General features: G+C 32.4%; 1 protein-coding gene across 1 annotated transcript; it reads right to left on the minus strand.

The window, feature by feature from the left end:
• Positions 1 to 16,994: 16,994 nt before the first annotated feature.
• LOC126668423 (uncharacterized) lies at positions 16,995 to 52,144 on the minus strand. The gene is made up of 3 exons (XM_050361626.1): positions 52,058 to 52,144; positions 17,672 to 17,814; positions 16,995 to 17,337 (listed from the first exon to the last, which is right to left on the minus strand). Exons 1-3 carry the CDS (start codon positions 52,142 to 52,144, stop codon positions 16,995 to 16,997), a joined length of 573 nt encoding a protein of 190 aa, XP_050217583.1.
• Between the last annotated feature and the right edge of the window lie 19,945 nt (positions 52,145 to 72,089).

Genomic DNA, 72,089 nt, shown 5'->3' on the forward strand with positions numbered 1-72,089 from the left:
CGTATCAATCATCAATTATAAGATTGATATATTACCCTGTAACAACAATATAAATCATAGACCTGAAATCAGGAACACAACACTGATTTACATTCTAACCAACATATCTAGGAACACTTGATGGCTAACCCTTCTCCATCATTAGCACGGCTCTGTCCTTCTCCCTTCACTGACCATCAATCAAGTGGCCTGTGTCAAATGCGCATAGACACTCATAATATCTCACATGTGCATATAACTATCTCAGCACATAACCTGGTGCATATCACAACTCAGCACCTCCCAAATATATCGTTACAGAGTAGCCATATCACATAAAAGTTTCAATTCATTTCATCAAAACTCAATACAATTCAAAAATAAAACCATTTCAAATTCTCATTCAAAGTTAACCAAATCAAACGACTATCGAATTGCCAGAAGGCATTACACTTTCATATTGAATAAGTCAACATATCAAAAGGACAATATCTTAACTATAATCAAATCCACATATTGATTTAAATCAAAACATCTTTCATTTATAAACAACATTGCATAATGTATCATTTAAACGTTCAAAGAAACATTTTATCGAATACCTTTCGTGCATTATCAAAACAACCATATATAACCATTTAAAACATAATAAACCTTGACACTTTGAATATCAAAATAGCATATTGATTTCAATAGCAAGGGCTAGTATATCTACTCACCACACAACAACCAAAACTAGTCCAAAATATCGTCAAAAGCTGCCTTACTTTCTACTTGCACCGTCGTTGCCAAAACGAGCACCTAAATGAGTAATGTAAATCACAAAACACCATCACAATCACATATACATACTTATACATATATCTAATACTTATTTGACCTTAATTCAGATCCTACAAATGTATTTTTATATGATTTATGTATGATTATTAACTTGGCAACAAATCTGCCTCAGTAAGCAGAACATTAAGCCTCTATTGAAACATGTGCTGTGAATAGTATTGACAAGATTTTAACAAACCCTTCAGTTAACGTTTAGCAAATTGAGTCGAGAATCCAAATCAAAAAGAATTTCAGATTTTCAATATATAAGGAATTAATTATTCCAGTTTTAGTGAGGTGGGGTCAAACTGCTTTTACAGTTGAAGCAATAAATTGTCGCGGTCTTTTTAGATATCAAAACAACAGAATCAGATCAAAATCAAAGAACAAAGGTTGTAGTAGACACTCTAAAGTTTCTGTGAAATCAAGAATTAATCGATTTGGAGTTACATAACTCGACTTATGTGCAAAATACAGAAGCTATAATTTATATCATAAAACATAACAAGACCAAAACTAGGTATGCTTTAGTTCAAAGCATAAATAGATGAAAGAACTTACCAATTCTGCTTTCCCACACCTTTTAATGACTAGGTATGCTATAGTTCAAAGCATAAATTGATAATTGAGGTTTATCTTCTGAAATGAAGTTAGGGATTGAAGGATTTCGAATTTGCTCTCTTATGTTTTAGGTTTCATTATATGTAAGAATAAATAGGTGCTTTTTAACTTACTCTAAACACTTATCCTTATGTATAACATATGAAGATATTTATAAAGTTTAAAATCAGAAAATGAATAATGTTACCTTTAGTACTTTAACAATTCCAAGAGTTCAGTTGAAACCTTAAAGATTCAATTCGTTTCAAACTCACGAAATCAACTTAGTTACCGACGAACTCCCATTTCAATTGACATGCTAAATAAACTCTAGCGTTTTAATGCATGATAATGAATGTTTAATAAATGCATATTCTAAGATTAGAGTATGGGTATGACAATTCTCCCCACCTTAGGAAATTTCGTCCTCGAAATTAAGCTAGAATAGATGAGGGTATCTATTTCTTATATCTTCCTCTCGTTCCCAAGTTGCTTCCTCACTTCCGTGATGTTTCCACAATACTTTTACTAGAGAAATAACCTTATTTCTCAAAACTTTATCTTCTTTTGCTAAAATAATAACTGGTTCTTCTTCATATGATAAATCATCCTTTATCTATATAGGTTGAACTTGTAAGACGTGACTAGGATCACTCTTGTATCTCCGTAGCATTGAAACATGAAAGACGTTATGAATCTGTGATAACTCTGGAGGTAAGGCTAACCTATAAGCTACTGGACCAATCTTTTCAATTACTTCATATGGACCAATAAACCTTGGACTTAGTTTCCCTCGCTTGCCAAATCTTAATATCCCTTTCCATGGAGAAATCTTGAGAAACACTTTATCACCCACACTATACTCAATCGGCTTCCTCTTCAAATAAGCATAGCTCTTTTGTCTATCTTGGGACTCCATGAGGCGATCTCTGATTAATTGTACTTTTTCTGTAGTGATTTAAACAATTTTTGGGCCTATTAACTTTTTTTCCCCAATTTCATCCCATCACACTGGTGTTCTGCATCTTCTACCGTACAATGCTTCATAAGGAGCCATTCCCAAACTTGAATGGTAACTATTGTTGTATGCAAATTCCATGAGTGGCACATATTTATCCCAACTACCCTGAAATTCAATCATGCATGCACGTAACATATCCTCTAAGGTTTGAATAGTCCGTTCTGATTGCCCATCTGTCTGAGGGTGAAACGTTGTACTGAATTTCAATTTAGTACCTAAAGCTTGCTGTAAGCTTTGCCAAAATCTAGATGTAAATCTCGGATCCCTATCAGACACAATAGATATGGAACACCATGCAGTCTAACTATATCCCTAGTGTAAATCTCAGCAAGTTTATCAAGAGGATAATCTACCTTTATAGGAAGCAAATGTGCTGATTTTGTTAGTCTATCAACAATAATCCATATCGCATCATGTCTCTGTTGAGTCCTAGGTAACCCAACAAGAGAATCCATAGTCACATGTTCCCATTTCCATTCAGGAATAGAAAGTGGTTGTAGCAAACCTGCTGGATGCTGGTGCTCTGCTTTAACTTGCTGGCATGTTAAACATCTAGATACAAATTCTGCAATTTCTTTCTTCATTCCCGACCACCAATAGTTTTCCTTCAAAGTACGATACATTTTTGTACTTCCCGGATGCATAGCATAGGCTGAATTATGTGCTTCCTCCATTATTTCTCTTTTCAATATATCAATATTAGGAACACATAATCTACCCTTGTATAGTAGAGTGCCATCATCAGAAATTTTGAAATCATTTCTGTTATCTTGTTGAACTTCACCCTTTATTTTCACTAATTTGTCATCTTCATTCTGAGCATCCCTAATTCTTTCAATCAAAATAGGTCGAACCTTCAAAGTAGCTAATAAAGCTCCATTTTCACTTTCACTTAATTCTACATTAAGTCTTCTCAGTTCAAGCAATAATGGATTTCTTACGGTGTTGATATAAAACAAATTACCTGAAGATTTCCTGCTAAGGGCATCGGCTACTACATTAGCTTTTCCAGGGTGATACTCTATAGTAAGATCATAATCTTTCAGAAGTTCTATCCATCTTCTTTGTCTCAGATTCAATTCTTTCTGACTCAGTATGTACTTCAAACTTTTATGATCAGTGTAGATAAGACATTTCTCGCCATATCGGTAATGTCTCCATATCTTCAAAGCAAATATCACTGCTGCAAGTTCTAGATCATGTGTAGGATAATTCAATTCATGTGGTCTTAACTCCCTTGAAGCATAAGCAATTACCTTTCCCTGCTGCAAAAATACACAACCCAACCCATTCTTGGAAGCATCACTGTATACAACATACCCCAAGTCTGTAACTGGAAGTGTAAATACTGAAGCTGAAGTTAAAAAATCTTTCAAAGCATCAAAGCTATTCTGACATTGTTGACTCCACACAAACATCACATCTTTCCGTAGTAACTTTGTTAATGGTGAGGCAATAATATAAAAGTCTTTTACAAACTGTCTGTAATAACCATCCAAACCTAGAAAACTGCGTACCTCATGTATATTACTCGGAGAATTCCAGTTAATTATAGTTTCCACCTTTTTAGGATCAACATAAATTCCCTTTGCTGAGATGACATGGCCAAGAAATACAACTATCTCTAACCAGAACTCACACTTGCTAAACTTGGCGTACCTCATGTTTTTCTCTTAAAGTCTGCAAAACAAGTCTCAAGTGTTCTGCATGCTCCTCCTCAGATCTAGAATACACTAAGATATCATCGATGAATACAATCACAAAGCTATCTAGATAAGGCTTGAAAATATTGTTCATCAAATCCATGAAAGAAGCTGGAGCATTAGTTAACCCGAATGGCATAACAAGGAATTCATAGTGATCATATCGAGTGCTAAATGCAGTCTTAGGAACATCTGCATTCTTAATCTTCAATTGATGATAACCAGATCTCAAGTCAATCTTGGAGAATACTCTAGCTCCTTGTAGTTGATCAAATAAGTCGTCTATTCGAGGCAATGGATACTTGTTACGAATTGTAACCTAGTTCAGCTGTCCGTAATCAATACACAATCTCATAGTTCCATCTTTCTTTTTCATAAATAACACCGGAGCTCCCCAAGGTGAAAAACTAAGTCTAATGTAACCTTTGTCAAGCAATTCTTGCAACTGCACCTTTAGTTCTTTCAAGTCAGCCGGAGCCATTCTATACGGAGCTGGAGAAATAGGGTTAGTGCCTGATAGCAAATCAACACTAAATTCAATCTCTCCATCTGGTGGTAAGCCTGGTAGATCATCAGGAAATACATCAGCAAATTCATTCACAACAGGAATATTTTCAAGTTTTACCCCTTCTTTTTCTGTATCTATAACATATGCCAAGTATGCTTCACAACCGTTCTTCAACATTCTTCTAGCAGTTAAAGATGATACCATTCCATAGTGTTCTGAACTTTTCTCACCTTTGAATACAACTTCACCATGTTCTGGTAATTGAAAATGCACCCTCTTTCTATAACAGTCAACAACTGCTTTGTATTTGGATAAAACATCCATACCAAGTATAACATCAAACATCTGAAGCGCTAAAGGAACTAAATCTACCTCAAACTTATGATCCCCAATCTGTATCTCACAATCTTTATAAACATGCTGACAAGCTACTGACTGACCCACTGGCAAATCTACAACTAAAGCATGGTTCATCACACTCTTGTCTCGAGGTATGCATGATATGAATGATGACACAATGAAAGAATGTGTTGCACCAGGGTCAATTAAAACATAAGCATCCCTACCAAAGATAGTTAACCTACCAGAAATAACATCTGGAGAAGCCGCTGCCTCTTGTTGAATCAAAGCAAATACTCTCGGTTGTACAGCGGGTCTAGTATTCTGAGTACCTTGCATAGGTTGTGTTGAAGTTGAGGCTCCACCTTCCTTATTCGCATTAAAGCCAATTCCTCGACCTGAACCTCTATCAAAGCCTGACGTTCGACCACCTCTATTTGCAGTACCTTGGAAACCTCTGCCACGACCTGAGCTAAACTGTGCCATACTAGGACAATCCCTTCTAATATGTCTCATGCCACCACATTCAAAGCAAGTTATAGATCTCTTCTTACTAGCCACACTACCGACACTAGACGCTGATTGTCTCACTGGGAAATTGCTATCATGTGACTGAGGTCTCTGTGAACCAGACCAAGACCAGGGTATTTTGTTACCTCTAGATACTCCAGTGTCTGATTTTCTTTGTTGAAATGAGCTAGTTCCCTTGTTAAATCCCCCTTGTTTTCCAGTCCAAACAATAGCTTTTTGTTTACTCTCTTGTTCAAGCTCTTCTCTCAGCTTTTCTTTTTCTATCGCCTTCTCTACCCAGCCTCTAAACTGTGTTCCCTCATACAATGATAGCTCATTCTTCAAAATAGTTTGCAGCCCCTCTTTGAATCTATAACATTTTTGAGCTTCTGTAGGAAAGATTTCTGAAGCAAACTTGTAAAGTTCTTCAAATTTATCAATGTATTCTCGCACTGCCATTGAACCTTGCTTTAAAGCAATAAACTAATTCTGCCTTTCTGCATTGTATGCTTCAGTTAAATTCTCCCTGCGGAACTCTGTCTTGAATATCTCCCAGGTCAGGTGATCTCCTAATAGCAATCTGATTCTAGCAAACCATGCATCTGCTGTATCATGTAGCAAGCCATAAACATTACTGACCTTCTGCACATCTGTCAGCTCTAAAGTGTTAAATGACTTATCTGTAGCTCTGAGCCATCTATCTGCTTCTTTGGAATCAATGGATCCATGAAAATCAAATGCTCCACACTTTTTAGCATGTTCAATGATATCCCCAGGTTTTCTTCTCGTGTCTTGAGCTTGTAGAGTAGCAATGATAGTTTGTGCTAAGATAGCAGGATCTAGCTGTAGGATAGGTACAACTGAGGGTACATGAGGTACTAGTTGATTAACTACATAAGCCCTAGCCTTAGACTCTAGTTCATGATCAGTACTACCCCTAGACTCTGCCTCATCCTCTACATTCCTACCCTGTTGGCCAACAATCTCACGTTGAGAAACCCTATCTCCATGACCTTGAGCTTCCATGGTCCAATAATCAAAATTAAATAAAATAAAATATCAAAAACCAAAGTGAAGAGTCTACAGGACCATCAAACCGAAGCTCTGATACCAAAATTGTCAAACCTCGCCTTACTTAGCACGTGATTGATGGTTATTTAAATATATTTATCTCCAAATCAACATTTTAAAACATGTTCTATAAATAATTAAGCACAAATATATAAAAACCTTTTATACAACATTTTAATTAAACCACTCTATGAAAACTAAGTATTGTTACAAACTTTTATACATATGATTCAAAATAATATATTTAGGTACAAATAAGTTTATTCTAAACAAAAACATCAAGGCATCTCAAAGCTCGGAGATGTGGCAAACCTCTATGTCTCAAGCCCAAACTCTAAGCCCAACTCCCTCTCTAGTCAACTGTACTGTAGATTGTCTTGCTAACTGAAAAGGTTTTAAAAAAACTAAAATGAGCAAAAACTCAGTGAATAGACATAACAAGCATAAAACATTTATATACTTAAAGTAAGTATATCATATAATAACGTATACTAGAAAACAGTTTAATACAACCCAAAATACTTGTAAAGTTCATCACGAAAGCATTTACAAATATAAACGATATCAAAACAATTTCACTTTAAATATGAAATGTAGTTCGTATCAATCATCAATTATAAGATTGATATATTACCCTGTAACAACAATATAAATCATAGACCTGAAATCAGGAACACAACACTGATCTACAGTCTAACCAACATATCTAGGAACGCTTGATGGCTAACACTTCTCCATCATTAGCACGGCTCAGCCCTTCTCCCTTCACCGACCATCAATCAAGTGGCTTGTGTCAAATGCGCATAGACACTCACAATATCTTACATGTACATATAACTATCTCACCACATAACCTGGTGCATATCACAACTCAGCACCTCCAAATATATCGTTACATAGTAGCCATATCACATAAAAGAAATTCAATTCATTTCATCAAAACTCAATACAATTCAATAGTAAAACCATTTCAAATTCTCATTCAAAGTTAACCAAATCAAACGACAATCGAATTGCCAGAAGGCATTACACTTTCATATTCAATAAGTCAACATATCAAAAGGATAATATCTTAACTATAATCAAATCCACATATTGATTTAAATCAAAACATCTTTCATTTATAAACAACATTGCATAATGTATCATTTAAACGTTCAAAGAAATATTTTATCGAATACCTTTCGTGCATTATCAAAACAACCATATATAACCATTTAAAACACAATAAACCTTGACATTTTGAATATCAAAATAGCATATTGATTTCAATAGCAAGGGCTAGTATATCTACTCACCACACAATAACCAAAACTAGTCCAAAATATCGTCAAAAGCTGCCTTACTTTCTACTTGCACCGTCGTTGCCAAAACGAGCACCTAAATGAGTAATGTAAATCACAAAAAACCATCACAATCACATATACATACTTATACATATATCTAATACTGATTTTACCTAAATTCAGATCCTACAAATGTATTTTTATATGATTTATGTATAATTATAAACTTGGCAACAAATCTGCCTTAGTAGGCAGAACATTAAGCCTCTATTCAAACATGTCATGTGAATAGTATAGACAAAATTATAACAACCACTTAGGTGAACGTTTATACCTTTGAGTCTAGAAACCAAATCAAAAAGAATTTCAGAATTTCAATAAATAAGCAATTAATTATTCCAGTTTTAGTGAGGTGAGGTCAAACTGCTTTCACAGTTGAAGCAATAAATTTCGCGGTCGTTTTAGATATTAAAACAACAGAATCAGATCAAACTCAAAGAACTAATGTTGTAGTAGACACTCTACAGTTTCTGTGAAATCAAGAATTACTCGATTTGGAGTTATATAACTTGACTTATGTGCAAAATACAGAAGCTACAATTTCTGTCATAAAACAGAACAAGACCACAACTAGGTATGCTATAGTTCAAAGCATAAATAGATGAAAGAACTTACCAATTCTGCTTTCCCACACCTTATAATGACTAGGTATGCTATAGTTCAAAGCATAAATTGATAATTGAGGTTTATCTTTTGAAATGAAATTAGGGATTGGAGGATTTCGAATTTGCTCTCTTAGGTTTTAGGTTTCATTATATGTAAGAATAAAGAGGTGCTTTTTAACTTACTCTAAACACTTATCCTTATATATAATATATGAAGATATTTATAATGTTAAAATCAGAAAATGAATAATGTTACCTTTAGTACTTTAATAATTCAAAGAGTTCAATTGAAACCTTAAAGATTCAATTCGTTTCAAACTCACGAAATCAACTTAGTTACCGACGAACTCCCATTTTAATTGACATGCTAAATAAAATCTAGCGTTTTAATGCATGATAATGGATGTTTAATGAATGCATAATCAAATATTAGAGTATGGGTGTGACAATGTGAAACATTTCAGTTTAACAATTTAAGCCAAACGTTTACAAACATTACGAAACAAAACCAAGCGTTTCACCTTTTTTGGTTAAATTGCTAAAAAGGTGAAACGCTTGTATTTGTTTTGTAATATTTGTAAACGTTTGGCTTAAATTGCTAAAAAGGTGGATCGCTAGGATTTGTTTAGTTTCGTTTTTAAACGTTTGACTTAAATTGCTAAAATGGTGAAACTCTTGGTTTTGTTTCATAACGTTTGTAAACGTTTAGCTTAAATTGCTAAAAATGTGATACATTTGGATTTGTTTTGTAAAGTTTGTAAACGTTTGGCTTATATTTCTAAAACGGTGAAACACATTAAGTTGATTCGCAACGTTAGTAAACGTTTGGCTTAAATTGCTAAAAAGGTTAAACGCTTGGATTTGTTTCGTAACATTTGTAAACGTTTGGCTTAAATTGCGAAAAAGGGGAAACGCTTGGATTTGTTTCGTAACGTTTGTATACGTTTGCTTAAATTGTTGAAAAGGTGAAACATTTGGATTTGTTTCTTAACCTTTGTAAACGTTTGGCTTAAATCGCTAAAAAGGCGAAACGTTTGGATTTTTTTAACGTTTGTAAACTTTTGGCTTAAATTGCTAAAAAGGTGAAACGCTTGGATGTTTTCACAACGTTTGTAAATGTTTTGCTTGAATTGCTAAAAAGGTGAAACGCTTGGATTTATTTTGTAACGTTTGTAAACGTTTGGCTTACATGGCTAAAAAGGGGAAACGTTTGGATTTGTTTCGTACCTTTAGTAAATGTTTGGCTTAAATCTCTAAAAAGGTGAAACATTTGGATTTGTTTCGTAATGTTTGTAAACGTTTGGCTTAAATCGCTAAAAAGGTAAAATGGCTGGATTTGTTTCGTAACGTTTGTAAACGTTTCGCTTAAATTGCTAAAAAGGTGAAATGCTTGGATTTGTTTCGTAATGTTTGTAAACATTTGGCTTAAATTTCTAAAAAGGTGAAAAGCTTGGATTTGTTTTACTATGTTTGTAACCGTTTGGCTTAAATTGCTAAAAAGGTAAAACGCTTAGTTTTTGTTTATAATGCTTGTAAACGTTTGGCTTAAATTGGTAAAAATATGATACGTTTGGATTTGTTTTTTAACATTTGTAAACGTTTGGCTTCAATCGCTAAAAAGGAGAAACGTTTGGATTTGTTTTGTAACGTTTGTAAACGTTTGGCATATCTGGCTATAAAGGGGAAACGTTTAGATTTGTTTTGTAAGGTTTTAAACGTTTGGCTTAAATCGCTAAAATGGGGAAACATTTGGATTTGTTTTGTAACATTTGTAAACTATTGCCTTTAATTACTAAAAAGGTGAAACGTTTGGTTTTGTTCATAACGTTTGTAAATGTTCGGCTTAATTTGCTAAAAACGTGAAACGCTTGGATTATTTTCGTAACATTTATAAACGTTTGGCTTAAATTGCTAAAAAGGTGAAACGCTTGGTTTTGTTTTGTTTTGTTTGTAAAGGTTTGGCTTAAATCGCTAAAAATGTTAAACGTTTGGATTTGTTTCGTAACGTTATAAAAGCTTGGTTTGGTTTCGTAATGTTTGTAAACGTTTGGTTTAAATTGCTAAAAAGGTGAAACGTTTGGATTTGTATCGTAACGTTTATAAACGTTTGGCTTAAATCGCTGGAAGGGTGAAACGTTTGGATTTGTTTCGGAACGTTTGTAAATGTTAGGCTTAAATCGCTAAAAAGGTGAAACGTTTGGATTTGTTTTGTAAGGTTTCTAAACATTTGGCTTAAATTGCTAAAAAGACGAAACATTTGAATTTGTTTCGTAACGTTTGTAAACGTTTGGCTTAAATCGCTAAAAAGATGAAACGTTTGGATTTGTTTCGTAACGTTTGTATACGTTTGGCTTAAATCGCTAAAAAGGTTCAACGTTTGATTTGTTTCGTAACGTTTGTAAATGTTTGGCTTAAATCACTAAAAAGTTGAAACGTATGGATTTATTTCGTAACGTTTGGAAACATTTGGCTTAAATTGCTAAAAAGGAGAAACGTTTGGATTTTTTTCGTAACCTTTGCAAACGTTTGGCTTAAATTGCTAAAAAGGTGAAACGCCTGGATTTGTTTCGTAACGTATGTAAACGTTTGGCTTAAATTGCTAAAAAGATGAAACGCTTGGATTAGTTTTGTAACATTTGTAAAGGTTTGGCTTAAATTGTTGAAAAGGTGAAACATTTGGATTTGTTTCGTAACTTTTGTAAACGTTTGGCTTAAATTGCATAAAAGGTGAAAAGTTTGGATTTGTTTCGTAATGTTTGTAAACGTATGACTTAAATCGCTAAAAAGGTGAAACGTTTGGATTTGTTTCGTAACGTTTGAAAATGTTTGGCTTCAATCGGTAAAAAGGTGAAATATTTGGATTTGTTTCGAAACGTTTGTGAACATTTTGCATAAATCGGTAAAAAGGTTATATGTTTGGATTTGTTTTGTAACGTTTTAAACATTTGGCTTAAATTGCTAAAATTGGGAAATGTTTGGATTTGTTTCGTAACGTTTGTAAACGTTTGGCTTACATTACCAAAAAGGTGAAACGCTTGGATTTGTTTCGTAATGTTCGTAAACGTTTGGCTTAATTTTATTAAAAGGTGAAACATTTGGATTTGTTTCATAGCCTTTGTAAGCGTTTGGCTTAAATTGTTAAAAAGGTGAAACGTTTGGATTTGTTTCGAAACATTTCTAAACGTTTGGCTTCAATCGCTAAAAAGGTGAAATGTTTTGATTTGTTTCGAAACCTTTGTAAACGTTTGGCATGAATCGCTAAAAAGGTTGTATGTTTGGATTTGTTTCGTAACGTTTTAAACGTTTGGTTTAAATTGCTAAAATGGGGAAAATTTTGGATTTGTTTCGTAATGTTTGTAAACGTTTGGCTTAAATTGCTAAAAAGGTGAAATGTTTGGATTTGTTTCGTAACGTTTGTAAACATTCGGCTTAAATCGCTAAAAAGGTGAAAAATTTGGATTTGTTTCGTAACATTGTAAACATTTGGCTTAATTCGCTAAAAGGTGAAACGCTTGGATTTATTATGTAATGTTTGTAAACGTTTGGCTTAAATTCCTTAAAAGGTGAAATGCTTGCATTTGTTTCGGGACGTTTGTAAACGTTTGGCTTAAATTGTTAAAAAGGTGAAACGCCTTGATTTGTTTCGTAACGTTTGTAAACGTTTGGCTTAAATTGTAAAAAAGGGGAAACGCCTGGTCTTGTTTCGTAACATTTGTAAACGTTTGGCTTAAATTGCTAAAAAGGTGAAACGCTTGGTATTGTTTCGTAAGGTTTGTAAGGGTTAGGCTCAAATCACTAAAAATGTGAAACATTTGGATTTGTTTTGTAACATTTTAAACCTTTGGGTTTAATTCGTAACGTTTGAAAACGTTTGTCTTCAATCGCTAAGAAGGTGAAATGTTTGGATTTATTTTGAAACGTTTGTGAACATTTTGCATAAGTCGGTAAAAAGGTTATATGTTTGGATTTTTTTTGTAACGTTTTAAACATTTGGCTAAAATCGCTAAAATGGGGAAATTTTTGGATTTGTTTCGTAACGTTTGTAAACGTTTGGCTTACATTACTAAAAAGGTGAAAAGCTTGGATTTGTTTCGTAATGTTTGTAAACGTTTGGCTTAAATTGATTAAAAGGTGAAACATTTGGATTTGTTTCATAACCTTTTTAAGCGTTTGGCTTAAATTGTTAAAAAGGTGGAACGTTTGTAAATATTTGGCTTCAATCGCTAGAAGTTGAAGTGTTTGAATTTGTTTCGAAACCTTTGTAGACGTTTTGCATAAATCGCTAAAAAGGTGATATGTTTGGATTTGTTTCGTAACGTTTTAAAAGTTTGGCTTAAATCACTAAAAATGGGGAAACATTTGGATTTGTTTCGTAATGTTTGTAAACGTTTGGCTTAAATCGCTAAAAAGGTTAAATGTTTGGATTTGTTTCGTAACGTTTGTAAACATTCGGCTTAAATCGCTAAAAAGGTGAAACATTTGGATTTGTTTCGTAACGTTTGTAAACATTTGGCTTAATTCGCTAAAAAGCTGAAACGCTTGGATTTGTTATGTAATGTTTGTAAACGTTTGGCTTAAATTCCTAAAAAGGTGAAATGCTTGCATTTATTTCGGGACGTTTGTAAACGTTTGGCTTAAATTGCTAAAAAGGTAAAACGCTTGGATTTGTTTCGTAACGTTTGTAAACGTTTGGCTTAAATTGCTAAAAAGGTGAAACGTTTGGTTTTAATTCGTAACGTTTGTAAATGTTTGGCTTAAATCGATAAAAAGGTGAAACGTTTGGATTTGTTTCATAACGTTAGTAAACATTTGGCTTAAATTTTTAAAAAGGCGAACGTTTGGATTTGTTTTGTAACGTTTGTAAAAGTTTTTCTTAAATTGCTAAAAAGGTGTCACGTTTGGATTTGTTTCGTAACGTTTGTAAATGTTTGGCTTAAATCACTAAAAAGGTGAAACGTTTGGATTTGTTTCGTTACTTTTGTAAATGTTTGGCGTTAATCGATAAAAAGATGAAACGTTTGGATTTGTTTCATAACGTTTGTAAACGTTTGGCTTAAATTGCTAAAAAGTGAAAAGTTTGGATTTGTTTCGTAACGTTTGTAAGCGTTTGGATTAAATTGCTAAAAAGGTGAAACGCTTGAATTTGTTTCGTAACCTTTGTAAACATTTGGATTTGTTCCATAATGTTTGAAAAAGTTTGGCTTAAATCTCAAAAAAGTTTAAACGTTTGGTTTTGTTTCATAACTTTTGTAAACGTTCGGCTTAAATCGCTAAAAAGGTTAAACGTTTGGATTTGTTTTGTAACGTTTGAAAACGTTTGGCTTAAATCGCTAAAAAGGTGAAACGTTTAGATTTGTTTCGTAACTTTTGTAAGCGTTTGGCTTAAATTGATAAAAAGTTGAAACGTTTGGATTTGTTTCGTACCATTTTAAACGTTTTGTTTTGTTTCGTAACGTTTGTAAACATTCAGCTAAAATTGCTAAAAATGTGAAACGTTTTTATTTGTTTCATAACGTTTGTAAACGTTTGGCTTAAATTGCTCTAAAGGTGACACGTTTGTACTCTTTTCGTAACCTTTGTAAAAGTTTGGCTTAAATCTCTAGAAAGGCGAAACGTTTGGTTTTGTTTCATTACCTTTGTAAACGTCTGGCATAAATCGCTTAAAAGGTGAAACGTTTGGAATTGTTTCGTAACTTTAATACCTCGTATTTTTTTAATGTGTTCCGACGAGTTTCCGGTTGCGTTTTGAGGGTATTTTAGTTTTGGTAGTTCGATACATATTGGTACGTGGTGGGGTTGACTTATTGGAGGCCCAAACCAATTATGTCAAACCTTTGTTTGAAAAACTTTTGGTCTTGTTCGAGACCATGTACGGTCTCGAACGAGACCCTGTTTTCCTTGTATGGTCTCGTTAGAGACCACAAAGGGTCTCGAATGAGACCCTGTTCTGTTTTGGTGGTCTCGTTATTGACCACAAAGGGTCTCGAACGAGACCCCTTGTAATTGTTGAGGGCACGATCGTGCTCCTCTGAGGCACGATCGTGCCTCTGATTTTCTCTTGCCATGCCTCCCAACCTATTTATATAACGTTTTTATTCACGTCTCTTTTCTAAACTCTATTCCATCTCGTCACTTCTGAACCCTAGCCGTCATCCATTCAAAAATTATCTAGAAATAAACCTACACTCCTCTCGATCACTCTCAACACCAGTAAGTATTTCTCTTTGTTTTTCTTCATTAATGTTCGATATCGTCTCGTGCCGCTGTTAACTCGCAACTCTATTATTTTAGCATCGTATCTGTTGATTTATCGCCGCTACATCAGACGAATTTGTTCTTGTTAATCCTTACGTATTTCATATCAAATTGGTACGTTGAATCTCTTGTTTTTAATGTCGTTCGGTTCATCGCTTAGGGGTTCATATTCTGTCGTTTTCTTTGAGTTTGTTGTTGTCGTTGCTACGTGTTTCTGTACCTTTATCGAGTAGAGTATAGATCGTATTTTGTTTTGAGCTGTGATTGTTCTTCGACGTTGCTACTGTTTCGATTCGCCATTTTCTGAAATCCTTGTTGCCGCTGTAACTAGTGTTGCCGTAGAGTGTAATGGCTACCTTGGGTTTGGTTTCATGCTTGGGGTAGTTTATCATAAGTTATAACATAGGGTAGTAATTCATGGTGACTTGATTAACTAGGGTTTTCATGGTGATGCTTTTGGTGGGGATTTATTTTGCTTTCAAATTATGTTCAGATAATTAGGTTGAATTATGATGAGTAAGTTGCTGCAACTTTCATGAGATGGAGGGATTGGTTTTGATTTGAAATTTGTTAATTAGAGAATATGGCAAATTGGCCATTATGGTCACCTAATGAATTACATAAAATCAATTGAATCCTTAGCTATGTTATTAATTAATAAAAACTTTTCTGTTTGTTTCAATTTTAAATTGACAACTTGAAAACGATAATTGTTCTATAATCTAAATTAATATAATTGCTCGGGTAATTATATTTAATTTTGATTGATATGTCAATTTGGCTAAATTACAATTTAACCCCTAATGTTTCTAAATATTTATTCAAGTTGAGTTTTATTTTTTGGATCCTTGTTTTGATTTATAATTTAGTAAATTAAGAATGAGTAATTAAATTTTGATTTCAAATATCAAATTTGGCTAAATTAAAGTTTAGTCTCTGAACTTTAATAAACTTAAAATGGCAAAGTTTTAGTTGTAACTTGGATTACTTGGATTTGAAGTTATTGTATTCTATTTTAAAAATAGATAATTATTTTATCACGTATTTTAATATATAAACTTGGGTTTATAATTTAATAAACTTTTGGACCGGGTTATAATTTGGTCGTCCAACAAGTGGGAAGAAGCTTGGTACTTTTAAATAACTCGGCTGACTCACTGATATGGATTTGAACCTGGGTTAATTTAAATTATTTTTACGAATCATTCTAAATATGTTTATATGATTTGTACTCTATAACTTGGGGTCATATTTGGAATACATTTAATATAAGTATTTATTAAATGTGGCTTGGTATTGTGTTGTGCTAGTCCTATGTGGTGTCTAGTACTCTTCAGAGTTAGGGTCTGTTTTTAGCTATTATTTTAATATTTTATTTAGACCCATCGACTATCCGTACTTCAGAGGCGAACCAGAGTTAGATTGCTTGTCAGTTTCACGTGGAATAGCAAGTAGTGAGTTTATATCTCTATTTACCTCTTTATTGAGCGATTATATATATATATATATATATATATATATATATATATATATATATATATATATATATATATATATGTATAAGAAGATTTTAAACTGTTTTTCGGCATTGTGGATTTGATTTGGAACGTGCTACTCGATGGGCATCATTGGGACTGCGTGCGCACCGGTAATGATTATTATGGTATCGAGGTAGGTTTGAGATACGTCTCACCTCAGTGAGGGCACCGGTGGAAGACACGCCTCCTGGGCTCACTATTAATTAAGTGATAGTCTGTTATGGACCTTTTTTGGGATCGAGTTATGGGTCTTTGATTCAATGTAGGATCAAAGGAAGAAGATCATGTGTGTTTAGAGTTTCTCCCTTTTCGACCTATATTGAATTGAATTTAGGGCTCGTTGGAGAGAACCCTTCGATATCTGCACTTTAGGAGCTCACAACCTTTTAATAAAATTATGCTTATTTTATTCCATATGAAATACTATTTATATAGAAAACAAAGTTAGGTAGACTAGGCTAATCCTACCTTAATCATGAAAGCAGAAAATAACTAAGACTTGCTGAACTAATCCCAATTTAATTAGGAAAATATTAGCAATCTAAATAAGGAGAACAACCAATATCTAAATAGGAATATAAAGAAAACTAATTTAAGAAATTGACTTTTTCTTTCCATGTGTAAATCTCTTGTAAGCCAAGACCGGTTTCTGAGATTTATGAGTTCCCTTGCCACTGCTCATAACATCACTCTCCCCCTAAAAAATGCACTTGTCCTCAAGTGCTAGTGAAGGAAATTGTTGCAGCAAAGATTCCACATCTTCCCATGAAGATTCAGCTGGAGAAAGACCATCCCAATGAACCAGAACTTGTTTAGTTGTCCCCTTAGACCTAGAGTCTAGAATAGCTTGTGGAAAGGGTCGAGTAGAATGTGAAGTAAATGTAGGTAAAGGGGACTGTTCTTGATTCGGATTGCCAATAAATTTCTTCAAACAAGACACATGAAAAAATGGATGCATTTTAGTAGTGGAAGGAAGTTCTAGTTTGTATGCTTTTGAGCAACCAAGGAGAGAAGACGATGACGATGCAACTTCAGTAGAACTAGATCACCAACCTCAAAAGATACCTCACGATGATGGGAATCGTAAGAAGCTTTCATAGTTTGTTGAGCTTGCAACAATCGTGATCGCAACTCTTTCAAAACCAAGTCCCTAGCATGTAGTTCATAATCAACAGCCTCCTACTTAGCTGACCCCGCATAATAAGATAGAAGACGTGCTGGAGGTCGACCATAAACTACATCGAATGGTGTCGTGTGTGAAGAAGAATGGTAACTTGTATTATAACAATATTCTTCCCAAGCAAGCCAATTAACCTATTGTTTTGGTTTTTCACTTGTAAAACATCTTAAATACATCTCTATCGTACGATTAACAACTTCAGTTTGCCGTCTGACTGTGGATGATAAGCTGAACTATAGCACAACTTGGTGCCACTTAGACGAAATAATTCTGACCAAAAAGAACTAGTGAAAATGACATCACGCTCACTAACGATAGTCTCAAGCAACCCATGTAGCTTGAAAATATAATCAAAGAATAAGCGAGCCACACTGACTGTAATACCCCAAAATATTTTAAGGTAATTAAGTCGTGCCACGTGTCAAGATTTCCGATAAATTAAATTAAGGGGAATTTAATTTAATTATATAGGGAATTTTGAATAAATTATAATAATTTAATTAGCGGAATTTGAGGATTTAACTTCGGAAATTATATAAAATAAATTATAAATCCCGTAACGATAATTATCTCGCCAAAATTCGCGAAATAATTTACAGTATTTATGGTAATAGTTTCGAGTCCATCGGAGATCGTTTAAAATTTGGACACGAATAGGTTTTGGACTAAATTGAAACTTTTGAAACGTTTCAAGGACCAAAGTGCAAATTAGCCGGATTATATATAAATCTTAAGCATAAGGAATTCTCCAGAACCTAAGAATCAGATCATTTTCTTCGTTCGTCCATTTCATCGCCGTTTCCGTCGCTCGATTCTTTTTTCTCGTCCGTTTCCGACGTTCTATAACTCAAAACGATCGTATTTCAGTGGCGTATCACGGTAAGCTTGACGTTTTATCGTTTAAACGGATATATTTTGAGTTATATCGATTCAAAGTTTGAGGCCACGAAACGATTCTATCGTTTTATCGATTAGAGGATTGAATTTGAATGTTTTGAAGTTAGAATTAGCGTTTTGGATACGTTTTGAGCGTTTTGACGCGTTGAAGCATGTCGGGAATTGACCCCGGGCTAAGCCTGAGGCTGTGCGTGCGCACAGCCAGACTGTGCGACCGCACAGTCCCCTATGCAGTCGCTTAGGTAGACGCGCGTACGCACACTGTTTTCGCCGATCGACCTAGTTTTTCGAGAAAATTTTGTACACGCATATCGAGATTTGAAATTGATTAGTATTCGATTAATTAGAGGCGTTAACCTAACGAGGTTAAACGAGAATGAATTCTAGAAACGGTAATTGATTCATAAACGAGTTAGATACCATTTATCAGAATATACGTGAGAAGCACGACGGTTAATTAAAGTTCAGTGTGTCGAGTCTCGAGTCTAGAGTCAATCTTAGAATAGGATTCTGATATGAGTCAGATGTTTTAAAATTTGTTTTAGATCCGGCGAGGCAAGAAGCAGCTGGACCAGTAGTTCGAGAAGCTTGACGTTCCTAAGCCCCGACGTATTTTTGGATAAGCATTTTTTGTGAGTTTATACGATTTGCTTTTAAAGTATTTATTCAAGCAATTATTTTATATTGCTATATGTTTGAATTGCATGTTTTATATGCGAAATTTTTATATGAGTCGCGCCTACGCTTGATTTGAAACCAGTATTGATCTGATGGAACGTGCTACCTATTGAGCGGCAATAGGACTGCGTGATCACCAGTTTTGATTTGATACAGATGTTAGTTGATTATGAATATGAAATTTGAAGTTGGATATATAAATTTGATACGAGTGAGCACTCGGTTACGGTGTAACCTGGAGTCCCCGTATCTAGTGGGTTGGACCCACCATTGAGTTGGACTCACAACTTGAGATTAAATGATCGGATTGGACGATATATGATTAGTAAGTTCGAGGATTAGGGTTTCAATTGGATCCTGTACTAGGCTGCATACGTTTTGAACGTTATGGCATTACTTTATGATTTATTTGAATACTTATTAGTAAATGTATGAACTCACTCAGTATATTCCCATATACTGACCCCTCACAGATTTCCTTGTAGGTAAAAGACGCTTTTGAAAGCAACGGACTTCTATCCTAATTCCAGAAGTCTGTATTTTTAAAAGTATGTAAAGAAACAGTACTTTACTTCTAAAGCTGCAGTAGATAAGTGTTTTGTAAGTCAACTTGTAACATATGGTTTTCTGTAAATATAACTTTAATGTTTTAAAGTTTTAAATGTTTTACGCTCGCTACGTTTTAATATTTGAGATTGCCAGAGGATATGTATGCCTGGCATGTGTGGTTAGCATGACACGTGTTAATGTATGTCATGCATGACGATTATGTTTGCGAAAAGTTATTTTACGTTTTAGGCTTGCTACGGGTTTCGGAGCAACCACTACCATTCCCTAGCGCCAGTCCACAATTCACAATATTACGAAAATTTATTCGATATTACGAATAATAGTTGGAACCCTAATCCACAATTCTAAATATAAACATAATCCAATAGGTCTGGTCCCGAGAGCTGAGCTACACTGAGTTACCACTGACCACACTTATACCATATCCAGAGTCCCGAGAGCTGTGCTACACCGAGTTACTCTATTTTGTCCCGAGAGCTATGCTCACACCGAGTTACCATATTTCCATATATACCTTACCCAGATCATTGCCGGTGCGCACGCAGTCCTAATGATGCCCATTATGTAGCATGTTCCAACTAAGAGCCATAATAAAAAAAACAGTTCGAAATATACGTACAGTATATATTTAATATTAAAATAACAATTTACTTAATAAAACGGTAAATAGTAAGTACAAACTTACTGCTTGCTAATCCACGTGATAACAGGCAAGCAACTAATCCTGCTTCGCCTCTGGAGCACTAACAGTAGTCGTGTCTAGACAATATAAAATAATTATTAAAAACAGACCCTAACTCTAGAGAGTACTAGACACCACATAGGACTAGCACAAATATAACGTCGGAATAAAACAATCCAGAACAACACAAAAAAATATCCAATATGTAGAAACGCCAAATTAATACAAGTATATTGAGTTCTTATTTTAAAATCTAATTTATAAATATTATTTAATAAACTTTAAATAATAAATAATTTCCAAATAGTGGGTTAGCCGAGTTACCAATAACTACCAAGCTAACCTCACTTGTTGGGTGACCCAAGTCTAACCCGACTCAAAACGTTTATCAAATATAAACCCGAGTTTATATTTATATAATTATTCGATAAAATACTTAACCATTAAAACAGGACACAATAACTTCGAATTCAAGTAACCCAAGTTACGAGTTAAAAACTTAATTAAATAAGTTTATAAAAGTTTAGGGACTAAATTGTACTTTAGTCAATTTGATATTCGAAATCAAATTAATTACTTTTGTTTATAATTAAAAACAAAATATAAAGTTACTAATAAAAAACCTACCTAAATAAGTTATAAAATCGTTCAGGAACTAAATTGTAATTTTGCCACTTTGAATTTCGAAACCCAATATAATGATCCGAGTAATTATATTAACATAATTGTAAAATAAATATGACTTATAAGTCTACCAATCAAAATCAAAACAATTGTAAAAGTTATTATCAAGAACAAATGCTAAAGTTTAACTTTGATCATTCACTTGATATAAGCAAAACATATTGGTGATGAAAATGGGTAATTAATCCTGAAGATCACTGAACTTTTGAATTTTTTCATTTCAGTCACTAAACTATTTTTTTTTTTCATTTCGATCACTAAACTTTAATTTTTTTTCATTTTGGTATTTCAGGCCAAAAATGCTTAGGTGGCAACCGGAAGTTGACATGTGACATCCGGATTTTATAAGTTTTACTTTGAAAATTTATCACACATACATAATTTCACTTTGAAAATGATTTTTTGGATCAAATAATACATATATGGCAACTTTTCAGGTTAAAAAAGTTGCAAACGTTTGGCTTAAATTGCAAAAAAGGTGAAACGCTTGGATTTGTTTCGTAACGTTTGTAAACGTTTGCCTTAAATTGTTAAAAAGGTGAAATGGTTGGATTTGTTTTATTGTAAACGTTTGGCTTAAATTGCAAAAAAGTTGAAACATTTGGATTTGTTTCATAACCTTTGTAAACGTTTGGCTTAAATCGCTAAAAAGGTGAATAGTTTGGATTTGTCTGTAACGTTTGTATACGTTTGGCTTCAATCGCTAAAAAGGTGAAACATTTGGATTTGTTTCGTAACGTTTGTAAACGTTTGGCATAAATCGCTAAAAAGGCGAAATGTTTGGTTTTGTTTCGTAAAGTTTGTAAACGTTTGGCTTAAATTGCTAAAAATGTGAAACGTTTGGATTTGTTTTGTATTTTTATACGTTTGCCTTTGTTTTGTTTTTCAAAAGTTTGGCTTAAATCGCTAAAACGGTTTGTAAACGTTTGGATTTGTTTCGTAACATTTGTAAATGTTTTGCTTAATTTGCTAAAAAGGTGAACCGCTTGGATTTTTTTCGTAACGTTTGTAAAAGTTTGGCTTAAATTGCTAAAATGGTGAAATGTTTGGTTTTTGTTTTGTAACGTTTGTAAATATTTGGCTTCAATCGCTAGAAGTTGAAGTGTTTGAATTTGTTTCGAAACCTTTGTAGACGTTTTGCATAAATCGCTAAAAAGGTGATATGTTTGGATTTGTTTCGTAACGTTTTAAAAGTTTGGCTTAAATCACTAAAAATGGGGAAACATTTGGATTTGTTTCGTAATGTTTGTAAACGTTTGGCTTAAATTGCTAAAAAGGTTAAATGTTTGGATTTGTTTCGTAACGTTTGTAAACATTCGGCTTAAATCGCTAAAAAGGTGAAACGTTTGGATTTGTTTCGTAACGTTTGTAAACATTTGGCTTAATTCGCTAAAAAGCTGAAACGCTTGGATTTGTTATGTAATGTTTGTAAACGTTTGGCTTAAATTCCTAAAAAGGTGAAATGCTTGCATTTATTTCGGGACGTTTGTAAACGTTTGGCTTAAATTGCTAAAAAGGTAAAACGCTTGGATTTGTTTCGTAACGTTTGAAAATGGTTGGCTTAAATCGCTAAAAAGGTGATATGCTTGGATATGTTTCGTAACGTTTGTAAACGTTTGTCTTAAATTGTTAAAAAGGTGAAATGGTTGGATTTGTTTTATTGTAAACGTTTGGCTTAAATTGCTAAAAAGTTGAAACATTTGGATTTGTTTCATAACCTTTCTAAACGTTTGCATTGAATCGCTAAAAAGGTGAAACGTTTGGATTTGTTTCGTAACGTTTGTAAACGTTTGTCTTAAATCGCCAAAAAGGTGAAACGTTTGGATTTGTTTGTAACGTTTGTATACATTTGGCTTCAATCGCTAAAAAGGTGAAACGTTTGGATTTGTTTTATAACATTTGTAAACGTTTGGCATAAATCACTGAAAAGGGGAAATATTTGGTTTTGTTTCGTAACGTTTGTAAACGTTCGGCTTAAATTGCTAAAATGGTAAAACGATTGATTTTGTTTCATAACGTTTGTAATGGTTCGGCTTGAATAGCTAAAAAATTTAACGTTTGGATTTGTGTCGTAACGTTTTAAACGTTTGATTTTATTTCGTAACGTTTGTAAACGTTTAAATTGCTAAAAAGGAGACACGTTTGGATTTGTTTCGTAACGTTTGTAAACGTTTGATTTAAATTGCTAAAAAGGAGACACGTTTGGATTTGTTTCGTAACGTTTGGAAATGTTTAGCTTAAATTGCAAAAAAGGTGAAACGCTTGGATTTGTTTCGTAACGTTTGTAAATGTTTGGCTTAAATTGCTAAAAAGGTGAAAGGCTTGGATTTGTTTCGTAACATTTAGCTTAAATAGCTAAAAAGGTAAAACATTTAGCTTAAATCGCTAAAAAGGTGAAAAGTTTGGTTTTGTTTTGTAACATTTGTAAACGTTTTGATTTGTTTCGTAACGTTTGTTTCGTAATGTTTTGTTTCGTAATATTCGTAAACGTTTTGTTTAAATCGCTAAAAAAGGTGAAACGTTTGGTTTTGTTTCGTAATGTTTGTAAACGTTAAATTGCTAGAAAGGTGAAACGTTTCGATTTGTTTCGTAAGTTTGTAAATGTTTGGGTTCAATCGCTAAAAAGGTGAAACGTTTGAATTTGTTTCGTAGTGTTTGTAAAGGTTTAGCTTAAATCGCTAAAAATGTAAAACATTTGGATTTGTTTCGTAACGTTTGTAAACGTTTGGCTTAAATTGCTAAAAAGGTGACACATTTGGATTTGTTTTGTAACTTTTGTAAACGTTTGTCTTAAATCGTTAAAAAGGTGAAATGTTTGGTTTTGTTTCATAACCTTTGTAAACATTTGGCTTAAATCGCTAAAACGGTGAAACGTTTGGATTTGTTTAGAAATGTTTGTAAACGTTTTGCTTAAATTGCTAAAAACGTGACACGTTTGCATTTGTTTTGCAACCTTTATAAATGTTTGGCTAAAATCGCTAAAAACGTGGAACGTTTAGATTTGTTTTGTAACGTTTGTAAATATTTGTCTTAAATCGCCAAAAAGGTGAAACAATTGGATTTGGTTCATAACGTTTGTAAACGTTTGGCTAAAATCGCTAAAAAGGTGAAAGGTTTGGATTTGTTCCGTAACGTTTGAAAACGTTTGGCTTAAATCGCATAAAAGGTGAAACGTTTGGTTTTGTTTCGTAACGTTTGTAAAAGTTCTGCTTAAATTGCTAAAAAGGTGAAATATTTGGATTTGTTTTGTAACGTTTGTAAATGTTTTGCTTAAATAGCTAAAAAGGGGAAACCTTTAGATTTGTTTCGTAATTTTTGTAAACGTTTGGCTTAAATTGCTCAAAATGTGAAACATTTGGATTTGTTTCGTAACGTTTTAAACGTTTGGTTTAAATTGCTAAAAAGGTGAAACGTTTGGATTTGTTTCGTAACGTTTCTAAACGTTTGTTTTTAATTGCTAAAAAGTGGAAACGCTTGGATTTGTTTCGTATCGTTTGTAAACGTTTGGCTTAAAACGCTAAAAAGGTGAAACGTTTGGATTTGTTTCGTAATGTTTGTAAACGTTTGGCTTAAATCGCTAAATAGGGGAAACGTTTCGTTTTGTTTTGTAACCTTTATAAACGTTTGGTTTAAATCTCTAAAAAGGCTAAACGTTTAGATTTGTTCCGTAACGTTTTAAACGTTTGGATTTGTTTCGAAACGTTTGGATTTGTTTCGTAACATTTGTAAATGTTTGGCTTTAATCACTAAAAAGGTGAAACGTTTGGATTTGTTTCGTAACGTTTGTAAACGTTTGGCTTAAATCACTAAAAATGTGAAACATTTGGATTTGTTTTGTAACGTTTACAAACGTTTGGTTTTATAAACGTTGGGCTTAAATGGCTAAAATGGGGAAACGTTTGGTGTTGTTTTGTAAAGTTTGTAGACATTTGGATTTGTTTCGTAACATTTTGAACGTTTCATTTTGTTTCGTAACGTTTGTAAACGTTTGGCCTAAATCGCTAAAAAGGTGAAACGTTTGGTTTTGTTTCGTTACGTTTGTAAACATTTGGCTTAAATCGCTAAAAAGGTGAAACGTTTGAATTTGTTTCGTAACATTTGTAAACGTTTGGCTTAAATTTCTAAAAAGGTGAAACGTTTGGATTTGTTTCGTAACGTTTGTAAACGTATGGCTTAAATCGCTAAAAAGGTGAAATGTTTGGTTTTGTTTCGTAACGTTTGTACATATTTGGCTTAAATCACTAAAAAGGTGTGACGTTTGGTTTTGTTTCGTAGCGTTTGTAAACGTTTGAATTTCTTTCGGAATATTTTAAAAGTTTGGTTTTGTTTCATAATTTTTGTAAACGTTTGGCTTAAATCGCTAAAACGGTAAAACATTTTGTTTTGTTTCGCAACGTTTGTAGACGTTTGGCTTAAATCGCTAAAAAGGTAAAACGTTTGGTTTTATTTCGTAACGTGTGTAAACTTTTTGATTTGTTTCGTAAAGTTTGTTTCGTAACATTACGTTTGGTTTTGTTTCGTAACTTTTGTAAACGTTTGGCTAAAATCTCTAAAAAGGTGAATCTTTTGGTTTTGTTTTGTAAAGTTTGTAAAGTTTTGGCTTATTTCGCTAAAAAGGTGAAATGTTTGGATTTGTTTTGTAGCATTCGCAAACGTTTGGGTTCAATCGCTAAAAAGGTGAAACATTTGGATTTGTTTCGAAACGTTTGTAAACTTTTGACTGAAATCTCTAAAAACGTGAAACATTTTGATTTGTTTCGTAACGTTTGTAAATGTTGGGCTTAAATTGCTAAAACGGTGAAACGCTTGGATTTGCTTTATAACCTTTGTAAACGTTTCACTTAAATTGCTAAAAGTTGAAACGCTTGGATTTGTTTCGTAACGTCTGTAAACGTTAGACTGAAATTGCTAAAAAGGTTAAAAATTTGGATTTGTTTCATATTCTTTGTAAAGATTTGGCTTAAATAGCTAAAAAGGTGAATTTTTTTAATTTGTTTCATACATTTACAAACGTTTGTCTTAAATCGCTAAAAAGGGGAAACGTTTGGTTTTGTTTCGTAATATTTGTAAACGTTTCGATTTGTTTTGTAACGTTTTATACATTTGGTTTTGTTTGTATCGTTTGTAAATGTTTGGCTTAAATCGCTAAAAAGGTGAAACGTTTGGTTTTGTTTCGTAATGTTTATAAACGTTTGAATTAAATTGCTAAAAAGGTGAAATGTTTGGATTTGTTTCGTAACGTTTGTAAACGTTTGGGTTCAATCGCTTAAAAGGTGAAACGTTTGGATTTGTTTCGTAGCATTTGTAAACGTTTGGCTTAAATCGCTAAAAATGTGAAACGTTTGGTTTTGTTCCGCAACGTTAGTAAACGTTTTGTTTTGTTCCGTAACATTACTAAACGTTTGGATTTGTTTCGCAACTTTTGTAAATATTTAGCTTAATCGCTAAAAAGGTGACAAGTTTGGTTTTGTTTCATAACGTTCGTAAATGTTTGGCTTAAATTTCTCTAAAGGTGAAAGGCTTGGATTTGTTTCGTAATGTTCGTAAATGTTTGACTTTGTTTCGTAACGTTTGTAAATGTTTGGCTTAAATCACTGAAAAAAGTGAAACGTTTGAATTTGCTTCGTAACGTTGTAAACGTTTGGATTTTTTCGAAACGTTTGTATTTGTTTCATAACATTTGTAAACGTTTGGCTTCAATCACTAAAAAGGGGAAAAGTTTTAATTTATTTCGCAACGTTTGTGTTAACGTTCTGCTTAAATTGCTAAAAAGGTGAAACATTTGAATTTGTTTCATAACCTTTGTAACCGTTTGGCTTAAATCGCTAAAAAGGTGAAACATTTAGATTTTTTTCGTAACGTTTGTAAACGTTTTGCTTAAATAGCTAAAAAGGTGAAACTTTTGGATTTGTTTCGTAACGTTTGTAAACGTTTGGCTTAAATTACTAAAAAGGTGAAATGCTTGGATTTGTTTTGTAACGTTTGTAAACGTTTGACTTAAATTGCTAAAAAGGTGAAACACTTGGATTTGATTCGTAACGTTTGTAAATGTTTTGCTTAAATTGTTAAAAAGATGAAACGCTTGGTTTTGTTTCGCAACGTTTGTAAACGTTTGGCTTAAATCGCTAAAAATGAGAAACGATTGGTTTTGTTTCATAATGTTTGTAAACGTTTGGCTTAAATCGCTAAAATGGTGAAACGTTTGGATTTTTTTCGTATTTTTAAAAGTTTGGCTTAAATCGCTAAAAAGGTAAAACGTTTGGATTTATTTCGTAACGTTTGTAAAGGTTTGGCTTAAATCGATAAAAAGGTGAAAAGTTTGGATTTGTTTGTAACGTTTGTATACTTTTGGCTCCAATCGCTAAAAAGGTGAAACATTTGGATTTGTTTCATACGTTTGTAAATGTTTGGCTTAAGTCGCAAAAAAGATGAAATGTTTGGATTTGTTTCGTAACGTTAGTAAACGTTTGGCTTAAATTTCTAAAGAGGTGAAATGCTTGGATTTGTTTCGTAACGTTAATAAACATTTGGCTTAAATTGTTAAAAAGGTGAAACGCTTGGATTTATTTCGTAACATTTGCCTTAAATTGTTAAAAAGGTGAAATGGTTGGATTTTTTTTATTGTAAACGTTTGGCTTAAATTGCAAAAAAGTTGAAACATTTGGATTTGTTTCATAACCTTTGTAAACGTTTGGCTTAAATCGCTAAAAAGGTGAATCGTTTGGATTTGTTTGTAACGTTTGTATACGTTTGGCTTCAATCGCTAAAAAGGTGAAACATTTGGATTTGTTTCATAACGTTTGTAAACGTTTGGCATAAATTGCTAAAAAGGCGAAATGTTTGGTTTTGTTGCGTAACGTTTGTAAACGTTTGGCCTAATTCGTTAAAAATGTGAAATATTTGGATTTGTTTCGTAACGTTTGTAAACGTTCGGCTTAAATTGCTAAAAAGGTGAAACACTTTAAATTGTTTCGTAACGTTTGTAAACATTTGGCTTCAATTACTAAAAAGGTGAAACACATGGATTTGTTTCAGAACTTTTGTAAACGTTTGGCTTAAATTGATAAAAAGGTGAAACGCCTCTTCTTGCTTCGTAACATTTGTAAAGGTTTGGTTTAAATCGTAAAAATATGAAACTTTTGGATTTGTTTCATAATGTTTTATACATTTTGTTTTGTTTCGTAACGTCTGTAAACGTTTGGCTTAAATCGTTAAAAAGGTGAAATATTTGGATTTGTTTTGTAACGTTTGTAAATGTTTGGCTTCATTTGCTAAAAAGGTGAAACGCTTGGATTTATTTCGTAATGTTTGTAAAAGTTTGGCTTAAATGTCTAAAAAGGTGAAATGCTTGGTTTTTGTTTCATACGTTTATAAACGTTTGGCTTAAATTGCTAAAAATATGAAACGTTTGGATTTGTTTTGTATTTTTAAACGTTTGCCTTTGTTTTGTATTTTTAAACGTTTGGCTTAAATCGCTAAAAAGGTGAAACGTTTGGATTTGTTTCGTAACATTTGTAAATGTTTTGCTTAATTTGCTAAAAAGGTGAACCGCTTGCATTTTTTTCGTAAAGTTTGTAAAAGTTTGGCTTAAATTGCTAAAAAGGTGAAATGTTTGGTTTTTGTTTTGTAGCGTTTGTAAATGTTTGGCTTCAATAGCTAAAAAGGTGAAACGTTTGGATTTGTTTCATAACGTTTGTAAACGTTTGGCTTAAATTACTAAAAAGGTGAAATGCTTGGATTTGTTTTGCAACGTTTGTAAACGTTTGACTTAAATTGCTAAAAAGGTGAAACACTTGGATTTGATTCATAACGCTTGTAAATGTTTTGCTTAAATTGCTAAAAAGATGAAACGCTTCGTTTTGTTTCGCAACGTTTGTAAACGTTTGGCTTAAATGGCTAAAAATGACAAACGATTGGTTTTGTTTCATAATGTTTGTAAACGTTTGGCTTAAATGGCTAAAAATGACAAACGATTGGTTTTGTTTCATAATGTTTGTAAACGTTTGGCTTAAATCGCTAAAATGGTGAAACGTTTGGATTTGTTTCGTATTTTTAAACGTTTGGCTTAAATCGCTAAAAAGGTAAAACGTTTGGATTTGTTTCATAATGTTTGTAAAGATTTGGCTTAAATCGATAAAATGGTGAAAAGTTTGGATTTGTTTCGTAACATTTGTAAACGTTTGGCTTAAATCGCCAAAAAGGTGAAATGGTTGGACTTGTTTCGTAACATTTGTAAACCTTTGGCTTAAATCGCTAAATAGGTGAAACACTTGGATTTGTTTCCTAACGTTTGTAAACGCTTGGCTTAAATTGCTAAAAAGGTGAAACGCTTGGATTTGTTTCGTAACGTTTGTAAACGTTTGGCTTCAATCGCTAAAAAGGTGAAACATTTGTATTTGTTTCGTAACGTTTGTAAACGTTTGGCATAAATCGCTAAAAAGGAGAAATGTTTGGTTTTGTTTCGTAACGTTTGTAAACGTTTGGCTTAAATCGTTAAAAATGTGAAATATTTGGATTTGTTTCGTAACGTTTGTAAACTTTCGGCTTAAATTGCTAAAAAGGTGAAACGCTTGGAATTGTTTCGTAACGTTTGTAAACATTTGGCTTCAATTACTAAAAAGGTGAAATGCATGGATTTGTTTCAGAACTTTTGTAACGTTTGGCTTAAATTGCTAAAAAGAAGAAACGATTGGCTTAAATTGATAAAAAGGTGAAACTTCTCGTCTTGTTTCGTAACATTTGTAAAGGTTTGGTTTAAATCGTAAAAATATGAAACGTTTGGATTTGTTTCGTAACGTTTTATACATTTTGTTTTGTTTCGTAACGTCTGTAAACGTTTGGCTTAAATAGCTAAAAAGGTGAAATGTTTGGATTTGTTTTGGAACGTTTGTAAATGCTTGGCTTCATTTGCTAAAAAGGTTAAACGCTTGGATTTATTTCTTAATGTTTGTAAAAGTTTGGCTTAAATTGCTAAAAAGGTGAAATGCTTGGTTTTTGTTTCATAACGTTTGTAAACGTTTGGCTTAAATTGCTAAAAATATAAAACGTTTGAATTTATTTTGTATTTTTAAACGTTTGCCTTTGTTTCGTATTTTTAAATGTTTGGCTTAAATCGCTAAAAAGGTAAAACGTTTGGATTTGATTCGTAACGTTTGTAAATGTTTTGCTTAATTTGCTAAAAAGGTGAACCGCTTGGATTTTTTTTCGTAACGTTTGTAAAAGTTTGGCTTAAATTGCTAAAAAGGTGAAATGTTTGGTTTTTGTTTTGTAATGTTTGTAAACGTTTGGCTTCAATAGCTAAAACAGTGTAACGTTTGGATTTGTTTCGTAACGTTTGTAAACGTTTGGCATAAATCGCAAAAACGGGGAAACATTTGGATTTGTTTAGTAACGTTTTAAACGTTTGGCTTCAATTGCTAAAAAGGCGAAACATTTGGATTTGTTTCATAACGTTTGTAAGCGTTTGGCTTATATTTCTAAAAAGGCGAAACATTTGGATTTGTTTCGTAACCTTTGTAAACGTTTGGCTTAAATTGCGAATAAGGTGAAAAGTTTGGATTTGTTTCGTAACGTTTATAAGTGTTTGGTTTAAATTGCTAAAAATGCAAAACGTTTGGATTTGTTTCGTAATGTTTGTAAACGTTTGGCTTAAATCGCTAAAATGGTGAAATATTTGGATTTGTTTCGTGACATTTGTAAACGTTTGGTTTAAATCGCTAAAAACTTGAAACGTTTGGATTTGATTCGTAACGTTTGAAAATGGTTGGCTTAAATCGCTAAAAAGGTGATATGCTTGGATATGTTTCGTAACGTTTGTAAACGTTTGTCTTAAATTGTTAAAAAGGTGAAATAGTTGGATTTGTTTTATTGTAAACGTTTGGCTTAAATTACTAAAAAGTTGATACATTTGGATTTGTTTCATAACCTTTCTAAACGTTTGGCTTAAATCGCTAAAAAGGTGAAACATTTGAATTTGTTTCGTAATGTTTGTAAACGTTTGTCTTAAATCGCCAAAAAGGTGAAACATTTGGATTTTTTTGTAACGTTTGAATACGTTTGACTTCAATCGCTAAAAAGGTGAAACGTTTGGATTTGTTTTATAACGTTTGTAAACGTTTGGCATAAATCGCTAAAAAGGCGAAATGTTTGGTTTTTTTTTCGTAACGTTTGTAAACGTTCGGCTTAAATCGTTAAAAATATGAAATGTTTGGATTTGTTTCGTAATGTTTATAAACGTTAGGCTTAAATTGCTAAAAAGGTGAAACGCTTGGAACTGTTTCGTAATGTTTGTAAACATTTGGCTTAAATTACTATAAAGGTGAAACGCTTGGATTTGTTTTAAAACGTTTGTAAACGTTAAAAGGAGAAACGCTTGGCTTAAATTGCTAAAAAGGAGAAATGCTTGGCTTAAATTGCTAAAAAGGTGAAACGCTTGGTCTTGTTTCGTAACATTTGTAAAGGTTTAGTTTAAATCGTAAAAATGTGAAACGTTTGGATTTGTTTCGTAAAATTTTATACATTTGGTTTTGTTTCGTAACGTTTGCCTTAAATCGCTAAAAAGGTGAAACGTTTGAATTTGTTTTCTAACGTTTGTATACATTTGGCTTAAATTGATAAAAAGGCGAAACGTTTGGATTTGTTTCGTAACGTATGTAAACATTTTGCTTAAATCGCTAAAAAGGTGTAACGTTTGTATTTGTTTCGTAACGTTTGTAAACGTTTGGCTTAAATTGCTAAAAAGGTTCAACGTTTGGATTTGTTTTGTAACGTTTGTAAACGTTTGGCTTAAATCGCTAAAAAGGTGAAAAGTTTGGCTTAAATTGCTAAAAAGGTGAATTATTTCGTATTTTTCGAAACGTTGATAAACGTTCGGCTGAAATTGCTAAAAGGGTGAAACTTTTGGATTTTTTTCGTACGTTTGTAAACGTTTGGCTTAAATCGCTAAAAAGGTGAAACGCTTGGATTTGTTTCGTAACATTTGTAAACGTTTGGCTTAAATTTCTAAAAATTTGAAACGTTTGGATTTGTTTTGTAACGTTTGTAAACGTTTGGCTTCAATAGCTAAAAAGGTGAAACATTTGGCTTCAATAGCTAAAAAGGTGAATCGTTTGGTTTTGTTTCGTAAAGTTTGTAAACATTTGGCTTATTTCGCTAAAAAGGTGAAACGTTTGGATTTGTTTCATAACGTTTGTAAACTTTTGACTTAAATCTCTAAACACGTGAAACATTTTGATTTGTTTCGTAACGTTTGTAAATGTTGGGCTTGAATTGCTAAAAAGGTTAAACGCTTGGATTTTCTTTGTAACCTTCGTAAACGTTTCACTTAAATTGCTAAAAAGTTGAAACGCTTGGATTTGTTTCGCAACGTTTGTAAACGTTACGCTGCAATTGCTAAAAAGGTGAAAAATTTGGATTTGTTTCGTAATCTTTGTAAAGGTTTGGCTTAAATAGCTAAAAAGGTGAAACGTTTGAATTTGTTTCATACATTTACAAATGTTTGTCTTAAATCGCTAAAAAGGGGATACGTTTGGTTTTGTTTCGTAACATTTATAAACGTTTCGATTGTTTCGTAACGTTTTATACATTTGGTTTTGTTTCGTATCGTTTGTAAACATTTGGCTTAAATCGCTAAAAAGGTGAAACGTTTGGTTTTGTTTCGTAATGTTTGTAAACGTTTGAATTAAATTGCTAAAAAGGTGAAATATTTGGATTTGTTTCGTAACGTTTGTAAACGTTTGGGTTCAATTGCTTAAAAGGTGAAACGTTTGGATTTGTTTCATAGTATTTGTAGACGTTTGGCTAAAATCGCTAAAAATGTGAAACGTTTGGTTTTGTTCCGCAACGTTAGTAAACGTTTGGTTTTGTTCCGTAATGTTAGTAAACGTTTGGATTTGTTTCGTAACTTTTGTAAACATTTAGCTTAATCGCTAAAAAGGTGACAAGTTTGGTTTTGTTTCATAACGTTCGTAAATGTTTGGCTTAAATTTCTATAAAGGTGAAAGGCTTGGATTTGTTTCGTAATGTTCGTAAATGTTTGACTTTGTTTCGTAACGTTTGTAAATGTTTGGCTTAAATCGCTAAAAAGGTGAAACGTTTGAATTTTCTTCGTAACGTTGTAAACGTTTGGATTTTTTTCGAAACGTTTGTATTTGTTTCATAACATTTATAAACGTTTGCCTTCAATCACAAACAGGGGAAACGTTTGGATTTTTTTCGTAACGTTTGTAAACGTTTGGCATAAATCGCAAAAAAGGGGAAGGGTTTGGATTTGTTTCGTAACATTTTAAACGTTTGGCTTAATTCGATAAAAAGGCGAAACATTTGGATTTGTTTCGTAACCTTTGTAAACGTTTGGCTAAAATCTCTAAAAAGGTGAATCGTTTGGATTTGTTTTGTAAAGTTTGTAAACGTTTGGCTTATTTCGCTAAAAAGGTGAAATGTTTGGATTTGTTTCGTAACGTTTGCAAACGTTAGGGTTTAATCGCAAAAAAGGTTAAACATTTGGATTTGTTTCGAGACGTTTGTAAACTTTTGACTTAAATCTCTAAAAACGTGAAACATTTTGATTTGTTTCGTAACGTTTGTAAATGTTGGGCTTAAATTGCTAAAAAGGTTAAACGCTTGGAGTTTCTTTGTAACCTTCGTAAACGTTTAACTTAAATTGCTAAAAAGTTGAAACGCTTGGATTTGTTTCGTAACATTTCTAAACGTTACGCTGCAATTGCTAAAAAGGTGAAAAAATTGGATTTGTTTCGTAATCTTTGTAAAGGTTTGGCTTGAATAGCTAAAAAGGTGAAACGTTTGAATTTGTTTCATACATTTACAAACGTTTGTCTTAAATCGCTAAAAAGGGGATACGTTTGGTTTCATTTCGTAACATTTGTAAACGTTTCGATTGTTTCGTAACGTTTTAGACATTTGGTTTTGTTTCGTATCGTTTGTAAACATTTGGCTTAAATCGCTAAAAAGGTGAAACGTTTGGTTTTGTTTCGTAATTTTTGTAAATGTTTGAATTAAATTGCTAAAAAGGTGAAATGTTTGGATTTGTTTCGTAACGTTTGTAAACGTTTGGGTTCAATCGCTTAAAAGGGGAAACGTTTGGATTTGTTTCGTAGCATTTGTAAACGTTTGGCTTAAATCGCTAAAAATGTGAAACGTTTGGTTTTGTTCCGCAACGTTAGTAAACGTTTGGTTTTGTTCCGTAACGTTAGTAAATATTTAGATTTGTTTCGTAACTTTTGTAAACATTTAGCTTAATCGCTAAAAAGGTGACAAGTTTGGTTTTGTTTCGTAACGTTCGTAAATGTTTGGCTTAAATTTCTATAAAGGTGAAAGGCTTGGATTTGTTTCGTAATGTTCGTAAACGTTTGACTTTGTTTCGTAACGTTTGTAAATGTTTGGCTTAAATCGCTAAAAAGGTGAAACGTTTGAATTTGCTTCGTAACGTTGTAAACGTTTGGATTTTTTTTGAAACGTTTGTATTTGTTTCATAACATTTGTAAACGTTTGGCTTCAATCACTAACAGGGGAAACGTTTGGATTTATTTAGTAACGTTTGTAAACGTTTGGCATAAATCGCAAAAAAGGGGAAACGTTTGGATTTGTTTCGTAACGTTTTAAACGTGTGGCTTAAATCGCTAAAAAGGCGAAACATTTGGATTTGTTTCATAACGTTTGTAAACGTTTGGCTTAAATTTCTAAAAAGGAGAAATATTTGGATTTGTTTCATATCCATTGTAAACGTTTGGCTAAAATCTCTAAAAAGGTGAATCGTTTGGTTTTGTTTTGTAAAGTTTGTAAGCGTTTGGCTTATTTCGCTAAAAAGGTGACACGTTTGGATTTGTTTCGTAACGTTTGCTAACGTTTGGGTTCAATCGCAAAAAAGGTTAAACATTTGGATTTGTTTCGAAACGTTAGTAAACTTTTGACTTATATCTCTAAAAACGTGAAACATTTTGATTTGTTTCGTAACGTTTGTAAATGTTGGGCTTGAATTGCTAAAAAGGTTAAACGCTTGGATTTTCTTTGTAACCTTCGTAAACGTTTCACTTAAATTGCTAAAAAGTTGAAACGCTTGGATTTGTTTCGCAACGTTTGTAAACGTTACGCTGCAATTGCTAAAAAGGTGAAAAATTTGGATTTGTTTCGTAATCTTTGTAAAGGTTTGGCTTAAATAGCTAAAAAGGTGAAACGTTTGAATTTGTTTCATACATTTACAAATGTTTGTCTTAAATCGCTAAAAAGGGGATACGTTTGGTTTTGTTTCGTAACATTTATAAACGTTTCGATTGTTTCGTAACGTTTTATACATTTGGTTTTGTTTCGTATCGTTTGTAAACATTTGGCTTAAATCGCTAAAAAGGTGAAACGTTTGGTTTTGTTTCGTAATGTTTGTAAACGTTTGAATTAAATTGCTAAAAAGGTGAAATATTTGGATTTGTTTCGTAACGTTTGTAAACGTTTGGGTTCAATTGCTTAAAAGGTGAAACGTTTGGATTTGTTTCATAGTATTTGTAGACGTTTGGCTAAAATCGCTAAAAATGTGAAACGTTTGGTTTTGTTCCGCAACGTTAGTAAACGTTTGGTTTTGTTCCGTAATGTTAGTAAACGTTTGGATTTGTTTCGTAACTTTTGTAAACATTTAGCTTAATCGCTAAAAAGGTGACAAGTTTGGTTTTGTTTCGTAACGTTCGTAAATGTTTGGCTTAAATTTCTATAAAGGTGAAAGGCTTGGATTTGTTTCGTAATGTTCGTAAACGTTTGACTTTCTTTCGTAACGTTTGTAAATGTTTGGCTTAAATAGCTAAAAAGGTGAAACGTTTGAATTTGCTTCGTAACGTTGTAAACATTTGGATTTTTTTCGAAACGTTTGTATTTGTTTCATAACATTTGTAAACATTTGGCTTCAATCACTAACAGGGGAAACGTTTAGATTTGTTTCGTAACGTTTGTAAACGTTTGGCATAAATCGCAAAAAAGGGGAAACATTTGGATTTGTTTCGTAACGTTTTAAACGTTTGGCTTAAATCGCTAAAAAGGCAAAACATTTGGATTTGTTTCATAACGTTTGTAAACGTTCGGCTTAAATTGCTAAAAAGGGGAAACATTTTGATTTGTTTCGTAACCTTTGTAAGCGTTTGGCTTAAATCGCTAAAAAGGTGAAAAGTTTGGATTTGTTTCGTAACGTTTATAAACGTTTGGTTTAAATTGCTAAAAATGCAAAATGTTTGGATTTGTTTCGTAATGTTTGTAAACGTTTGGCTTAAATCGCTAAAATGGGGAAATATTTGGATTTGTTTTGTGACATTTGTAAACGTTTGGTTTAAATCGCTAAAAAGGTGAAACGTTTGGATTTGATTCGTAACGTTTGAAAATGTTTGGCTTAATTCGCTAAAAAGGTGATATGCTTGGATATGTTTCGTAAATTTTGTAAACGTTTGTCTTAAATTGTTAAAAAGGTGAAATGGTTGGATTTGTTTTATTGTAAACGTTTGGCTTAAATTGCTAAAAAGTTAAAACATTTCGATTTGTTTCATAACCTTTGTAAACGTTTGGCTTAAATCGCTAAAAAGGTGAAATGTTTGGATTTGTTTCGTAACGTTTGTAAACGTTTGTCTAAAATCGCCAAGAAGGTGAAACATTTAGATTTTATTCGTAACGTTTGTAAACGTTTCGCTTAAATAGCTAAAAAGGTGAAACTTTTGGATTTGTTTCGTAACCTTTGTAAACGTTTGGCTTAAATTACTAAAAAGGTGAAATGCTTGGATTTGTTTCGTAACGTTTGTAAACGTTTGACTTAAATTGCTAAACAGGTGAAACACTTGGATTTGATTCATAATGTTTGTAAATGTTTTGCTTAAATTGCTAAAAAGATGAAACGCTTGTTTTTGTTTCGCAACGTTTGTAAACATTTGGCTTAAATTGCTAAAAATGATAAACGATTGGTTTTGTTTCATAATGTTTGTAAACATTTGGCTTAAATCGCTAAAATGGTGAAACGCTTGGATTTGTTTTGTATTTTTAAACGTTTTGCTTAAATCGCTAAAAAGGTAAAACGTTTGGATTGTTTCGTAATGTTTGGAAAAGTTTGGATTAAATTGATAAAAAGGTGAAAAGTTTGGATTGGTTTCGTAACGTTTGTAAACGTTTGGCTTAAATCGCAAAAAAGGTAAAATGGTTGGACTTGTTTCGTAACGTTTGTAAACCTTTGGCTTAAATCGCTAAAAAGGTGAAACGCTTGGATTTGTTTCCTAACGTTTGTAAACATTTGGCTTAAATTGCTAAAAAGGTGAAACGCTTGGATTTGTTTCGTAACGTTTGTAAACGTTTGGTTTAAATTGATAAAAAGGTTAAAAATTTGAATTTGTTTCGTAACCTTTGTAAACGTTTGGCTTAAATCGCTAAAAAGGTAAACATTTGGATTTGTTTCATACGTTTGTAAATGTTTGGCTTAAATCGCAAAAAATATGAAATGTTTGGATTTGTTTCGTGAAGTTAGTAAACGTTTGGCTTATATTTCTAAAGAGTTGAAATGCTTGGATTTGTTTCGTAACGTTAATAAATGTTTGGCTTAAATTGTTAAAAAGGTCAAACGCTTGGATTTGTTTCGTAACGTTAATAAATGTTTGGCTTAAATTGTTAAAAAGGTCAAACGCTTGGATTTGTTTCGTAACGTTTGTAAACGTTTGCCTTAAATTGTTAAAAAGGTGAAATGGTTGGATTTGTTTTATTGTAAACGTTGGGCTTAAATTGCTAAAAAGTTAAAACATTTGGATTTTTTTCATAACCTTTGTAAACGTTTGGCTTAAATCGCTAAAAAGGTGAAATATTTGGATTTGTTTCGTAACGTTTGTAAACGTTTGTCTTAAAATGGCAAAAAGGTGAAACGTTTGGAATTGTTTGTAAAGTTTGTATACGTTTGACTTCAATCGCTAAAAAGGTGAAACATTTGGATTTGTTTCGTAACGTTTGTAAACTTTTGGCATAAATCGCTAAAAAGGAGAAATGTTTGGTTTTGTTTCGTAACGTTTGTAAACGTTTTGCTTAAATCGTTAAAAATGTGAAATATTTGGATTTGTTTCGTAACGTTTGTAAACGTTCGGCTTAAATTGCTAAAAAGGTGAAACGCTTGGAATTGTTTCGTAACGTTTGTAAACATTTGGCTTCAATTACTAAAAATGTGAAACGTTTGGATTTGTTTTGTATTTTTAAACATTTGCCTTTGTTTCGCATTTTTAAACGTTTGGCTTAAATCGCTAAAAAGGTAAAACGTTTGGATTTGTTTCGTAACGTTTGTAAATGTTTGGCTTAATTTGCTAAAAAGGTGAAACGCTTGGATTTTTTTCGTAACGTTTGTAAAAGTTTGGCTTAAATTGTTAAAAATGTAAAATGCTTGGTTTTTGTTTCATAACGTTTGTATATGTTTGGCTTAAATTTCAAAAAAATTTGAAACGTTTGGATTTGTTTTGTAACGTTTGTAAACGTTTGGCTTCAATAGCTAAAAAGGTGAAACGTTTGGATTTGTTTCGTAACGTTTGTAAACGTTTTGGCATTAATCGCAAAAAAGGGGAAACGTTTGGATTTGTTTCGTAACGTTTTAAACATTTGGCTTAAATCGCTAAAAAGGCGAAAAATTTGGATTTGTTTCATAACGTTTGTAAACGTTTGGCTTAAATTGCTAAAAAGGTAAAACATTTGGATTTGTTTCGTAACCTTTGTAAACTTTTGGCTTAAATCGCTAAAAAGGTGAAAAGTTTGGATTTGTTTCATAACGTTTATAAACGTTTTGGTTTAAATTGCTAAAAATGCAAAACGTTTGGATTTGTTTCGTAATGTTTGTAAATGTTTGGCTTAAATCGCTAAAATGGGGAAATATTTGGATTTGTTTCGTGACATTTGTAAACGTTTGGTTTAAATCGCTAAAAAGGTGAAACGTTTGGATTTGATTCGTAACGTTTGAAAATGTTTGGCTTAAATTGCAAAAAGGTGATATCTTGGATATGTTTCGTAAATTTTGTAATCATTTGTCTTAAATTGTTAAAAAGGAGAAATGGTTGGATTTGTTTTACTGTAAACGTTTGGCTTAAATTGCTAAAAAGTTAAAACATTTGGATTTGTTTCATAACCTTTCTAAACGTTTAGCTTAAATCGCTAAAAAGGTGAAACGTTTGGATTTGTTTCGTAACGTTTATATACGTTTGTCTTAAATCGCCAAAAAGGTGAAACATTTGGATTTGTTTGTAACATTTGTATACGTTTGGCTTCAATCGCTAAAAAGGTGAAACGTTTGGATTTGTTTTATAACGTTTGTAAACGTTTGGCATAAATCGCTAAAAAGATGAAATGTTTGATTTTGTTTCATAACGTTTGTAAACGTTCGGCTTAAATCGTTAAAAATATGAAAAGTTTGGATTTGTTTTGTAACGTTTGTAAACGTTCGGCTTAAATTGATAAAAAGGTGAAACGCTTGGAACTGTTTCGTAACGTTTGTAAACATTTGCCTTAAATCGCTAAAAAGGTAAAACATTTGAATTTGTTTTCTAACGTTTGTAAACATTTGGCTTAAATTGCTAAAAAGACGAAACGTTTGGATTTGTTTCGTAACGTTTGTAAACATTTTGCTTAAATCGCTAAAAAGATGTAACGTTTGTATTTGTTTCGTAACATTTGTAAACGTTTGGCTTAAATTGCTAAAAAGGTTCAATGTTTGGATTTCTTTTGTAACGTTTGTAAACGTTTGGCTTAAATCGCTAAAAAGGTGAAAAGTTCGGCTTAAATTGCTAAAAAGGTGAATTGTTTTGTTTTGTTTCAAAATGTTGATAAACGTTCGGCATAAATTGCTAAAAGGGTGAAACGTTTGGATTTTTTTCGTAACGTTTGTAAACGTTTGGCTTAAATTGCTAAAAAGGTGAAACGCTTGGATTTGTTTCGTAACGTATGCAAACGTTTTGGCTTAAATTGCTAAAAAGGTGAAATTCTTGATTTTGTTTTGTAACGTTTGTACGGGTTTGGCTTAAATCGCTAAAAATGTGCAACGTTTGGATTTGTTTCGTAACGTTTTAAACGTTTGGTTTTAATTCGTAACTTTTGTAAATGTTTGGCTTAAATCGCTAAAAAGGTGAAACATTTGGATTTTTTCATACGTTGGTAAATGTTTGACTTAAATCGCAAAAAAGATGAAATGTTTGGATTTATTTCGTAACTTTAGTAAACATTTGGCTTAAATTTCTAAAGAGGTGAAATGCTTGGATTTGTTTCGTGACGTTAATAAACGTTTGGCTTATATTGTTACGAAACAAATCGAAACGTATCACCTTTTTTGCGATTGAAGCCAAACATTTACAAACATTACGAAACAAATCCAAGCGTTTCACCTTTTTAGCGATATAAGTCGAACGTTTACAAACGATACGAAACAAATCCATGCATTTCACCTTTTTAGCAATATAAGCCAAACATTTACAAACGTTACGAAGCAAATCCAAACGTTTAACCTTTTTAGCGATTTAAGTCAAACGTTTACAAATGTTACGAAACAAATCTAAATGTTTCCGCATTTTAACAATTTAAACCAAACATTTAAAACGTTAAGAAACATATTCAAGCATTTCCCCTTTTCAGTGATTTAAGCGACACATTTACAAACGATACGAAACAAATTCAAACGTTTCACCTTTTTAGCGATTGAAGCCAAATCTTTACAAACGTTATGAAACAAATCTAAACGTTTAAAACATTACGAAACAAATCCAAACGTTTCACATTTTTATCGATTTAAGTCAAACGTTTACAAACAGTACGAAACAAAACCAATCGTTTACCAACTTTACGAAAAAAATCCAAACGTTTCACCTTTTTAGCAGTTCAAGCCAAACGTTTAAAAACGTTACGAAACAAATCCAAACGTTTCCCCTTTTTATCGATATAAGCCGAACGTTTACAAACGTTACGAAACCAATACAAATGTTTCACCTTTTTAGCGATTTAAGCAAAATGTTTACAAACGCTACGAAACAAATCAAATCGTTTCACCTTTTTAGCAATTTAAACTAAACGTTTACAAACATTATGAAACAAAACCAAATCTTTCACCTTTTTTGCGATTTAAAACAAACATTTACAAACGTTACAAAACAAATCCAAACGTTTCACCTTTTTAGCGATTTAAAGCCAAACGTTTACAAACGTTACTAAAGAAATCCAAGCTTTTCACCTCTTTAGCGATTTAAGTCAAACGTTTATAAAAGCTACGAAACAAATCTAAGCGTTTCACCTTTTTAGCTATTTAAGCCAAACGTTTACAAACGTTACAAAACAAATCCAACTGTTTCACCGTTTTAGCGATTTAAGCCAAACGTTTACAAACATTACGAAACAAATCCAAACATTTAAACCGTTACGAAACAAATCAAAACGTTTCACATTTTTAACGATTTAAGCCAAACGTTTACAAAAATTACGAAACAAATCCAAACGTTTCATATTTTTAGCAATTTAAGCGAAACGTTTACAAACGTTACGGAACAAATCCAAACATTTCACCTTTTTAGCTATTCAAACCAAACGTTTACAAACTTTACAAAAAAAATCCAAACATTTCTCCATTTTAGCAATTTAAGCCAAACGTTTATAAACGATGCGAAACAAAACCAATCGTTTACAAACTTTACGAAACAAATTGAAACCTTTACAAACGTTACGAAACAAATCCAGACGTTTCCCCATTTTACCGATTTAAGCCAAACGTTTACAAACGCTACGAAACGAATCAAAACGTTTCACCTTTTTTGCGATTGAAGCCAAACGTTTACAAACATTACGAAACAAATCCAAACGTTTCACCTTTTTAGCGATTTAAAACAAACGTTTACAAACGTTACAAAACAAATCCAAGCATTTCACCTTTTTAGCAATATATGCCAAACGTTTACAAACGTTACGAAACAAATCCAAATGTTTCACCTTTATAGCGATTTAAGTCAAACGTTTACAAATGTTACGAAACAAATCCAACGCATTTTAACTATTTAAGCCAAATGTTTAAAACGTTACGAAACATATTCATATGTTTCACCTTTCCAGCGACTTAAGCCAAACGTTTGCAAACGATACAAAACAAATCCAAACGTTTCCCCTTTTTAGCGATTGAAGCCAAATGTTTACAAACGTTACGAAAAAAATCTAAACGTTTAAAACATTACGAAACAAATCCAAATGTTTCCCATTTTTAGCAATTTAAGCCAAACGTTTACAAACATTACAAAACAAAACCAATCGTTTATAAACTTTACGAAACAAATCCAAACGTTTCACCTTTTTAGTAATTCAAGTCATACGTTTACAAACGTTGCGAAACAATTCCAAACGTTTCCCCTTTTTATCGATATAAACGAACGTTTACAAACGTTACGAAACAAAACCAATTGTTTCACCTTTTTAGCTATTTAAGCCAAACGTTAGCAAAGGTTAGAAAACAAAACCAAAGATTTCACCTTTTTAGCGATTTAAGCCGAACGTTTACAAACGTTACGAAATAAATACAAATGTTTCACCTTTTTAGCGATTTAAGCCAATTATTTACAAACGCTACGAAACAAATCCAATCGTTTCTCCTATTTAGCAATTTAAAATAAACATTTACAAAAGTTACGAAAAAAACCAAATGTTTCACCTTTTTAGCGATTTAAAACTAACGTTTACAAACGTTACAAAAAAAATCCAAACGTTTCACCTTTTAAACGATTTAAAGCCAAACGTTTACAAACGTTACGAAACAACTCCAAACATTTCACCTTTTTAATGATTTATGCCAAATGTTTACAAACGTTACGAAACAAATCCAAACGTTTCACCTTTTTAGCGATTTATGCCAAACGTTTACAAACGTTACGAAACAAATCCAAACGTTTCCCCTTTTTAGCAATTTAAGCCAAAAGTTTACAAACGTTACGAAACAAAACCAAACATATCACCTTTTTAGCGATTTATGCCAAACGTTTACAAACATTACGAAACAAATACAAACGTTTCCCCATATTAGCGATATAAGCCAAACGTTTACAAATGTTACGAAACAAATCCAAACATTTCACCTTTTTAGCGATTTTAGCCAAACGGTTACAAACATTATGAAACAAATCCAAAATTTTCCACTTTTTAGAGATTTCAGCCGAATGTTTACAAACGTTTCAAAACAAATCAAAATGTTTCCCCTTTTAAAATAATTTAAGCCAAACGTTTACCAAAGTTACGAAACAAAACCAAACGTTTAAAACGTCACGAAACAAATACAAACGTTTCACATTTTTAGCAATTTAAGCCAAATGTTTACAAACGTTACGGAACAAAACAAAACGTTTCACATTTTTAATGATTTAAGCCAAATGTTTACAAACGTTACGAAACAAATCTAAACGTTTAAAACATTACGAAACAAATCCAAACGTTTCACATTTTTAGCGAATATAAGCCAAACGTTTACAAACTTTACGAAACAAAACCAATTGTTTACAAACTTTACGAAACAAATCCAAACGTTTCACCTTTTTAGCAATATAAGCCAAACGTTTACAAATGTTACGAAACAAATACAAATGTTTCCCCTTTTTGTCGATTTAAGCCGAACGTTTACAAATGTTACGAAACAAAACCAAATGTTTCACCTTTTTAGATATTTAAGCCAAACGTTAGCAAACGTTACAAAACAAAACCAAAGATTTCACCTTTTTAGCAATTTAAGCCGAACGTTTACAAACGTTACGAAACAAATATAAATGTTTCACCTTTTTAGCGATTTAAACTAAACGTTTACAAACGTTACGAAACAAAACCAAATGTTTCACCTTTTTAGCGATTTAAAACAAACGTTTACAAAACAAATCCAAACGTTTCACCTTTTAAGGGATTTAAAGCCAAATGTTTACAAATGATACGAAACAAATCCAAACGTTTCACCTTTTTAGCAATTTAAATCCAAACGTTTCACCTTTTAAGCGATTTATGCCAAACGTTTACAAACGTTACGAAACAAATCCCAACGTTTCACCTTTTTAGTGCTTTAAGCCAAACTTTTACAAATTTTTAGTGATTGAAGCCAAGCGTTTACAAACGTTATGAAATAAATCCAAACGTTTCCCCTTTTTAGCTATTTAAGCCAAACGTTTACAAACGTTACGAAACAAATCCAAACATTTCACCTTTTTAGCGATTTAAGCCAAACATTTACAAACATTACAAAACAAATACAAACATTTCCCCATATTAGCGATATAAGCCAATCGTTTACAAATGTTACGAAACAAATCCAAAGGTTTCACCTTTTAGCGATTTTAGCAAAACGGTTACAAACGTTATGAAACAAATCCAAAATTTTCCTCTTTTTAGAGATTTCAGCCAAAGGTTTACAAACGTTACGAAACAAATCCAAACGTTTAAAACGTTACGAAACAAATCCAAACGTTTAAAACGTTACGAAACAAATCCAAACGTTTACAAAAATTATGAAACAAAACCAAACGTTTAAAACGTTACGAAACAAATCCAAACGTTTCACATTTTTAGCAATTGAAGCCAAATATTTACAAATGTTACGGAACAAAACAAACGTTTCATATTTTTAGTGATTTAAGCTAAATGTTTACAAACGTTACGGAACAAAACAAACGTTTCACATTTTTAGTGATTTAAGCCAAATGTTTACAAACGTTACGAAAAAAATCCAAGTGTTTCACCTCTTTAGCGATTTATGCCAAACGTTAATGAAAGTTATGAAACAAATCTAAGCGTTTCCCCTTTTTAGCAATTTAAGCCAAACGTTTACAAAAGCTATGAAACAAATCCAAACGTTTCACCTTTTTTGCGATTTAAGCAAAACGTTTACAGACGTTACGAAACAAATCCAAACATTTAAAACGTTGCGAAATAAATCCAAACGTTTAACATTTTCAGAGATTTAAGCCAAACGTTTACAAACATTACGAAACAAATCCAAACGTTTAAAAACGTTACGAAACAACTCCAAACATTTCACCTTTTAGCGATTCAAGCCAAACGTTCATAATCGTTACGAAAAAAATCCAAACGTTTCTCCATTTTAGAAATTTAAGCCAAACGTTTATAAACGTTGCGAAACAAAACCAAACATTTACAAACGTCACGAAACAAATCGAAACGTTTACAAACGTTACGAAACAAATCCAAACGTTTCCCCATTTTAGCGATTTAAGCCAAACGTTTACAAACGCTACGAAACAAATCCAAATGTTTCACCTTTTTTGCTATTGAAGCCAAACGTTTACAAACATTACGAAACAAATTGAAACATTTGACCTTTTTAGCGATATAAGCCGAACGTTTACAAACATTAAGAAACAAATCCAAGCGTTTCACCTTTTTAGCAATATATGCCAAACGTTTACAAACGTTACGAAACAAATCCAAACGTTTCACCTTTTTAGTGATTTAAGTCAAACGTTTACAAACGTTACGAAACAAATCCAAATGTTTCCACATTTTAATGATTTAAGCCAAACGTTTAAGACGTTACGAAACATATTCAAACGTTTCACCTTTTCAGCGATTTCAGCCAAATGTTTACAAACGATACGAAAAAAGTCCAAACGTTTCACCTTTTTAGCGATTGAACCCAAATGTTTACAAACTTTACGAAACAAATCTAAACGTTTAAAACATTAAGAAACAAATCCAAACGTTTCCCATTTTTAGCGATTTAAGCCAAACGTTTACAAACATTACGAAATAAAACCAATCTTTTACAAACTTTACGAAACAAATCCAAACGTTTCCCCTTTTTAGCAATTCAAGCCAAACGTTTATAATCGTTACGAAACAAATCCAATCGTTTCCCCTTTTTATCGATTTAAACCGAACATTTACAAACGTTACGAAACAAAACTAATTGTTTTACCTTTTTAGCTATTTAAGCCAAACGTTAGCAAACGTTACAAAACAAAACCAAAGATTTCACCTTTTTAGTGATTTAAGCCGAACGTTTAAAAACGTTACGAAAAAAATACAAATGTTTCACCTTTTTAGCGATTAAAGCCAAATGTTTACAAACGCTACGAAACAAATCCAATCGTTTCACCTTTTTAGCAATTTAAACTAAACGTTTACAAACGTTACGAAACAAAACCAAATGTTTCACCTTTTTAGAGATTTAAAACAAACGTTTACAAATGTTACCAAATAAATCCAAACGTTTCACCGTTTAAGCGATTTAAAATCAAACGTTTACAAACGTTACGAAACAAATCCAAACGTTTCACCTTTTTAGCAATTTAAATCCAAACGTTTCACCTTTTTAGCGATTTATGCCAAACGCTTACAAACGTTACGAAACAAATCCAAACGTTTTACCATTTAAGTGATTTAAGCCAAACCTTTACAAATTTTTAGTGATTGAAGCCAAACGTTTACAAACGTTACGAAATAAATCCAAACATTTCCCTTTTTAGCAATTTAAGCCAAACGTTTACAAACGTTACGAAACAAATCCAAACATTTCACCTTTTTAGCGATTTATGCCAAACGTTTACAAATATTCCGAAACAAATACAAACGTTTCCTCATATTAGCGATATAAGCCAAACGTTTACAAATATTACGAAACAAATCCAAACGTTTCACCTTTTTAGCGATTTGAGCCAAATGGTTACAAACGTTATGAAACAAATCCAAAATTTTCCTCTTTTTAGAGATTTCAGCCAAATGTTTACAAACGTTACGAAACAAATCCAAATGTTTCCCCTTTTTAATGATTTAAGCCAAACGTTTACAAAAGTTACGAAACAAAACCAAACATTTGAAACGTTACGAAACAAATCCAAACGTTTCACATTTTTAGCGATTTAAGCCAAATGTTACAAACGTTACGGAACAAAACAAAACGTTTCACATTTTTAATGATTTCAGCCAAATGTCTACAAACGTTATGAAAAAAATCCAAGTGTTTCACCTCTTTAGCGATTTATTCTAAACGTTTTCCCATTTAAATGGTTTAAGCCAAATGTTTTGTAATTAAACCAAACGTTTCAACTTTTTAGCGATTTAAGCAAACGTTTGCAAACATTAAGGAACAAAAACAAACGTTTCACCTTTTTAACGATTTATGCCAAACGTTTAAAACGTTAAGAAACAAATCCAAGCTTTTTACCTTTTTAGCAATTTAAGCCAAACGTTTACAAACGTTACGAAACAAATCCAAACGTTTCACCTTTTAGCAATTTAAGATAAACGTTTACAAACGTTACGAAACAAATCCAAGTGTTTCACCTTTTAAGCGATTGAAGCAAAATGATTACAAACGATAAGAAACAAAACCAAACTTTTAAAACGTTATGAAACAAATCCAAACGTTTCACATATTTTAGCAATTTAAGCAAAATGTTTACAAACGTAACGAAACAAAGCCAAACATTTACATAAGTTACGAAATAAATCCAAGCGTTTCACCTTTTTAGCAATTTAAGCCAAATGTTTAGAAAAGTTACGAAACAAATCCAAACGTTTCCCCATTTCAGCGATTTAAGCCAAACGTTTAAAACGTTACGAAAAGAATCCAAACGTTTTCCCTTTTTAGCAATTTAAGCCAAACGTTTACAAACGTTACGAAACAAATCCAAACGTTTCCCCTTTTTAGCAATTTAAGCCAAACGTTTACAAACATTACGAAACATATCCAAACGTTTGACCTTTTTAGCATTTTAAGCCAAACGTTACGAAACAAATCCAAGCGTTTCACCTTTTTAGCAATCTAAGCCAAACGTTTACAAACATTACGAAACAAATGCAAATGTTTCACCTTTTTTGCGATTGAAGCCAAACGTTTACAAACGTTATGAAACAAAGCCAAACGTTTATAAACATTATGAAACAAATCCAAGCGTTTCACCTTTTTAGCAATTTAAACCAAACGTTTACAAACGTTGCGAAACAAATCCAACCGTTTCACCTTTTTAGCGATTTAAGCCAAACGTATACAAACGTTACGAAACAAATTCAAAAATTTAAACCGTTACGAAATAAATCCAAACGTTTCACATTTTTAGCGATTTAAGCCAAACGTTAACAAACATTACGATACAAATCCAAACGTTTCCCATTTTTAGTAATTTAAGCCAAACGTTTACAAACGTTACGAAACAAATCAAAACATTTTACCTTTTTAGCTATTCAAACCAAACGTTTACAAATATTACGAAAAAAATCCAAACGTTTCCCTATTTTAGCAATATAAGCCAAACGTTTATAAACGTTGCAAAACAAAACCAAACGTTTACAAACGTTACGAAAGAAATTGAAACGTTTCATCATTATTGCGATTGAAGCCAAACATTTACAAAATTACGATACAAATCCAAGCCTTTCCCCTTTTTATCGATATAAGCCGAACGTTTACAAACATTACGTTTCACATTTTTAATGATTTAAGCCAAATGTTTACAAACGTTACGAAACAAATCTAAACGTTTAAAACATTACGAAACAAATCCAAACGTTTCACATTTTTAGCGATTTTAGCCAAACGTTTACAAACATTACGAAACAAAACCAATCGTTTACAAAGTTTACGAAACAAATCCAAACGTTTCACCTTTTTAGCAATATAAGCCAAACGTTTACAAATGTTACGAAACAAATACAAATGTTTCCCCTTTTTGTCGATTTAAGCCGAACGTTTACAAACGTTACGAAACAAAACCAAATGTTTCACCTTTTTAGCTATTTAAGCCAAACATTAGCAAACGTTACAAAACAAAACCAAAGATTTCACCTTTTTAGCAATTTAAGCCGAACGTTTACAAACGTTACGAAACAAATATAAATTTTTCACCTTTTTAGCGATTTAAACTAAACGTTTACAAACGTTACGAAACAAAACCAAATGTTTCACCTTTTTAGCGATTTAAAAAAAACGTTTACAAAATAAATCCAAACGTTTCACCTTTTAAGCAATTTAAAGCCAAATGTTTACAAATGATACGAAACAAATCCAAACGTTTCACCTTTTTAGCGATTTATGCCAAACGTTTACAAACGTTACGAAACAAATCCCAACGTTTCACCTTTTTAGTGCTTTAAGCCAAACTTTTACAAATTTTTAGTGATTGAAGCCAAGCGTTTACAAACGTTACGAAATAAATGTTGGGTTTTTTCGGTTCATAACGCAGCGGAATTTCAAAAATTTATCTAAAAACCCAAACCAAGATCCATGTAATTTGAATTAACAGAATAAGTACTTCCTTGTATGTTGAATTCAACATAAATGTAGGAAGGAAGGAGGTGGTTCACTTTGGTGATACCTGGCCTCGGATCAGAAACGCCTGCAAAAGAACGCGTCCTCTACGAGTATCCACACGAACAGACCTTAGCCAAAACTAGTGCTTGTGTGCTAGCACTATTGCTTCACAAGCAATTTCGAATTTTAGTGATTTAGTGAATAATGAATTTCGTAATTCTCAAACCAATTGCTTAATGTGTATTTATAGTGATACAATAACACTAGGGTTTGAGACAAATTCGAATTTCAAAAACTCCTTAATATATATTAATTGCTTATTATCTTTAAAAATAATAAATTAAGGAAAACACTTATTCTTAATTTCGAATTAATATATATTTATTAATATATATATATATATATATATTGCGAATTATATATATATATAATAATTAATCACTTAATCACATTGGGCTTGTACAACCCATAACTGTTTTGGGTCTATTCTTAATTTGTGACCCTGTAGGTTCATATAACGTTGGCAGTAGGCCCGAAATCCCTATTTCAGCCCACAAGTCATAAGTGGCCTCTAGCAAGACATTATGACTATCCAAGTTAAATGAATATCGACAATCCGATTTAACCATTTACAATAATATTTTAATCCCTTTGTCACTCGATATCCAGATTGAATATAAGGCATAGTCCTGTCATCCTTATAATATTCAATCATTAGTTTCTTGACTTTAAGTAGACTGAAAATGATAACTCTGTCATGACCCAATTTCATGGATCGCGACCGGCGCTAGAGTATGGGTATGGTTGTACCAAAACCCGTAGCAAGCCTTGCGGAAAACAACCAATCATATAAACCTGCAGAAAATCCAATGCTCGGGGGAAACCGAGACTCCAACTTAAACAACAGTTTATATAATAATATTTTCATTAATTAATAACTAACCAGAGTTAAATAATTTAATATGCCAAAGCATATAATAAGCAAGCCAGACCCAATCCGACAACAACTATAATAGTAGAGACTTCTAATTTACTACTGCGGTCTAAGAATAAAAATTAGTTTGACAATTTATTAAAATGAAATAAACCTCCGAGGAATAAAGAATCGGAGATCAGCAAACTCGCTCAAAATAATAAACCTGGAAAATGGGGAAAACAACGGGGTCAGATATACTGAGATGAGTTCGCAATACTATTTACATTTATTAAGTTTAAAAACCCTTAAATCAAAATCTTTTTATACTAATATAATATATGATTATGGAATAACAGTATTGAAATGATCCCAGCGTAAGTATGACATAGCATACTGAAAAACCCAAAGTGGACGGGAACAAATCCTCGTCAAATTACCAGCGTAAGCAAGACCATAGTCTGCCGATCCCAAAGTATATACCGGTGCACACAGTCTCAATACAAGCCTATCGAGTAGCTCGTTTCAATCCAGATCCATAATCACTTAAAACAGTTCAAAAACATTTATAATACTAAAATAAGATGCGGTACTTAATAAAGCGGTAAATAGCACTACAAACTCACTGCTTGCTAATCCACGTGAAAAACCTGGCAAGCGACAAAACCTGATTTGACTCCGAAGCACCAGTAGTCGACGAGTCTAAGACAGGATAAAACCAATATTAAAATCAACCCCTAATTCTAGAGAGTACTAGACACCACACAGGACTAGCACAAACCAAGTCAAACACAAGCATAGCCAAAAACAGAATGGACAGTTTATTACACAATGACCCGAGTCAAAATATGAAACCACATCGAGTAACACAATATATAAGTCAAGTCTATTGAGTTCTCGCTTTAAAATCTGTTCCGGAAAATATTACTTAAATAATAATTAAATAATAATTAAAATCAATTCCTCAAATAGTGGGTTAGCCGAGTTACCAATAACTACCAAGCTACCTCACATGTCGGGTTACCCAAGTGTAACCCGACCCAAAATATTTTATCAAAATATGAATCAGAGTTTATAATTCTCAAGATAATACTTTTTGATAAAATAATAATCAAATATAAAATCGGAACTCAATAACTTGAAACAAAAATAACCCATAGTTACCGACAAATTCTTAACAAAAACAAAAGTCAAAAAAAAATTTTAAAGCTAAAATATAATTTAGCCAGTTTGCCACACCAAGCCATAATTCTCAAAAAGATAATTACCCGAGTAATTATCCGAATAAAAGATTATAATATACTCCAAAATATAATAATTAAAATAATTTAAATTATAATCGATGCTAACATTATTTTCAGATTTGAATAACGTTATTAAATAATAATTTCAAATTGAAACGATATTTGAAAATCCGGTTTAAATCTATATTTAACCAAATAAATAATCTTTAATTAATTTAAATTAAACACAAACCAATTAAGATTAGGAAACAAAGGACCATTTCAATTGAAAAGGAGACAAGAATACTGCTGCCACTTTATTAAAATCTCATAACTATATATAAAGCAAAAGAATAAAACCAAATTAACAAACAATTAATACAGAAACCCACAACCCAACACCATTTGAACAATTATCAAAATTTCCCGCCCATATAATTTAATCACAAATAGGACAGCAAAACAAACAACCCAAAATTGAAGAAATCAACAAGAATTTAGTTTAAATGAAAAACCAAAGTTGACAGTAATCTCAGCAATTCTTTATTCTCACAATCAACTAAACCAATTCTGTTAACAGTATACATTTGGTAATTAATAGAAGAAAAAAAAGTAGATGAACGGCCATAAGATTGCTCATGCAGACATTTGGTACATCCACAATTAAACTCAAACCCAGGCAACATGACCATAAATGGAGGAAGAACTCCAAGTGACAGGAGTAATACTCAGTTCCTTAATCATCCTCAAGCACAACAACATTGTTTAATTTGCATCTCAAAGATATATGAAAGATCAATCAAGAACAACAAACATGGCAACCAACATACTACGGCAGTAACCGGGACAAAGGATTCAACCAACTCAAATCGAAACGTACGAGCCAAATCTTAAAACAATGAATCAAGTAATGATTTGAGATCAGATTACACTCTCAAAAACAACAAGAATAATATTTCTAAAAGAGCCAAAACTATCGACGGAAAGTAACAAAGCAAAACAGTTACAATAACACTCAAAAACGATACCACGACGGCGGCTCAAACGGAGAGATTAACGTACCGTAATAATATTTCGAAGTGTAGAATCGAAGAGGACTGAATTAAATACGACATCAAACAAATGGATCTCGATTAGGTGCTAAAACAAAAGAGAACAAACTAAGAAACGAGACGTGACGATTAACAAAACTAAACAAAAACAGAACAAGAGAAAAGCTTACCTAATTGTTGCAGAAATGGAGAGGATGAAGAAGGTATAATTTTAGAGAATTTTGAGGTGAAAAGTGACGGCTAGGGTTGTAGAATAATAGAGAAATGAATTTAGGTTAAAACGGTTTAAAGAAGGAATATGTATAGGCTGAGAACCAAAGATGTAGCCTAAAACAATTGAACAGATCTCGTGAAAAGGAAAGTGCATGGGGCTTAAAGGCCTATGCAAAGAAGAGTAGAAAATACTCTTGGGCCAACTAAAATGGGCCCGACCGATTTAATCAAACCAAGGACTAAACCGAATAGTTTACTCAAACCACGAATTGAACCACGAATCCCAAACGACTCCAATTATTACCGGAACTTCACGGAATAATTAAATAAAAAAAATAATAAAAAAAAATTATGGGATATTACAAACTCCTTATCAATTAGCATGGCCATGCATTTCCTTTAGTCTATCTTCTTCAAGGGGCCCATAGATATCTTACTCAAATAAATGAGGGACAAATTCCTTCTCAGTCACTCACATTTCTCACATAGTTACTTTCATATCCAATGACAATCTATTCCATTATCCTGTTAAAGATAATGTAAGACTGTATCAAAATATGAAATAGCTATGCAGAAATCCATGATGATTTCAAGGTCAAAGGATTATACTAATAGAACTGTAATGAGAATTACTTATGACAGTGATCTATGTAGTATTCTCACAGTGGGTCATCCAGTGCCTTATTTCTCAAATAGCACCTATGATTTGACTTAATATCTCATATACATGATTAGTAAAACATAATCATCAGTCAACATCATACTAGTCTCAATGTTCTATTAAGACTAGGGATAGATGATATATAATTCTTTTATTAAACCTAAGGGTTCTACTATCAAGTCACATACTTGATGACCTAAGAAAGAATTAACCATTCAAGTATTTTAATCATTAATATAAAATGATAAAAACTGCCAATCAATAAATAACAAAATGATAAAGTCAAAACATGGTCAAACATGATTGACCTAGTGCATATCACTAACAATCTCCCACTTGCACTAGGCCCAATCAACATTAAATCTAATTCCCATGGACCTAGTATGACTCTTATGCTTAGGTTGTGGAAGAGCCTTAGTTAGCGGATCAGCAACATTATCATTTGTCGAAACTCTGCATATCTTCACATCTCCTCTCTCAATGATTTCTCGAATGAGATGATAGCGTCTAAGTATGTGTTTGGATCGCTGATGTGATCTGGGCTCCTTTGCTTGTGCTATGGCCCCATTGTTATCACATAACAAGTTCACTAGATCGGATATACTAGGAACAACACCTAATCCAGTTATGAATTTTTTGATCCAAACAGCCTCCTTAGCTGCGTCTGAAGCAGCTATATACTCAACTTCTGTTGTAGAATCAGCAACGGTGTCCTGCTTCGAGCTCTTCCAGCTGAAAGCACCTCCATTCAAACAAAACACATATCCTGACTGTGATTTATAATCATCAATGTCAGTTTGGAAGCTAGCGTATGTGTAACCCTTTACAATCAGCTCATCTTCCTGACCACCATATAGCAAGAATGCATCCTTGGTTCTTCTCAAGTACTTAAGGATGTTCTTAACTGCTGCCCAGTGACTTTCACCTGGATTTGACTGGTATCTGCTCGTTGTACTCTAAGCATACGAGACATCAGGTCGATTGCACAACATTGCATACATGATAGATCTAATAGCAGAAGCATATGGAATCTTACTCATGCGGTCTCGCTCATCCTGTGTCTTAGGACACTGAGTCTTGCTGAGACTGATGCCATATGACATTGGCAAGAATCCTCTCTTGGAGTCTTGCATACTAAACCTGTTTAATACCTTATCAACATAAGTGCTTGGACTTAGGCCAATGAGTCTTCTAGATCTATCTCTATAGATCTTGATGCCTAATATATAAGCAGCATCGCCCAAGTCTTTCATTGAAAAACACTTCCCTAACCATGATTTAACATTTTGCAGTATGGGAATGTCGTTTCCAATGAGTAGTATGTCATCAATTTAAAGCACTAAGAAAACAATCGCGCTCCCACTAACCTTCTTGTACACACAAGGTTCATCTTCATTCTTGATGAATCCAAACTCTTTGATTGCTTCATCAAAACGAAGATTCCAACTCCGAGAAGCTTGCTTTAATCCATAAATGGATTTTTGAAGCTTGTAAACCTTTCCAGAATTCTCTGGACTGGCAAAACCCTCAGGTTGTGTCATGTACACATCCTCAAGTAAGTTTCCATTAAGAAACACTGTTTTGACATCCATTTGCCATATCTCATAGTCATAATATGCAGCTATGGCAAGGAGAATTCAAATGGATTTGAGCATAGCAACTGGTGAAAAGGTTTCATCATAGTCTATACCGTGTATTTGTCTGAAACCTTTTGCAACTAGTCTTGCTTTATAGGTATGCACATTGCCATCCATGTCAGTCTTCATTTTGACGACCCATTTGCACCCAATGGTTCTTACACCATCCGTTGGGTCAATCAAGGTCCAAACTTGATTATCATACATGGATTGCATTTCAGATCTCATTGCTTCGAGCCATTTTTCAGAGTCAGGACTATTTATGGCCTCTTGATAGGATGTGGGTTCTTCTTGATCCACAATCATCACATCATTGTTCTCAGTAATGAGAAATCCATATCTCATAGGATTATGACGTGTCCTATCAGACCTCCTTTGGCCTTGTGGTACTTGTACTGGTTCAGCAATTGCTTGTTGATTCTTTTGAGGTTCCATACTTGGTACAATGCTATTTTGTGGTTCTTGAATTTCTTCAAGTTGTACTGTACTCCCACTGGTTCCTTTGGAAATAAATTCTCTTTCCAAAAAGACACCATTTCTAGCAACAAACACTTTGTTCTCATAAGCATTGTAGAAGTAATATCCTTTAGTTTCTTTAGGATATCCTACAAAAAGGCATTTGTCAGATTTGGTGCTAATTTATCTGAAATTAGTCGCTTCACATAAGCTTGACATCCCCAAATCTTAAGAAAAGACAAACTAGGAGTTTTTCCAGTCCATATCTCATATGGTGTCTTTTCAACTGCCTTTGATGGAACTTTATTCAAAATGAATGCAGCGGTTTCTAAAGCATAACCCCAAAATGAGATTGGAAGATCGGTTTCACTCATCATTGATCGAACCATATCCAATAGAGTTCGATTTCTCCGTTCAGACACACCATTCCACTATGGTGTTCCAGGTGGAGTCAATTGAGAAATGATCCCACAATCTCTTAGATGATCTTCAAATTCTTGGCTTAAATATTCACCAACTCGATCAGATCTTAGTGTTTTAATATTTTTACCAAGTTGATTTTGTACTTCATTCTTAAATATTTTGAACTTTTCAAAAGATTCAGATTTATGTTTCATCAGATAAACATAACCATATCTACTGAGATCATCAGTAAAAGTAATGAAGTACTGAAATCCACCTCTAGCATTTGTACTTAATGGACCACATACATCTGTATGTATAAGGCCCAATAAGTTTTTAGCTCTTTCACCTTGTCCAATAAAAGGTGTTTTTGTCATTTTGCCCATTAGACAAGATTCACATGTTTCAAATGATTCATAATCAAATGAATTCAAAAATCCATCTCTTTGAAGTTTTGATATGCGTTTCTCATTTATATGGCCTAAACGACAATGCCAGAGATAAGTAGAGTTTAAATCATTTGACTTAAACTTCTTAGCATTGATGTTATAGATTGATTTTTCATTAGTGTCTTCAACATTTAAAATATAAAGACCACTACTGCGTGGAGCATATCCATAAAGAATGTTATTGTGCGAAATACTGCATTTATTATTCCTAATAATAAATTCAAAACCATCCTTGTCCAAACAAGAAACAGAAATAATATTCCTACACATGGTAGGTACATAATAACAATTGTTCAAAGATAAAATAAGTCCACTAGGCAAAGATAACTCATAAGTCCCTACAGCTAAAGCAGCAACTCTTGCTCCATTGCCAACTCATAGGTCCACTTCGCCTTTTGTCAAACTTCTACTCCTTTTGAGACCCTGCACATTAGTACAAATGTGAGATCCAGATCCAGTATCTAATACCCATGAATCAGAAATAGAAATATTAATTTCTATAACATGAATACCTGAAGTGGTAGTCTCACTACCCTTGTTCTTCTTCAGATCATCCAGATAATTCTTGCAATTCCTTTTCCAATGTCCAGGTTCCTTGCAGAAAAAGCAGGTTCCTTCCTTTGGCGGTTTTGCTTTGGGTTCATCCTTGGTCTTGGGCTTGGACTTGGGTTTAGACTTCGTGAAAGTCTTTCCCTTGCCCTTACCAGACTTTTTCATACCCTTTCCCTTGTTTACCATAAGAACATCCTTAATCTCATTCTTGATGTTCTTTTCAGCAGTTTGAAGCATCCCATGCAACTCTGTGGTGGTCTTCTCCATATTATGCATATTGAAGTTCATGATGAAACCATCATAAGCCTCAGGCAAAGATTGGAGAATAATGTCTGTAGCCAACTCTTGGGCAATTGGGAGACCGAGCCTGTCCAAATGTTCAAGATGACCCTTCATCTTCAAAACATGAGGACTAACTGAGCCTCTAGTAGTCAACTTCAATGAAAGCAAATCCTTGATGGTATTGAACATTTCAATTCTTGCTCTCTCTTGGAACATTTCCATGAGATCAGTAATCATGGTGTTCGCATCCAATTCCTTCATTTGCTTTTGGAGTTCATTCCCCATGCATCCAAGCATAATGCAAGTGACATCAGTAGAGTCATTGAGATGCTTCGTATAAGCATCCCTTTGAGCTCTAGTAGCAGCAGGAGCTGGTTCCTCAGGGAGGGGTTGATCAAGGATATATTCCTTTCTTTCTTGCCTATGAACAATTCTTAGAATTCTGTACCAGTCCAGAAAGTTAGTGCCATTGAGCTTATCCTTCTCAAGGATTGATCGCACTGATAAAGTATGTGTAGTGTTTGTAGCCATCTCTACAACAATAAATATACAAGTAGCATTTAATAAAAGGCACAATAAAATTCCCACAATATATATCCATAATTCATATAAAAACCCTTAATGATAATTTCAACAATTGAAAAATAATAGTGGGACAAGATCCATATTTCACCCTACTTCAAATAAGCTTTGGCTTATCACTTTAAGTGGGGTTTATTTAGGTAGGTAACACTTTACCAATTACATCTCATGCAATTCTTGAACATAGAATATTAACATCACATGTAATCTTGATATTCTATTTTATACCCTAGGTTCAAAACTATTTTGATAACCTAGTTAAGTCTAACCAAATCAAACATATGGATATCACTTTTATCCAACTTATCTTACTTAGATGACTTTATACATCATGCTTTGGCATAGCCTATACATAGCAATCTAAGTCTTGATAAGTGTTATTACAATGGGAGGTATATTGAAGACTTAATATTAAATAAGGGTTTGTTATTTATCCTACTTAGTTATCCTATCTTATCACATATAAAATAATCATGCAAAGCATATAACCAATAAGATAAACATTAAAAACATATTATTTCACTATTTTAAATCATATTTAACAACAATCATATAAATATGTTATTCATGATAATTTAAATCATATTTAAAATTTATCATTAAAGTATTAAAATAAAATACATGACAAAAACACGCCGGCTTAAAAGGATAACGGTCCTTAATGGGGTGTATCAGCGGGGTCCAAGAGGCGCGGCCCCTTGGCGGGGTCTGGGGGCAGCGCCCCCCTAGCGGGGTCCAAGGGGCAGCGCCCCTGGCGGGGCCCGGGGGCAGAGCCTCAGGCGGTGGTCCAAAATTTTTTCTCACATGTTACACTTAACAGAATTAAAATTTCTTTATCCGAAATCAGTAATCTTAATTGATTACGGTTTATTTTAATATGTTCAAAACAGATTAAAATAACCCCAAAACCCTAATTACTGCATCTTAAAAACTGTTCAGAAATAATTTATTTAACACTTAAATAACAACACTTTCATTAATTCGGCTCATAGCAGAATTAAATACAGTTTTATAAATTTTGTTCATAACATAATTAAACACAGTTTTATTTGTAGAATTAAAACAGTTTCACAAACAATTTACTAATCCTATTTAAAACAGAATTACTAATAGAATCAAAACAGTTTCACAAACAGTTTACTAATCCTATTCAAAGCAGAATTACTAATTGAATTAAAACCAGTTTCACAAACAGTTTACTAATCCTATTCAAAAACAGTTTTCCTAATAGAATTAAAACAGTTTCATAAACAGTTTACTAATCCTTATTCAAAAACAGTTTTATTAATCTGTTTCCCCTTTTCTTATCAATTCGTATGAACATTAATACTACGAAATCTTTAATCAAATTAAAACGTAATATTAATTTAGAACAGTATATTCAAAGTTTTAATCACATTAAACGATTAATCAAATTAATTCTTCATATTGTTTTTCATACAATTAGCCACATAAACGTTTTATGTAAAATTACAACGAATTATAATTCCTTCAAAAACCGTTTCGAAAAACAACCCCTTTTTCAAAACAAGACATACAATAAGCATATATCACATACATACTCAGAATCTTATTAATCAAATTACAAGCAGCTCTGATACCACTGTTGGGTTTTTTCGGTTCATAACGCAGCGGAATTTCTAAAATTTATCTAAAAACCCAAACCAAGATCCATGTAATTTGAATTAACATAATAAGTACTTACTTGTATGTCGAATTCAACAGCAATGTAGGAAGGAAGGAGGTGGTTCACTTTGGTGATACCTGGCCTCGGATCAGAAACGCCTCCAAAAGAACGCGTCCTCTACGAGTATCCACACGAACAGACCTTAGCCAAAACTAGTGCTTGTGTGCTAGCACTATTGCTTCACAAGCAATTTCGAATTTTAGTGATTTAGTGAATAATGAATTTCGTGATTCTCAAACCAATTGCTTAATGTGTATTTATAGTGATACAATAACACTAGGGTTTGAGACAAATTCGAATTTCAATCTCATTGCAATTCTTACAAGTTTATGTTTATCAAAAACTCCTTTTTGATAATCATCCATATATATTAATTATTTATTATCTTTAAAAATAATAAATTAAGGAAAACACTTATCCTTAATTTCAAATTAATATATATTTATTAATATATATATATATATATATATATATATATATTACGAATTATATATATATATAATAATTAATCACTTAATCACATTGGGCTTGTACAACCCATAACTGTTTTGGGTCTATTCTTAGTGTGTGACCCAATAGGTTCATATAACGTTGGCAGTAGGCCTGAAATCCCTATTTCAGCCCACAAGTCATAAGTGGCCTCTAGCAAGACATTATGACTAACCAAGTTAAATGAATATCGACAATCCGATTTAACCATTTACAATAATATTTTAATCCCTTTGTCACTCGATATCCAGATTGAATATAAGGCATAGTCTTGTCATCCTTATAATATTCAATCATTAGTTTCTTGACTTTAAGTTGACTGAAAATGATAACTCCTTATCAATTAGCATGGCCATGCATTTCCTTCAGTCTATCTTCTTCAAGGGGCCCATAGATATCTTACTCAAATAAATGAGGGACAAATTCCTTCTCAGTCACTCACATTTCTCACATAGTTACTTTCATATCCAATGACAATCTATTTCATTATCCTGTTAAAGATAATGTAAGACTGTATCAAAATATGAAATAGCTATGCAGAAATCCATGATGATTTCAAGGTCAAAGGATTATACTAATAGAACTGTAATGAGAATTACTTATGACAGTGATCTATGTAGTATTCTCACAGTGGGTCATCCAGTGCCTTATTTCTCAAATAGCACCTATGATTTGACTTAATATCTCATATACATGATTAGTAAAACATAATCATCAGTCAACATCATACTAGTCTCAATGTTCTATTAAGACTAGGGATAGATGGTATATAATTATTTTATTAAACCTAAGGGTTCTACTATCAAGTCACATACTTGATGACCTTATAAAGAATTAACCATTCAAGTATTTTAATCATTAATATAAAATGATAAAAACTGCCAATCAATAAATAACAAAATGATGAAGTCAAAACATGGTCAAACATGATTGACCTAGTGCATATCACTAACAATAAATCCAAACGTTTCCCCTTTTTAGCTATTTAATCCAAACGTTTACAAACGTTACGAAACAAATCCGAACATTTCACCTTTTTAGCGATTTAAGCCAAATATTTACAAACATTACGAAATAAATACAAACGTTTCCCCATATTAGCGATATAAGCCAATCGTTTACAAATGTTACGAAACAAGTCCAAAGGTTTCACCTTTTAGCGATTTTAGAAAAACGGTTACAAACGTTTTGAAACAAATTTAAAATTTTCCTCTTTTTAGAGATTTCAGCCAAAGGTTTACAAACGTTACGAAACAAATCCAAATGTTTACCCTTTTTAATGATTTAAGCCAAACGTTTACAAAAATTACGAAACAAAACCAAACGTTTAAAACGTTACGAAATAAATCCAAACGTTTCACATTTTTAGCAATTGAAGCAAAATGTTTACAAACGTTACGGAACAAAACAAACGTTTAACATTTTTAGTGATTTAAGCCAAATGTTTACAAACGTTACGAAAAAAATCCAAGTGTTTCACCTCTTTAGCGATTTATGCCAAACGTTTATGAAAGTTACGAAACAAATCTAAGCGTTTCCCCTTTTTAGCAATTTAAGCCAAATGTTTACAAAAGTTATGAAACAAATCCAAACGTTTCACCTTTTTTGCGATTTAAGCAAAACGTTTACAAACGTTACGAAACAAATCCAAACATTTAAAACGTTGCGAAATAAAACCAAACGTTTCACATTTTCAGAGATTTAAGCCAAACGTTTATAAACATTACGAAACAAATCCAAACGTTTCACATTTTTAGCAATTTAAGCCAAAAGTTTACAAACGTTACGAAACAACTCCAAACATTTCACCTTTTAGCGATTCAAGCCAAACGTTTACAATCGTTACGAAAAAAATCCAAACTTTTCTCCATTTTAGAAATTTAAGCCAAACGTTTATAACGTTGCGAAACAAAAGCAAACGTTTACAAACGTTACGAAACAAATCCAAACGTTTCCCCATTTTAGCGATTTAAGCTAAACGTTTACAAACGCTACGAAACAAATCCAATTGTTTCACCGTTTTTTGCTATTGAAGCCAAACGTTTACAAACATTACGAAACAAATTCAAATGTTTGACCTTTTTAGCGATATAAGCCGAATGTTTACAAACGTTAAGAAACAAATCCAAGCGTTTCACCTTTTCACCAATATATGCCAAATGTTTACAAACGTTATGAAACAAATCCAAACGTTTCACCTTTTTAGCGATTTAAGTCAAACATTTACAAATGTTACGAAACAAATCCAAATGTTTCCACATTTTAATGATTTAAGCCAAACGTTTAAGACGTTACGAAACATATTCAAACGTTTCACCTTTTCAGCGATTTCAGCCAAACGTTTACAAACGATACGAAAAAAGTCCAAACGTTTCACCTTTTCAGCGATTGAACCCAAATGTTTACAAACTTTACGAAACAAATCTAAACGTTTAAAACATTAAGAAACAAATCCAAACGTTTCACTTTTTTAGCGGTTTAAGCCAAACGTTTACGAACATTACGAAATAAAACCAATCGTTTACAAACTTTACGAAACAAATCCAAACGTTTCCCCTTTTTAGCAATTCAAGCCAAACGTTTATAATCGTTACAAAACAAATCAAATCGTTTCCCCATTTTATCGATTTAAGCCGAACGTTTACAAACGTTACGAAACAAAACTAATTGTTTCACCTTTTTAGCTATTTAAGCCAAACGTTAGCAAACGTTACAAAAAAAAAACCAAAGATTTCACCTTTTTAGCGATTTAAGCCGAACGTTTACAAACGTTACGAAAAAAATACAAATGTTTCACCTTTTTAGCGATTTAAGCCAAATGTTTACAAACGCTACGAAACCAATCCAATCGTTTCACCTTTTTAGCAATTTAAACTAAACGTTTACAAACGTTACGAAACAAAACAAAATGTTACCAAACAAATCAAAATGTTTCACCTTTTAGAGATTTAAAACAAACGTTTACAAATGTTACCAAACAAATCAAAACGTTTCACCGTTTAAGCGATTTAAAATCAAACGTTTACAAACATTACGAAACAAATCCAAACGTTTCACCTTTTTAGCAATTTAAATCGAAACGTTTCACCTTTTTAGCGATTTATGCCAAACGCTTACAAACGTTACGAAACAAATCCAAACGTTTTACCATTTTAGTGATTTAAGCCAAACCTTTACAAATTTTTAGTGATTGAAGCCAAACGTTTACAAACGTTACGAAATAAATCCAAACATTTCCCTTTTTAGCAATTTAAGCCAAACGTTTATAAACGTTACGAAACAAATCCAAACATTTCACCTTTTTAGCGATTTAAGCCAAAAGTTTACAAATATTGCGAAACAAATACAAACGTTTCCTCATATTAGCGATATAAGCCAAACGTTTACAAATGATAGGAAACAAATCCAAACGTTTCACCTTTTTAGCGATTTGAGCCAAATGGTTACAAACGTTATGAAACAAATCCAAAATTTTCCTCTTTTTAGAGATTTCAGCCAAATGTTTACAAACGTTACGAAACAAATCCAAATGTTTCCCCTTTTTAATGATTTAAGCCAAACGTTTACAAAATTTACGAAACAAAACCAAACATTTGAAACGTTACGAAACAAATCCAAACGTTTCACATTTTTAGCGATTTAAGCCAAATGTTACAAACGTTACGGAACAAAACAAAACGTTTCACATTTTTAGGGATTTCAGCCAAATGTTTACAAACGTTATGAAAAAAATCCAAGTGTTTCACCTCTTTAGCGATTTATGCTAAACGTTTTCCCATTTAAACGGTTTAAGCCAAACGTTTTGTAATTAAACCTAACGTTTCAACTTTTTAGCGATTTAAGCAAACGTTTACAAACATTAAGGAACAAAAACAAACGTTTCACCTTTTTAACGATTTAAGCCAAACGTTTAAAACGTTACGAAACAAATCCAAGCGTTTTACCTTTTTAGCAATTTAAGCCAAAGGTTTACAAACGTTACAAAACAAATCCAAACGTTTCATCTTTTTAGCGATTTAAGACAAACGTTTACAAACGTTACAAAACAAATCCAAGCGTTTCACCTTTTAAGCGATTTAAGCAAAATGATTACAAACGATAAGAAACAAAACCAAACTTTTAAAACGTTATGAAACAAATCAAAACGTTTCACATTTTTAGCAATTTAAGCAAAATGTTTACAAACGTAACGAAACAAAGCCGAACATTTACAAAAGTTACGAAATAAATCCAAGCGTTTCACCTTTTTAGCAATTTAAGCCAAATGTTTAGAAAAGTTACGAAACAAATCCAAACGTTTCCCCATTTCAGCGATTTAAGCCAAACGTTTAAAACGTTACGAAAAGAATCCAAACGTTTTCCCTTTTTAGCAATTTAAGCCAAACGTGTACAAACGTTACGAAACAAATCCAAACGTTTCCCCTTTTTAGCAATTTAAGCCAAACGTTTACAAACATTACGAAATATATCCAAGCGTTTGACCTTTTTAGCATTTTAAGCCAAACGTTACGAAACAAATCCAAGCGTTTCACCTTTTTAGCAATCTAAGCCAAACATTTACAAAAATTACGAAACAAATGCAAATGTTTCACCTTTTTTGCGATTGAAGCCAAACGTTGACAAACGTTATGAAACAAAGCCAAACGTTTACAAACATTACGAAACAAATCCAAGCGTTTCACCTTTTTAGCAATTTAAGTCAAAAGTTTACAAACGTTACGAAACAAATCCAACCGTTTCACCTTTTTAGCGATTTAAGCCAAACGTTTACAAACGTTACGAAACAAATCCAAACATTTAAACCGTTACGAAATAAATCCAAACGTTTCACATTTTTAGCGATTTAAGCCAAACGTTTACAAACATTACGATACAAATCCAAACGTTTCCCATTTTTAGTAATTTAAGCCAAACGTTTACAAACGTTACGAAACAAATCAAAACATTTTACCTTTTTAGCTATTCAAACCAAACGTTTACAAACATTACGAAAAAAATCCAAACGTTTCCCCATTTTAGCAATATAAGCCAAACGTTTATAAACGTTGCAAAACAAAACCAAACATTTACAAACGTTACGAAACAAATCGAAACGTTTCATCTTTTTTGCGATTGAAGCCAAACATTTACAAACATTACGATACAAATCCAAGCCTTTCCCCTTTTTATCGATATAAGCCGAACGTTTACAAACGTTACGAAACAAATACAAATGTTTCATCTTTTTAGCGATTTAAGCCAAATGTTTACAAACGCTACGAAACAAATAAAAATCGTTTCACCTTTTTAGCGATTTAAACTAAACGTTTACAAACGTTACGAAACAAAACCAAATGTTTCACCTTTTTTGCGCTTTAAAACAAACGTTTACAAACATTACAAAACAAATCCAAACGGTTCCCCTTTTAGCGATTTAAAGCCACACGTTTACAAACGTTACGAAAAAAATCCAAGCTTTTCACCTCTTTAGTGATTTAAGTCAAACATTTATAAAAGTTACGAAACAAATCTAAACGTTTAACCTTTTTAGCAATTTAAGCCAAACGTTTACAAATGTTACGAAACAAATCCAAGCGTTTCACCTTTTTATCGATTTAAGCCAAACGTTTACAAACATTACGAAACAAATCCAAACATTTAAACCGTTATGAAACAAATCCAAACGTTTCACATTTTTAACGATTTAAGCCAAACGTTTACAAAAATTACGAAACAAATCCAAACGTTTCATATTTTTAGCAATTTAAGCCAAACGTTTACAAACGTTACGAAACAAATCCAAACATTTGACCTTTTTAGCTATTCAAACCAAACGTTTACAAACAAAATCCAAACGTTTCTCCATTATAGCAATTTAAGCCAAACGTTTATAAACGTTGCGAAACAAAATCAAACGTTTACAAACATTACGAAACAAATTGAAATGTTTACAAACGTTACGAAACAAATCCAGACGTTTCCCCATTTTAGAGATTTAAGCCAAACGTTTACAAACGCTACGAAACAAATCCAAATGTTTTACCTTTTTTGCGATTGAACGCAAACGTTTACAAACATAACGAAACAAATCCAAACGTTTCACCTTTATAGTGATATAAGCCGAACGTTTACAAACGCTAAGAAACAAATCCAAGCATTTCACCTTTTTAGAAATATATGCCAAACGTTTACAAAAGTTACGAAATAAATCCAAACGTTTCAACTTTTTAGCGATTTAAGTCAAACGTATACAAACGTTACGAAAAAAATCCAAATGTTTCCGCATTTTAACTATATAAGCCAAACGTTTAAAACGTTACGAAACATATTCATACGTTTCACCTTTCCAGCGATTTAAGCCACACGTTTACAAACGATACGAAACAAATCCAAACGTTCCACCTTTTTAGTGATTGAAGCCAAATGTTTACAAACGTTACGAAAAAAATCAAACGTTCAAAACATTACGAAACAAATCCAAGCATTTCACATTTTTTGCAATTTAAGCCAAACGTTTACAAACATTACGAAACAAAACCAATCGTTTACAAACTTTACGAAACAAATCCAAACGTTTCACCTTTTTAGGAATTCAAGTCAAACGTTTACAAACGTTACGAAACATATCCAAACGTTACCCCTGTTTATCGATATAAGCCGAAAGTTTACAAACGTTACGAAACAAAACAAAATATTTCATCTTTTTAGCTATTTAAGCCAAACGTTAGCAAACATTAGAAAAAAATCAAATATTTCACCTTTTTAGCGATTTAAGCCGAACGTTTACAAACGTTACGAAATAAATACAAATGTTTCACCTTTTTAGCGATTTAAGACAAATGTTTACAAACGCTACGAAACAAATCAAATCGTTTCACCTTTTTAGCAATTTAAACTAAACGTTTACAAACGTTACGAAACAAAACCAAATGTTTCACCTTTTTTGCGATTTAAAACAAACGTTTACAAACATTAAAAAACAAATCCAAAAATTTCACCTTTTTAACGATTTAAAGCCAAACGTTTATAAACGTTACGAAAAAAAATCCAAGCTTTTAACCTATTTAGCGATTTAAGTCAACCGTTTATAAAAGTTACGAAACAAATCTAAGCGTTTCACCTTTTTAGCAATTTAAGCCAAACGTTTACAAACGTTACGAAACAAATCCAACCGTTTCACCTTTTTAGCGATTTCAGCCAAACGTTTACAAACGTTACGAAACAAATCTAAACATTTAAACCGTTACGAAACAAATCCAAATGTTTCACATTTTTAACAGTTTAAGCCAAACGTTTACAAAATTACGAAACAAATCCAAATGTTTCATATTTTTAGCTATTTAAGCCAAACGTTTACAAACGTTACGAAACAAATCCAAACATTTCACCTTTTTAGCGATTCAAGCCAAACGTTTACAAACGTTACGAAAAAAATCCAAACGTTTCTCCATTTTAGCAATTTAAGCCAAACGTTTATAAACGTTGCGAAACAAAACCAAATGTTTACAAACGTTACGAAACAAATTGAAACGTTTACAAACGTTACGAAATAAATCCAGACGTTCCCCCATTTTAGCGATTTAAGCCAAACGTTTACAAACGCTACGAAACAAATCCAAATGTTTTACCTTTTTTGCGATTGAACGCAAACGTTTACAAACATAACGAAACAAATCCAAACGTTTCACCTTTATAGTGATATAAGCCGAACGTTTACAAACGCTAAGAAACAAATCCAAGCATTTCACCTTTTTAGAAATATATGCCAAACGTTTACAAAAGTTACGAAAAAAATCCAAACGTTTCACCTTTTTAGCGATTTAAGTCAAACGTATACAAACGTTACGAAACAAATCCAAATGTTTCCGCATTTTAACTATATAAGCCAAACGTTTAAAACGTTAAGAAACATATTCATACGTTTCACCTTTCCAGCGATTTAAGCCACACGTTTACAAACGATACGAAACAAATCCAAACGTTCCACCTTTTTAGTGATTGAAGCCAAATGTTTACAAACGTTACGAAAAAAATCAAACGTTCAAAACATTACGAAACAAATCCAAGCATTTCACATTTTTTGCAATTTAAGCCAAACGTTTACAAACATTACGAAACAAAACCAATCGTTTACAAACTTTACGAAACAAATCCAAACGTTTCACCTTTTTAGGAATTCAAGTCAAACGTTTACAAACGTTACGAAACATATCCAAACGTTACCCCTTTTTATCGATATAAGCCGAAAGTTTACAAACGTTACGAAACAAAACAAAATATTTCATCTTTTTAGCTATTTAAGCCAAACGTTAGCAAACATTAGAAAAAAACCAAATATTTCACCTTTTTAGCGATTTAAGCCGAACGTTTACAAACGTTACGAAATAAATACAAATGTTTCACCTTTTTAGCGATTTAAGACAAATGTTTACAAACGCTACGAAACAAATCAAATCGTTTCACCTTTTTAGCAATTTAAACTAAACGTTTACAAACGTTACGAAACAAAACCAAATGTTTCACCTTTTTTGCGATTTAAAACAAACGTTTACAAACATTACAAAACAAATCCAAAAATTTCACCTTTTTAACGATTTAAAGCCAAACGTTTATAAACGTTACGAAAAAAAATCCAAGCTTTTCACCTATTTAGCGATTTAAGTCAACCGTTTATAAAAGTTACGAAACAAATCTAAGCGTTTCACCTTTTTAGCAATTTAAGCCAAACGTTTACAAACGTTACGAAACAAATCCAACCGTTTCACCTTTTTAGCGATTTCAGCCAAACGTTTACAAACGTTACGAAACAAATCTAAACATTTAAACCGTTACGAAACAAATCCAAATGTTTCACATTTTTAACAGTTTAAGCCAAACGTTTACAAAAATTACGAAACAAATCCAAATGTTTCATATTTTTAGCTATTTAAGCCAAACGTTTACAAACGTTACGAAACAAATCCAAACATTTCACCTTTTTAGCGATTCAAGCCAAACGTTTACAAACGTTACGAAAAAAATCCAAACGTTTCTCCATTTTAGCAATTTAAGCCAAACGTTTATAAACGTTGCGAAACAAAACCAAACGTTTACAAACGTTACGAAACAAATTGAAACGTTTACAAACGTTACGAAACAAATCCAGACGTTCCCCCATTTTAGCGATTTAAGCCAAACGTTTACAAACGCTACGAAACAAATCCAAATGTTTCACCTTTTTTGCGATTGAAGCAAAACGTTTACAAACATTACGAAACAAATCCAAACGTTTCACCTTTTTAGCGATATAAGCCAAACCTTTACAAACGTTAAGAAACAAATCCAAGCATTTCACCTTTTTTGCAATATATGCCAAACGTTTTCAAGCCTTACGAAACAAATCCAAACGTTTCACCTTTTTAACGATTAAAGTCAAACGTTTACAAACGTTAAGAAACAAATCCAAATGTTTCCGCATTTTAACTATTTAAGCCAAACATTTAAAACATTGCGAAACATATTAATACGTTTCACCTTTTCAGCGATTTAAGCCAAACGTTTACAAACGATACGAAACAAATCCAAAAGTTTCACCTTTTTAGCTATTGAAGCCAAATATTTACAAACGTTACGAAACAAATCTAAAAGTTTAAAACATTACGAAACAAATCCAAACGTTTCATATTTTTAGCGATTTAAGCCAAACGTTTATAAACATTACGAAACAAAACCAATCGTTTAAAAACTTTACGAAACAAATCCAAACGTTTCACCTTTTTAGCAATTCAAGCCAAACGTTTACAAACGTTACGAAACAAATTCAAACTTTTCCCCTTTTTATCGATTTAAGCCGAACGTTTACAAACGTTACGAAATAAAACCAAATGTTTCACCTTTTTAGCTATTTAAGCCAAACGTTAGGAAATGTTACAAAACAAAACCAAAGATTTCACCTTTTTAGTGATTTAAGCCGAACGTTTACAAATGTTACGAAACAAATACAAATGTTTCACCTTTTTAGCGATTTAAACTAAACGTTTACAAACGTTACGAAATAAAACCAAATGTTTCACCTTTTTAGCGATTTAAAACAAACGTTTACAAAACAAATCCAAACGTTTCACCTTTTAAGCGATTTAAAGCCAAACGTTTACAAACTTAACGAAACAAATCCAAATGTTTCCCCTTTTTAGCAATTTAAATCCAAACGTTTTACCATTTTAGCGATTTATGCAAAACGTTTACAAACGTTACGAAACAAATCCTAACGTTTCACCTTTTTAGTGCTTTAAGCCAAATTTTTACAAATTTTTAGTGATTGAAGCCAAGCGTTTACAAACGTTACGAAATAAATCCAAACGTTTCCCCTTTTTAGCTATTTAAGCCAAACATTTACAAATGTTACGAAACAAATCCAAACATTTCACCTTTTAAGCTATTTAAGCCAAACGTTTACAAACATTACGAAACAAATACAAACGTTTCCCCATATTAGCGATATAAGCCAATCGTTTACAAATGCTACGAAACAAATCCAAACGTTTCACCTATTAGCGATTTTAGCCAAACGGTTACAAACGTTATGAAACAAATCCAAAATTTTCCTCTTTTTAGAGATTTCAGCCAAATGTTTACAAATTTTACGAAACAAATCCAAATGTTTCCCCTTTTTCATGATTTAAGCCAAACGTTTACAAAAGTTACGAAACAAAACCAAACGTTTAAAACGTTACGAAACAAATCCAAATGTTTCATATTTTTAGCGATTTAAGCCAAATGTTACAAACATTATGGAACAAAACAAAACGTTTCACATTTTTAGTGATTTAAGCCAAATGTTTACAAATGTTACGAAAAAAAATCCAAGTGTTTCATCTCTTTAGCGATTTATGCCAATCGCTTATAAAAGTTACGAAACAAATCTAAGCGTTTCCCCTTTTTAGCAATTTAAGCCAAACGTTTACAAACGTTATGAAACAAATCCAAATGTTTCACCTTTTTTGAGATTTAAGCCAAAGTTTTACAAACGTTACGAAACAAATCCAAACATTTAAAACGTTGCAAAATAAATCCAAACGTTTCACATTTTTAGAGATTTAAGCCAAACGTTTACAAACATTACGAAACTAATCCAAACGTTTCACATTTTTAGCAATTTAAGCCAAAAGTTTACAAACGTTACGTAACAAATCCAAAAATTTCACCTTTTAGCGATTCAAGCCAAACGTTTACAATCGTTACGAAAAAATCCAAACGTTTCTCCATATTAGAAATTTAAGCCAAACGTTTAAAACGTTGCGAAACAAAACTAAACGTTTACAAACGTTAGGAAACAAATCAAAACGTTTACAAACGTTACGAAAGAAATCCAAACGTTTCCCCATTTTAGCGATTTAAGCCAAACGTTTACAAACGCTACGAAACAAATCCAAATGTTTCACCTTTTTTGCTATTGAAGCCAAACGTTTACAAACGTTACGAAACAAATCTAAACGTTTTACCTTTTTAGCGATATAAGCCGAACGTTAAGAAACAAATCAAAGCGTTTCACCTTTTGAGCAATATATGCCAATCGTTTAGAAACGTTGCGAAACAAATCCAAACGTTTCACCTTTTTTTAGCGATTTAAGTCAAATGTTTACAGACGTTACGAAACAAATCCAAATGTTTCCACATTTTAACGATTTAAGCCAAACGTTTAAAACATTACGAAACATATTCAAACGTTTCACCCTTTCAGCGATTTAAGCCAAACGTTTACAAACGATACGAAACAAATCCAAATGTTTCACCTTTTTAGCAATTGAAGCCAAATGTTTACAAATGTTACGAAACAAATCTAAACGTTTAAAATATTATGAAACAAATCCAAACGTTTCACATTTTTAGCGATTTAAGCCAAACGTTTACAAACATTACTAAACAAAACCAACCGTTTACAAACGTTACGAAACAAATCCAAATGTTTCCACATTTTAACGATTTAAGCCAAACGTTTAAAACGTTACGAAACATATTCAAACGTTTCACCTTTTCAGCAATATAAGCCAAACGTTTACAAACGATACTAAACAAATCCAAATGTTTCACCTTTTTAGCGATTGAAGCCAAATGTTTACAAACGTTACGAAATAAATCCAAACGTTTTCCCTTTTTAGCGATTTAAGCAAAACGTTTACAAACGTTACGAAACAAATCCAAACATTTCACCTTTTTAGCGATTTAAGCCAAACCTTTACAAACATTGCGAAACAAATACAAACGTTTCCTCATATTAGCGATATTAG

This window comes from Mercurialis annua, linkage group LG2, assembly GCF_937616625.2.
Source record: "Mercurialis annua linkage group LG2, ddMerAnnu1.2, whole genome shotgun sequence".
NCBI classification, from domain to species: domain Eukaryota; kingdom Viridiplantae; phylum Streptophyta; class Magnoliopsida; order Malpighiales; family Euphorbiaceae; genus Mercurialis; species Mercurialis annua.

What these genes read in the sequence shown, in the direction of transcription:
- LOC126668423 (XM_050361626.1), bottom strand. Translation starts at nt 52,144, where the DNA reads ATGTTGTTGTGCTTGAGGATGATTAAGGAACTGAGTATTACTCCTGTC. An exon ending in TTTATGGTCATGTTGCCTGG is followed by an intron (nt 17,815 to 52,057) that starts GTTTGAGTTTAA and finishes TATATTTTCAAG; the next exon opens with CTACATGGGTTGCTTGAGAC. An exon ending in TCAGACGGCAAACTGAAGTT is followed by an intron (nt 17,338 to 17,671) that starts GTTAATCGTACG and finishes TTGGTGATCTAG; the next exon opens with TTCTACTGAAGTTGCATCGT.